This window comes from Phoenix dactylifera, chromosome 17 (genome assembly GCF_009389715.1).
Source record: "Phoenix dactylifera cultivar Barhee BC4 chromosome 17, palm_55x_up_171113_PBpolish2nd_filt_p, whole genome shotgun sequence".
Classification (NCBI taxonomy): Eukaryota; Viridiplantae; Streptophyta; class Magnoliopsida; order Arecales; family Arecaceae; genus Phoenix; species Phoenix dactylifera.
In genome coordinates, this window is record NC_052408.1 from 1975544 (window position 1) to 2047632 (window position 72089).

At 38.3% G+C, this 72089-nt stretch overlaps 1 protein-coding gene and 1 non-coding gene across 6 annotated transcripts; one reads left to right on the forward strand and one right to left on the reverse strand.

The window, feature by feature from the left end:
* Positions 1-1915: 1915 nt before the first annotated feature.
* Positions 1916-44359, reverse strand: LOC103696916 (EVI5-like protein). 5 transcript variants are annotated; one of them, XM_039114717.1, is made up of 9 exons: positions 44079-44359; positions 39400-39609; positions 37426-37621; positions 30503-30583; positions 30255-30371; positions 21395-21592; positions 19698-19757; positions 19517-19615; positions 1916-2248 (listed from the first exon to the last, which is right to left on the reverse strand). In XM_039114717.1, the coding sequence occupies exons 2-9, from the start codon at positions 39540-39542 to the stop codon at positions 2069-2071; spliced, it is 1074 nt and encodes a 357-aa protein (XP_038970645.1). In that variant the 5' UTR covers positions 39543-39609; positions 44079-44359; the 3' UTR covers positions 1916-2068. The 5 variants fall into 5 exon arrangements, with proteins under 5 accessions (XP_038970645.1, XP_038970642.1, XP_038970643.1 ...); XM_039114714.1 differs by having other exon boundaries at positions 30503-30673; XM_039114715.1 differs by having other exon boundaries at positions 30503-30673; positions 39400-39618; positions 44079-44317.
* An 8974-nt stretch (positions 44360-53333) lies between these two features.
* LOC120104364 lies at positions 53334-53442 on the forward strand. The gene has a single exon (XR_005506771.1). It is a non-coding gene; the product is annotated as a small nucleolar RNA R71 (small nucleolar RNA).
* Positions 53443-72089: the final 18647 nt, after the last annotated feature.

Consider the following 72089-nt stretch of genomic DNA (forward strand, 5'->3'; position numbering starts at 1 on the left):
AAATATAATCCATGGTAATTATCCGTATCATGCTCATGAGAATAAAATTAACTATGAGATATGTCAACCAGAAAGGTGGGTGGCCCGATGCAAATGAAACCCTTTACAATTACAATTTCTCTAACCACATCAGGTTAGAGCTACTAAGAATCGTTGCAAGTCCTAGTTCTACTAGAAATATTTTTCTATATAGATTATTGCTTTAACTATTTTTGCATATTACATCCAACATTTTTCCAATATTATATATTAAATCTCTCATTATTATTATTAGCAACTCATCCCAGATAATGTTATATTTATTTGCAAGCCAACTCTTTTGCCAGGCTCTCATCTCCCATGCTAACCATGGTCCCTAGTTAAGTTAAATTGGCATATGAAATGACTATTATATCCTTGGGTACTCTAAACTAGGGTCTTAGATTCTCCAATCCTACCCTGGCCCTTGTGTATCTTGGTGCTCCCTCCACCATCTGCTCTTCCTTACCACCTTCGCTTTGCCCAGCCATTCCTTGGCGTTAATATACACATCCCCACTAACCAATCTCATTAGTTCATCTTAGGTCTTGACCTTAGCTAGATCCCTACCTGCTCCATCTCTCCCGAACACTTCGGCTACGTTGTCCTTAGTGTCGCCCTCCATCCTTAGTGGCTCCCTCCACAGCATCCCCTCCACCACCATTTAGTTCTTCGATGCCTGCCTTTGCGTGTTGTCTCTTAGAGCTCGTTTGGTTCGCGAAAAGCATGTTTTCTCATACAAATATGATTCCTGAAAAGCAAATTTTTAGGAAGAGGATGCCTAAAAAAATACTTTTGGAATATTTAGTTGACTATGGAAAAGTGACAAATTTTCAGAGTGCTTATGCTTGATTGACCATCCACTTTCCTAGGAAAGTTATGTGTAATTCCTATTATACTCTTAATAAAAATTAAGTCTTTAATACTTTGGATCAAATAAAGATAGCTGAAGGACCTTTTTGGGAAAAAATAAAAATGTTTCGATTTCCGATTCACAGGAAAGTAACTTTCCCATGTTTCTCATGGAAAAGACTTTTTCATAAAACGTGAGAATCATATTTCCACGAGAATACAACTTTTTCGTCTCTCTCCTATGAAAACTCTAATCAAACAAGAGGCATCTCTTTAGTCCCACATATTCGCCACCAAGAAGTTTTCCACCAAAGGCACCCTTACTAGTTGGATACAACATCGACAACGCCTCCTACCAGTCGACGGCATGGGTCGAGCCCTTGACCTTGCCCATGCTACCTAGGCTATCATCCCTTGCCCACACCACCTCCATGAGAAGTGAATGCACACAGCGTCATCTTTGCCATGAGATATAGGAAAATCACCTTTTAAGGTGGTAAGGAGTAGTTCGGACAACAAATTATGATGAAAACAAGTATCCGCTCATCCAATACAGTTGAGCTAACCCAGAACCGTTTTGCAAATAAGCACAATATTATCTGAATCAATTTACAAATAAAAATAAGGAAATATTTGATATGTAATTTCGGCAAAATATTCGGTACATATGCCAAAAAAAGCTTTATCATTTATTTATTATGGTGAGTTTTGATTTATGTTCAGATGGAGACCCATGAGTATTGAGAGCGCCCAGTGTATACGAATTTGTTTGAGGAACCTGTGATATTTAAATCCAAAGCGGATAAAAAATCCAAGTATGATCTTGGAACCAAGCCTTTGTCATCATCCTCTCTGTCTTGCCTCTAAATGAAGCCACAGTGGAGCCTTGGAGTGGCTTTTCCATTGGAGAGAATGGAGAACGCGCTGCCCTTTTACTAGTTTTACCCTACGTGATGATCTGATAACCAACCTATTTTTCTTTGTCCAACCTATCCTCATTCTCAAAATAATGCAATTGAACGACAAAAAAAAGGACAAGATAGACTCATGGAACTTAGAGTTTTGATTTTTTTTTTTTTTTTTAAAAGAATGCCAGAGACGTACATTGGAAGGGGGTGCAACAAAAGAATGAAAAAAAGAAATGGCCTCCACCATACCATGCGTATTGCATTGTTATTTTCATGTTATACGTTCCATTTCAGTGCAGGATGCGAGGCGAGGGATCATCCTTCTGTACGCAATTGCTCCTTTCAGGCTTGATGGAGAGCTCTTTATGCTTGATGGCCTGCAGCAGCCTATTGGTAGACCCTGCTTTGGGTAACGTTCCCCCATTTCTCTTCTCATATTCTTGCTGAAGCTCCTCCAGGCGTTTTGACACCTATAAAGATGCAAACCAACCATATGTGAAAAAGTACCAGTTTAGTAAGATTAGGATAGAAAGAAAAAAAAAACAATTGCATAAAGGGAAAAATCTGCTGCCACCATAGCTAACTAAATGTATTCCCTCCAGATGCATTTAAGCATCCCACAATAGGACACATATATATTTCATAATATTTTTCAATCTACAATGCCACCTCAAGAAAGGCGCAATTGTTTCTGAATTGAGAAAAAAAAAAGAGTGAAAAATGAAAGGACAAAAATGAAGGGAAGTAGAATAAGTTCAAAAGAGTCAAATTGGCAGACGGAGATGTAGAGAACAACAAAACCGCATGCAAGAAACCAAAAGCATAGGATTTTTTGCGTATACACCCTTATAAACTTTTGAAATTGCATGTAAAGCTTGTAAATTTACTGTTTTCATATATACTCTTATAAATTATTCTTTCTACACGTATACCATTAAATATATGAAATTGCATGTATACCTTTGCAAATTTATTATTTATATGTATACCTCTATACAAGATGGGTTGAACTGGACCGAACCGCCTGGTTCGGCCAGTACCGAACTGATCTGATGAAAAATCGGGTCGGTTCGCCTATTAGATTCGATTATGGTCCCAAATCGGCAGGAACCGGTTCCGAACCGACTGGAAAAGGCCCGAACTGGACCAAACCATCCTAGAACCATCCGGAACCATTTCGAATCAGCCTGTTCCATTCGAACTTGGTGTGAACTGTCCGATTCCCACTGAGTCGACCTGTTTCGGAATCGGCCCCCTGCCCCTTCTTTGTTTGTGACAAAAGGATGTTGGAAAGGCCCCCAACATCCTCATTTTGTTTCTAAACCTCTCTGGCTTTTCCCCTTCCCCTCATGATGAAAATCACAATGATTCAGCATGATTGAAAGAAGATCCAAGTCTAAATAAAGTGTGCTTCCTCTCTTCCATCTCATTCTCTCTCTTTTTTTGGGCTTAAAAAAATAGTTCGAAATTTGCAAAATAAAGAGAGATCATGCCAAAATTTTCGATTTGGGCTTGATTTTATTATATGTTATAGATCTATGGATGATCTACACAATGACATAATTTTTTTTAATTTTTGGATTATATTTAATTTTTAAAAATTAAAAAAATATATTTTTAGATTAAAAATAAAAAAATTTAAAAAAATAAAATTTAAAAAAATGTAAAATCAGAAGCGTATTTAGGAGCATGCAAGCTACTCTCCAGTAAAATTTGATGTCTATTTATTCGAGTTTTGATACGATTATACGTACAATGGTATAAGCCTAAATGTGAAAAAAAATTGAGAAATAAGTAGTCTTTGACGCATGCCCAAGGGCCTAGAAAAATATATGTAGTACCCATTATTGGGTTCTACATGTGCCTGAGCTAAAATTAATTTTTAAAATATTCATATTTAAAAATTATTGTTAAATTTTAAAAAAATTAAAAATATATAAATAATACCAAAAATTATGAAAAATTAGTACTACATATCACATAATTCAGAAGTATTTTTTGAAGTATAAAATATATTTTTCTGAATTTGTGATATTAAAATATATTTTTAAATTTAAAAATTATTAAATATATAAATAAATAAAATAAAATAAAATAAAATAAATTGTATTTTGTATTAGATAAATCAGATGTATTTTCTAACGTAAAAAAAATATTTTTATCGTAATGAAATTTTGCTATTTTTAAATAATTGATAAGCTGACATACTTGATAAACCTAGAGGAGTAGAGCCATCAAGAAAAAAGGAGCCAGAACGTGACATTGGTTAGGATAATAGACAAATGCTCTCAGATCGGCATCATTGGAAGCGTAACCAGTCCAATATAAAGTTAAAAAAAAAGGTAAGTAGATTGAAGTAGCACTTAGCTGGTGGTTATTTCGACGTATCTATATGCCAAAAATGCCCACAGAAGGTTCAACAGCCGATGAAGGGGCAATTTGCTGATTTCATAGCAGCGAAGGAGAGAGTTAACAAGAAGAAGGAGGTGGACCGCCAAGCGGAAGAGCCACCTTCTTATCACTCTAGGGAGTCAGAGGAGGCGTCCGCTCCAGATGACGAAGAGGCATAGATCCAAGCTGCTATGTATGTGAGCCTGAATGATCAGTGACAGCAGGATGAGGTGGCCAGACATAAGGCTCAATTTGGGCCCTTATACTACAAGTCAGGCTCTAGTTTTGCAGGTAGCAGGGTAGATCCAAAGTTCAGGAGGACCTCCTCAGTCAGGAAGGCCGTTAGCAGAGGTGGTGGCTATATTGCATCTATGCTGGAGGCTTTTGGTAACCAAAAAAAGTCATTCAGAGAGATTCCACTAGGAGCAGCAATCCATGATTTAGATTCATGTGCCTTTCCCAGCAAAAATTCAGTAGCTGCGGGTTGACATAATGTTTGTCATACGGTATGCAGGGGAAGAGATCTTGAGACTAGGAGTCATACGGTTTGTTACCAACTACGTTGCACTTGATAGCCTTCTTGAGAAGAAAACAACCCTACGTCATATGTTTGTCAGTCCCAAATGGCAAAAAAGTAGATATGCGAGGGCCAACATTGAAGAGAGCATTGTCGAGGACTTGATGATAAGACAGACATTCTCACAGCGGGTCACTACGATAGTGAAGGCTATCAGACTAATGTATGAAGTGCTTTAGGTCGTGGACAGTGAGAGGTTGAGGATGATAGTGGTATTTTGATGATTAATACAATGATTAAGAGTATGTTACGAGTTAATTTGATACATCATTAATAAGTCCGTCACTCTCGATACATTAGTATAATGAGATAAAGATGTATTTCATTGATTATTAATGAGATAAAATTTGCGATAGGAAAGGGATAGTGAATTCTAAAATTCTAATTCGGCAAAGCTTCAAGTGAGACATACTCTTAAGTGGACAATAGTAATTTTCATTGTTTGGAGTATGTAGCACTACCATGACATATATTCAAAATTGCTTAAAGTTTATTTCATTGATTATATGGATGAATCTAACCTTAAGTTGCAGCAAAGTGTGGATTGAGTCGACCCCATGATTGATTGAGTCGACCCCGGCACATCAAGAAACCATCTGGCACACTTCTGCAAAAATGACACGGATGAACAGTACTTGGGTCGACCCAAGCAAATGATGAGTCGACCCAATCCTCAAGCCTCAAGAAAACAATTCTCTGGAAACCCTGAGAGGGTCGACCCAAATGAAACTTGAGTCGACCCAAACTTGAGTCGACCCCAAGTTAACATGAGTCGACCCAAAGGCAATGACATTCAAAAATAGGTTCTCTGGAAAACCTGAGAGGGTCGACCCAAGTGGAAGTTGAGTCGACCCAACTGAACCTTGAGTCGACCCAAAAAGTGTTGAGTCGACCCAAGTGAAGGAAGGCTGAAATACAAGGTTCTGTAGTTTCTGAGAGGGTCGACCCCAATGATGCTTGAGTCGACCCAAGTGAAAGTTGGGTCGACCCCAGTAAAAGTTGAGTCGACCCAAGCACGGGCAGAAGCATAACGGCTAGTTCTGCAGAAGTACTTTCAGACCTCCCAACAGTGAGTAACAGCTAGTTTTTGAATTCTAACCATTGGAGCTTGTCCAATGGATGAAGGAAACTATTTAAAGTGACACTATTCATCAGAGGAAACATCCTTTTGCAAAATATCAAAGCTTACACAAGAAAGACAAGTGCCCTAATCTTCTTCATCCAAGTGCTTCATTCAAGAGTCAAAAGGAAGTGGTTGAGCAGATTCCAAGAGATATTAAGAGCTCCATCCACCCTTGAAGAGTGAAGCATTCTTGACAAAGAAGAGAGAAGTCTCATCAAGCGATAACTATTCTCTAAACTCTTCTTTGTAGCTTATATATGTTATATTTGCTCATCTAGGAGCTTCAACTTTCTTCTTTCTTTTTATTAATCACCTTGTAAAGGTTTGTTGGTGAGCCCGCAAAACCAACGGTGTAGGTTTATTGGTGAACCCGTAAAACCAATTGTGAAGGTTCGTTGGTGAGCCCGTAAAACCAACATAGGTTCTTGGTGATCCCGGAAAACCAAAGTATAAAGGTTTTTGGATTGTGAGCCCGGAAAACAATCTAACTGTAATCCGCGGGATTATAGTGAATTCCCAAGGGGTCGCTTGAGGAGTGGACGTAGGTGTTTAAGAGAGCACCGAACCACTATACTTCTTGTGTGTTTGTATTGTGCATTGTTCTAATTTTACTCACTCATCAATTGATTAAAGTAAGATAGTAAAAATAAAGAGAAACCAATTTACCCCCCTCTTGGCTTGTCACCTTGGGCAACAAGTGGTATCAGAGCAAGGTGCTCATATAGTATTTGTTGATCTCACAATCAAGAGACAAAGATCATGATAACCCAAGTGGGATGTTCTATGAGTGAGGGGCAATCCACAAATAGACCTCCTCTATTTAATGGCACTAATTACACATACTGGAAAGCTAGGATGAGGATATTCATTCAAGCTCTAGACTATGAATTGTGGTATATTATAATTAGAGGACCTCACACACCCACAATTAGTATAGAGGGCACTATCATTCCCAAACCAGAAATGGATTGGAATGAGAATGATAGAAGACTAGCACAATTAAATGCTAAAGCAATAAATGTACTTTACTGCTCACTAGATGTAAGTGAATTCAATAGAATATCTACATGCATCTCCGCAAAAGAAATTTGGGATAAACTTGAGGTCACACATGAAGGAACTAATCAAGTTAAGGAGTCAAAGATAAACATATTAGTACATAAGTATGAGTTGTTTAAAATGGAATCCACTGAGTCCATAACTGAAATGTTTACTCGTTTCACGGAAATCATAAATGGGCTAAAGAGCCTAGGAAAGTTTTATACTAACTCTGAATTGGTGCGAAAAATTCTCAGGTCTCTACCAAGAGTTTGGGAGGCCAAGGTAACCGCAATTCAGGAAGCAAAGGACCTCAATACACTGCAATTGGAGGAACTTCTAGGATCACTCATGACCCATGAGTTGACCATGAGGCAAAATTCAGAAGATGAGGTCAAGAGAAGAAAGACCATTACCCTAAAGTCTACCACTCCAAAACAAGAAACTGAATCGGAAGAATCTGATGATAATGATGAACTTGATGAAGAAGGAATGGCTATGCTTGGAAGAAAATTCAGAAAATTTATGAGAGGTAAGAAGAGATTTCATAAAAAGAAACCCTTCTTCAAAGGTAGCTCAAGCAAAGAAAAGAGTAAGGACAAAGAGAAAGAAAAGGAAACACCAATTTGTTATGAGTGTAACAAGCCCGGGCATTTTAAGATAGATTGCCCGGAATTAAAGTGGATGGCAAGAAAACTTAAGAAGAAGAACTTCATGGCTGAATGGAGTGAAAGTGAGGAGTCAAGTTCGGAAGAGGAAGATCATCAAGAGACGGCCCAAATCTGCCATATGGCCAATGACGATGAGGTAGATTCTGAACTTGAATGTGATTTTACTGTTGATGAATTACATGATGCATTTTTAGAACTCATGGAAGAACACAAAGAACTGATCAATAAAAATAAAGTTCTAAAAGAAGAAAATCAATCTCTTATCAAAGATAAGCTGAAACTATTTAATAACTATGAAACATTAAGTAGGAGACTCACAAATGAAACCAAGAATCTAATTGCTGAAAATGTCAAGTTAAAAGAAGATGCTGAAAAATATAAATCCTTAGCAGACAAGTTTACACTTAGCTCAACCAAATTAAATATGATTCTTGATAGTCAAAAAGCTGTATATGATAAAGCTGGATTAGGATATAAAATAAATAGGAAACAAAAATACTTAAAGAACATATTTGTAAAAGCTAAAAATGAAAATATAACTTGCCATTGTTGCAATAAATTAGGACATAAAGCATATGAATGTAACTATAGAAAGTCTAGCTACAACAAATTGAGTAACAATTATAAGCTTAAATCCAAGAAAGTTTGGGTTCCAAAAGGAACATCAAGTACTAACCCTAAAGGACCCAACATAGTTTGGGTACCTAAAGCTCATTCTTGATCTTGATTGCATGGGTGTCTTGCAGCTAATAAGGTGGATAAACGATGGTATCTAGATGCGGCTGTTCAAGACACATGACCGGTGACGTAGACCAATTTGTCACCTTGGAGTCTAAGAAGGGTGGAGTAGTAACCTATGGAGACAATGGAAAAGGGTATATCATTGGAAAGGGTAAAATTTTCATTACTCCATCTACCTTCATAGAAAATGTCTTATTAGTTAATGATTTGAAACATAACCTACTTAGCATAAGTCAATTTTATGATAAAGGGTTTAAAGTCACATTTGAAGCATCAGTATGCATAATCACAAATCCTAAAGATAATAGCATTGTACTTATAGGACAAAGGCAAAGAAATATTTACATGGTAGATCTTCATGAATTAGACAAGAAAAATGGATTATGTTTAATTACTAATGAATAAAAGAAAAATGAAACAAGTTGGCTTTGGCATCGTAGACTAGGACATGCTAGTATGGATTTAATATCAAAACTAGTCAAGAAGGAATTAATAAAAGATGTGCCAAAATTGATCTTTGAAAAGGATAAAATTTGTGGACCATGCTCATTAGGAAAACAAACAAAATCATCCTTCAAATCAAAGAATATAGTATCAACAACTAGGCCTTTTGAACTCATACATATGGATCTATTTGGACCCACTAGAACTGCGAGTCTAGGAGGGAAGAAGTATGGACTAGTTATAGTAGATGATTTTTCAAGATATACATGGGTTTCATTTTTGGCACATAAGAATGAAGCATTTTCAGCATTCTTGAAATATTATAATAATATCATAAATGAAAAGAAGCTCACTTTAATAGCAATTCGAAGTGATCATGGAACTGAATTTGAAAATCAACACTTTGAAGAATTTTGTAATGAAAATGGTATCTCACATCAATTTTCAGCACCTAGAACGCCTCAACAAAATGGGGTTGTTGAAAGGAAAAATAGGACCTTGGCAGAAATGGCACGCATGATGTTGTGCGAGTCAAATCTTCCAAAGTACTTTTGGGCTGAAGCTATAAGCACTGCTTGCCATATTCTAAATCGGGTTTTAATATGACCTATAACCAAGAAAACTCCTTATGAACTTTGGAAGAATAAGAAACCAACCGCTAAATATCTTAGAGTATTTGGATGTAGATATTTCATTTTAAACAATGGCAAGGAGGATCTAAGTAAATTTAATGCCAAGTCAGATGAAGGTATCTTCTTAGGATACTCCACATCTAGCAGGGCATACAGAGTGTTTAATAAAAGAACTCTTGTAGTCGAAGAGTCAGTTAATATCATATTTGATGAGTCTGATAGTGAGTCTGCTAGGAAAGAAAATATCCTTGATGATGATGCAGGAATTATTAACTTTGAAAAATTGAATCTTGATGACGTGCCAAATCAAGATAAGGAAAATGATCGCGTGCCACCACAATCTCAAGACTTGCCAAAGGAATGGAGGTATCCATATGGACATCCTAAAGACTTAATCATTGGTGATCCATCTCAAGGGGTAAGAACTCGATCCTCTCTCAGAAATTTAAATGATTATCTTGCTTTTGTTTCACAGTTAGAACCTAAGACTTATGAAGAAGCTGAAAAAGACACCAATTGGATAAATGCTATGCAAGAAGAATTAAATCAATTCAAAAGAAGTAATGTATGGACATTAACTGAGAGACCAAAGCATAACTCTGTAATTGGAACAAAATGGGTCTTTAGAAATAAATTAGATGAAAATAGGGTAGTTATAAGAAATAAAGCTAGACTTGTAGCTAAGGGATACAATCAAGAAAAAGGGATAGACTTTGAGGAAACATTTGCTCCCGTGGCTAGATTAGAGGCTATTAGGTTACTTCTAGCTTTTGCATATTTCATGGATTTCAAGTTGTATCAAATGGATGTAAAAAGTGCCTTCTTAAACGGTTTTATAAAGGAAGATATATATGTAGAGCAACCTCCTGGTTTTGAAAATCATGAATTGCCAAAATATGTGTTTAGACTACATAAGGTATTATATGGACTAAAACAAGCACCTAGGGCTTGGTATGATCGACTAAGCAAATTTCTACTGAATAATGATTTCAGTAGAGGAGATGTAGACAAAACACTTTTTCTTAAAAGAGAAGACAAAAATCTGCTAGTGGTACAAATATATGTAGATGACATAATTTTTGGTGCCACAGATGACAATCTTTGCAAAGAGTTTGCTAATTTAATGCAAGGAGAATTCGAGATGAGTTTAATGGGAGAACTAAATTTCTTTCTCGGGTTACGAATCAAACAAACTAAAGAAGGTATCTTCATTCATCAAACTAAGTATACAAAGGAAATATTAAAGAAGTTTGGGAATGAAAATCACAAGGGAGTAGGCACCCCAATGAATCCCACTAGTAAGCTAGACAAAAATGAGAAAGGAAAAAGTATTGATATGAAGCTTTATAGAGGATTAATTGGATCCTTGCTCTACCTTACTGCTAGTAGACCAGACATAGTGTTTAGTGTGGGAATATGTGCTAGATACCAATCAGATCCTAAGGAGTTACATTTAAGTGCTGTTAAAAGAATCCTTAGATATTTGAGAGGGACTACAAACATAGGATTATGGTACTCAAGAGACTCCTGTCTAGAATTGCTTGCCTACTCTGATGCAGATTTTGCTGGATGCAAATTAGATAGGAAGAGCATTAGTGGAACATGTCATTTTTTAGGAAATAATTTGGTATCATGGTTTAGCAAAAAGCAGAATTCGGTAGCACTGTCAACGGCTGAAGCCGAATATATAGCCGCCGGCAGTTGCTGTGCTCAAGTATTATGGCTTAAGCAACAACTAGAGGACTATGGAATTAAACTAGATAACATTCCTATAAAGTGTGATAATACTAGTGCCATCAACCTTACTAAAAATCCGGTTCAGCACTCTAAAGCCAAACACATTGAAATAAGATATCATTTTATTAGAGATCATGTGCAAAATGGAAACATTTGTATTGAGCATATATGTACTGAGAAACAATTAGCTGACATATTCACAAAACCTTTGAGTGAAGATAGATTTTGCATGCTAAGGAGGGAATTAGGCATATGTGATCCTTTTGATTGAGGAGATATAAAAAGGAGAAAGCTGTATCATGATACTCTCCTCCCATTTCTAAAAACCCATGAAACATTAGTCAAACTAGTCATCTATAGATTTCTAACTCATGTATCATTGTCCCAGTAAGAATTTGTAAGGATTGGAAGAAAGAAAAATTTTTAAAAGGGAAAAGGAAGAGAAAGAAAAATTTCTGAACTTGGGTCGACCCAACGTTGAGTCGACCCAAGAAAAATCTAGGGTCGACCCAACGACGGGACCCCACTGTTAAAAGGGGGACCCGTGAGCTATCTAGGGCATTGTATTCTCTTTGTCCTCTTCCGAAAACCCTATTCTCTACTCTCAAATCTCTTCCAATCATCTCCAAACAGTAGATTAGATCAAGATCTTGAAGAAATGGGACCCAAGAGAGCCGTAGCCAAGCGATCCGGAAGGGTTTCACGGACCACCCGTACGGATAGAGCTGCTACAGAGCCTTCTACAGTGCCTCCACAAGGTGAGACATGTGTAGAGCCTCCTCCTCCTCCCTCCCCTTCAGTCCAACTTGCGAAATTTGCGGGGAGACCGGTTACCACGGGGAGAAGGATCCACTCTGAGTTTTTGGATCAAGAAGGGTTCCGTTTGGGGGAATGGATCTGAAGGCAAGGATGGGAGTATCTTTGCTCCCTAGATGTGGTGATCTACCCAGGATTGGTTCGTGAGTTCTATGCCTTCCTGAAAACTGGAATGGGAGGGCTTATATCTGAAGTCCGAGGGGTAAGGGTTAGGGTTTCAGAAGAGAGTTTGAGTGAGTTGCTTCATCTCCCCTGCGAAGGAGCAACTCCAGAAAAGCCCGAAAATAAGTTGAGAGCCTTGCAGTTGATTCTTGAGAATGAAGACTTTGATTATTCAGAAAATGTAATAGCAAGCTCTCTTTCAGCTGAAATGAGGTTGTTGCACAACTTCATAGGTCAGATTTTGTTTCCGAAAAGCGGGAGATTTGATCTCATTTCTGAGCGAGACCTGGTCGTCATGGAGCACATTATTCAGGGCATTCCCCTGAACCTCCCAGCTATGATACTCAGGCAGATGAGAAAGGTCATATGCAATTCGAGAGTCTTCCTGCCTTATGGTATGATACTCACCCTGATCTTCCGACAGCATGATATATCAGTAGAGGGAGAGATCTCCAGGCATCTACTATTCACTGACGCATACACTGCACGATCCCTTATTCGCATGGGTTATGAGAAGGTGAACGGGCAGTGGGTACGTGCAGGAGCTGGGATTCAGGGTGATGCACCAGAGGATGATGCACCAAAGATTGGAGACCCCATCCCTGAGGATGAGGAGCATACGGATCATCCTACAGCACCTTCAGAGGCTGGACCTTCGTCATCTGTTCCTGCGGGATACACAGATGAGTTTTGGAGTAGGATGACTGAGCTTATGTCAGCTCAGGCGAGGACTATCACTGATGGACTGACGAGCAGATTGGATATTATGACTGCTGAGATTAGCGATCTTAGAGAGCAGATAGGAGCTCTACGGAGAGAGAGAGGTTCATGGACCATCTGTGCCCCAGGCAGCTGAGTCAGAGATTTTGGCACAGAGTCATCCAGCTCACCGATCAGGCTCGACCTCCCCTCGCCACTTATGCTAGGAGGATGAGGACTAGATCACAGCCATTAGATACCCCCTAGGCTGATATTAGCATTATGATTAGAGCCTAGGATATGTATCTAGTTCTCATATGTATTTTATGTTGATCATGTACTTTGTACTTTGATTGAGGAACATTGTATTTGTTTTGTTTTGGCATTATTGTACTACAATGTTCCATTTTGATCAATGAAACTGAAATGTTTGTTAATTATTGTGTCTACTTATCTATTCCCATGCACCTATTTGATGATAACAAAAAGGGGGAGAAGCAAGGAAAGAGAAATAAGTTGACAAACAAGTTGAAAATTATAATAGGAAAGGGTATACATTTAAGGGGGAGCAATTTGTAACAATGAAAATGTTAAAGTCTAAGATTTAAATCGAATTTCAGAATTTGGCACATAGAATTTCAGAATTTGGCACATACCTTTCACACCTCGATACATAATCTGAAACTCATGCTTTATCTCAAATTTTTGAAGTTTAATCTTTAATGAAATATAAAAGAAAGGGGGAGTAATTCAAAAGGTCAAATTGGAAATATTTGGATGAAATAGGGGGAGACTTCACTCTCAAATTTGAAAAGCTGAAATTCAGCAACTTGAGCCCTTCTAAAACTAATTTTAAGATAAGTATCAATAGGCTCATACTCAATATTTTGTAATCATCAAAAAGAGAGAGATTGAGGATGATAGTGGTATTTTGATGATTAATATAATGATTAAGAGTATGTTACGAGTTAATTTGATACATCATTAATAAGTCCGTCACTCTCGATACATTAGTATAATGAGATAAAGATGCATTTCATTGATTATTAATGAGATAAAATTTGCGATAGGAAAGGGATAGTGAATTCTAAAATTCTAATTCGGCAAAGCTTCAAGTGAGACATACTCTTAAGTGGACAATAGTAATTTTCATTGTTTGGAGTATGTAGCACTACCATGACATATATTCAAAATTGCTTAAAGTTTATTTCATTGATTACATGGATGAATCTAACCTTAAGTTGCAGCAAAGTGCGGATTGAGTCGACCCCATGATTGATTGAGTCGACCCCGGCACATCAAGAAACCATCTGGCACACTTCTGCAAAAATGACACGGATGAACAGTACTTGGGTCGACCCAAGCAAAGGATGAGTCGACCCAATCCTTAAGCCTCAAGAAAACAGTTCTCTGGAAACCCTGAGAGGGTCGACCCAAATGAAACTTGAGTCGACCCAAACTTGAGTCGACCCCAAGTTAACATGAGTCGACCCAAAGGCAATGACATTCAAAAATAGGTTCTCTGAAAAACCTGAGAGGGTCGACCCAAGTGGAAGTTGAGTCGACCCAACTGAACCTTGAGTCGACCCAAAAAGTGTTGAGTCGACCCAAGTGAAGGAAGGCTGAAATACAAGATTCTGTGGTTTCTGAGAGGGTCGACCCCAATGATGCTTGAGTCGACCCAAGTGAAAGTTGGGTCGACCCCAGTAAAAGTTGAGTCGACCCAAGCACAGGCAGAAGCATAACGGCTAGTTCCGCAGAAGTACTTTCAGACCTCCCAACAGTGAGTAACGGCTAGTTTTTGAATTCTAACCATTGGGGCTTGTCCAATGGATGAAGAAAACTATTTAAAGTGACACTATTCATCAGAGGAAACATCCTTTTGCAAAATATCAAAGCTTACACAAGAAAGACAAGTGCCCTAATCTTCTTCATCCAAGTGCTTCATTCAAGAGTCAAAAGGAAGTGGTTGAGCAGATTCCAAGAGATATTAAGAGCTCCATCCACCCTTGAAGAGTGAAGCATTCTTGACAAAGAAGAGAGAAGTCTCATCAAGCGATAACTATTCTCTAAACTCTTCTTTGTAGCTTATATATGTTATATTTGCTCATCTAGGAGCTTCAACTTTCTTCTTTCTTTTTATTAATCACCTTGTAAAGGTTTGTTGGTGAGCCCGCAAAACCAACGGTGTAGGTTTATTGGTGAACCCGTAAAACCAATTGTGAAGGTTCGTTGGTGAGCCCGTAAAACCAACATAGGTTCTTGGTGATCCCGGAAAACCAAAGTGTAAAGATTTTTGGATTGTGAGTCCGGAAAACAATCCAACTGTAATCCGCGGGATTATAGTAAATTCCCAAGGGGTCGCTTGGGGAGTGGACGTAGGTGCTTAGGAGAGCACCGAACCACTATACTTCTTGTGTGTTTGTATTGTGCATTGTTCTAATTTCACTCACTCATCAATTGATTAAAGTAAGATAGTAAAAATAAAGAGAAACCAATTCACCCCCCCTCTTGGCTTGTCACCTTGGGCAACAGAGGTACCCCGAGATGGACTTCTTATATCAAAGATTCAAATTATAGAGGCAGATTCGATGTATGCCCAGGAGTACCTCGACATCATTGAGCGACGTTGGGACTACCAGATGGGTAGGAATTTGCATCTGGTAGGTAAGTAAGAATATTGAAAATTAGATTGCTCGTATACTTGTACAATTTTATTAAGACAATAACAGACTCTATCTACAGCATACTACATGAACCCTCAGTTTCAATATACTATAGTTGGGATTGATATGGATGATAAACTTCTAGCTGCTCTGCGTAATATGATTGACAAGATGGAGCCTGATCCAGAAGTTACGACTCTAGAAGAGGTAAGTTAACTTGTATATTCAATTATTAACATATTACAATACGACTCTTTTTCACAGACCAAAATATTTAAAGAAGGCACCGACAATTTTGGAGTCTCAACAGCTGTCGTATGTAAAAAAAATATGGATCCAAGTATATTACACATCAGGAGGACATTTACCTAATGTTAGATGGTTACTAATATGATACTATCTTATATGTGATTTACTTTAATGATTTTGCAGCTGATTAATGGATTCATTTTGGTTTGTCCGCAAAAAATCTTAAGCGGTTAGCTATCTAGATTATCTCCTAGACGATCTCTCCGAGTGGTTGTGAGCGTAACTGGTTCACATTCGTCCTCATCTACAGCAAGCAGAGAAACTGTTTGACACAGAAGCGTCTCAACGACTTTGTATATATTCACGACAATTTGAGGTTGAGCCTAAAATATATTTAGAAGGAAGTAGAGCTAAAGTACATAGATCTAATCCATAGTGCTTTTGTTGATGATGAGGATGATCCTATGATCGAATAGCTTATGGGCCAGCAGTAGGAGCCAAAACTTGAATAGCGAGGATTGCCTCCACGACCAGCCAATTTCGTAGCTAGCGAGGTTAGGGTCGATGCATGACAATCGGCAGAGAGCAATATTTTCCACATTCTTCCAGCTGATTAGCCACAACCACAGGGGAGCCAATCACTACATGACTCCTTGTCCGAGCTCTTAGAGATATGATTGAGAGATGCCTAGACAAGGCCACTACGCTACTCAGTCGACTTGATCAGAAAGGCAACATAGATCCTCTCAACGTAGACAGATAAAGAGGGTCACGAAGGATAAGCAAGCAACGAGTGACACGAAGGATAAGAAGGTCCATTGCAGCCCCAATGGAGAGTGCCGAGGAGAAGATAGTTTACTCAGATTCAGAGACTAGGAGCAGCATTTCTGGTGGTCATGGATCTGCTGGCCAGAGAGGGAGTGGAGGACATAAGACGACTGTTTATGAGACAGCCGCAGGGTGGTCTTCGATTTACTGATGAATCATAGTTTACGCATGCTACACAGAATAGAGATCACAGTACATGATCTAGTGGAGCCCGCGATGATCCAATTGCATATAAAAGACGGGCTCCTCGAGGTCATTCTGGAGGACACGATGCAGCTGCAGATGATCTTGTACATGGAATAAAATCTATAGACATATTAGGTTCTGAGTCGTATACTGGATATTATTATCTATAGCCACAAGCAGCCTATGACCCATACGGATACAGATATAGATATGGTGCGTTTGTAGCATCTTTCTGTGGCTACTACCCTATGCAGCCTAAAGCATCTAATACGTTGGATTTTGCTATCGGCTTATTCAGATGGGCCCCTTTACAGTTATTTTATCAGCCAGTTTATCAGCTAGAGGAGACCTCTCAGAGCCAGAGCTTCGACGAAAATCCGAGAGTGCTTATAACTCGAAGTGCGTTCCTTATGGAATGAACATATAAGACTACAACGCCGCTTGGTTAGAGGGGTCGGCTGATATGCCTCCTGACTATGCTAATAATCCGAATATCTACGAGAGGCATCGCCACTTGACGAAATTTTAGATATTGATATGTATTTTATATTTTAAACATATGTAATTGATTGTATTATTTTATATTTTTCACCTCACTACTTGACTTGAGGATATTTCATGCTGCTTCTTGTAGCATGCAATATCTCACTAATCATTTTATATTTTGTACTATTTTAAAACAATAAGATGCATCATTTAGATTAAATCGGAATTATAGAAACATAAAAAATATCAAAAAAAAACAAAAAATATCAAAAAAATCAAATTAGACTTAAAATCATTAAAAAAGTTCAAAAGATTGAATACCAATTTAATCAACTTAAAAAACTCCAAAAAATGGATGTGCCGGTATGAAACCGATACGCTTACCAGCATGCCCATGCGTACCATTTATTGGTACGGTACCAAACTGGTATTGTATCGACCCATCCGCCAACCGGTATGGGTCTTAGTACTGGTTCGGCGGACCTTTCCTTTATAAGTTATTTTTTTTGCATATATACCCACACAAAGTTACTGGTTATGCGTATATTCTTATAAATTATTTTTTTGCATGTCCATGCAAAAATAAGTAATTTATAATGGTGTTCATTAAAAAAAATAATTTATAAAGGTTTATATGCAAGTAGTAAATTTGTAAGTGTATTTTTAGATATTTTTAAGGGTATACATGCAAAAGAAATAATTAATAAGGGTATACATGCGAATAGTAAATTTGTGAGGGTCTTCATGCAATTTCAGATATTTATAAGATTATATGTGTACAAAACCAAAAAACATAATAGGAAGAGAAGCATGTTTCATTTTAAAATTAAGAAGACAATAAATTCACTATTTGATCCAAGATTCTCAAACCCGACCTAAACTGTCTAGTTCGAGGTGTAATGCTAAGGCGGCGTAGAGCCAAGTCAATATGAAGGGTCAATTTAGGACTTGTCAGGCAACCGTTCGAACCAATTCAAACCGAGTGGAACTACCCAGTTTAGCTCGATTCAGCTTGGTTTTAGCTAGCATCTGCCAGTTCAGGATCAAGCTAATCTTCATAAAACCCTAGACCCTCAATTCCTCCCTCTCTTGCGCTCTCTTGGTCGCTTGCCCGCTCCACCCATAGAGGTTCCTTCCCCTTTGCTGTTGGAGCTCCTCTAGTCGACCACTGCCTTTGTCTACCTGGGGCACTAGTAGGACACCGGCCTTCTCATCAACCATCATCTTCTCCGTCGCCCCACCCACCACCATAAAGGCCTCACTCCACCCTAATCCCTCCCATCTCCCTCAAAAAGTCTAGGCCAAACCCCAGATTGGCTGGCCTCCCTCCCCACTCTCAAAATCTAGGGATTGGAGAATCTAGTAGTTGACCAGTACCATGTCGTGTACTATGTGTCTGTATAGTTCGGTATCGTAGTACCATACCAACCTGATACCTGACTGGTACAATTATTGATACTACTTTTCCAAACCTTTATTTAACCGTTCACTTAGGTTGCCAATCAACCGTTCACTTAGGTTGTCAATCAAGCAAGCTTTAAGTTTTTTGACATTTGGTTCTCATGGATTAGTAGAATAATGCAATAAACTGAAGACAAGTAGAATTAACTAAAAGAAAATGATAGGTATGTTATTAGCTGAATAAAAGCAACATAAAAAAGAAAATTTGCAAGAAATCAGTACAAGAAACCAAAATATGAAAACAAACAATATTTCCATCTTTTCCAATTTGGTTAAATGAATTATTTAGCATTTGATATACCTCAAAAGACATAATTATGCAAAATGCTGAGCGCTCTCACTGCATTAGTAGGTTGATACAAATCTAAGAGACAACTTTATTTCATTTTTCCTAGTAGAATTGGCATGCATATTTTTTTTGACTTTGCTTCTAGTCTCAACAAAAGGAAAAGCCCGCACATTTCAAAAGAGAAAAAAATAAAAATTTCAACAAAGATAAGCACACATACATACATACACACACACACACACACATATATATACACACACATGGAGAGAGAGATGGACTATACTGCTCAAGAGGAGAGGGTATATATACGTATATATGGACTATCTACATTACTAAATGTGAAACACAAGAAAACAAATATAATAATCAGCCACCTGCAAAGTGTAACATGAATACAGGGCTGCAAGCATGTGGACAACGATAAACACAAACAGCCATTGAGATAAAACTTATTACCTTCCTTTAGGTAAGTGCATAACTAATCAATAACTAAACGAAAATACCAATCAACATCAAAGAGAGATGCATATTGCAATCATTACCTTGACTGAGAAGGCAAGTGGCAGTAGTGTATCTGGATTCATTGCATCCTCAGGAAAGTTGCGCAAAGCATGTATAAGTTTCTCGAAAGGTAGTTTTATCTGAAGGCTTAAATCAATTTTTAGTAACATTAAAGTTACATTTAAAATTTTAATCAAACAGAAAATGCACCAAAAGTCTCACCAAGTCATCATGGCAGAACTTCAACAAAGCTAACCCAACTTTAAAAACAACTTTAACTCCCTGTTTTCAGTGATGAATTTGAGTTAGGAATGTACCAAGAAGATTTAATTGAGCTTTAAATTTTAATGGTCTAGTTATCTGCCCATAACATAATAGGTGAGAGCGATACATAGAGCACTAAGCATTTGACAGAAGAACAAAGTGAGGCAATTATTGATGCAATAACAAGTGTGAACAACCAGAGACCAATGAGAAAACCAAAGGCAAGCAATATAAATCCATATGTATATGCATGCCAATTGACTTATCATAGTAAGCAAAATCCTCCACATGCAGGAAAGGAATGCATCTATTGAGATAATAACCAGAACAAATCCTCAAATTGATGTTTTACAAGGAAAAAAGCAAAATCATCAGCACCAATATCAATCCAAAAAAAGTCCCCCTAATATAATTAGCTTAACCAGAAATAATATAATTAGTTTAAACCCCTAAACTGGTCACCGTATCACTAAAACTTTCAGTTCACTGCCTTGATTTTCCAGGAAATGTGAAGGAGATGAATCCATAGAGCCGTGATAAGTACCTAGTCTAAATTATTTGACAGCTCATAACACAAGTTCTCTTTCCAAATGAAGTGGCAAAATTCAGATTTCAGAAGACAAAAGTGGAAGGGGGAAAATGAAATCTTTCACATATATGAGGAAGAAGAAGAAAATAATCTAAGTAGAATTGGAAAGCCTGGTTTCATAATGAATTTCTTCAATTAAGTCAAGTAATTGCTACTTAAAATTTCCCCTCAAACAGGGAATAATTAATAATATGGAGCTTTTACCTAAAATATATTACCTAGTCAAAACAGGATTCATGAATTAGAAATCAGATGAAGGATTTTGAGTGACGCTAAAGGTCCTTGAGTTCATCAAGTATATGTAGAATAAATCACATATCTTATTTAAAGGAGTCTGATATAAGCCCTTAATTGCCTCCTTAGGAGAAGGGGGTTCTTCATCTTTGTACTTAATCTTCGTCAAGCAAAAAGAACAATTGTATGCCCATCTAGGGGTTGTTTCCCAAAGGAATAATTTGCCTCGCTTTTGCAGTTTCTACTTCTCTTCCATAAAGACATAGGCAATGCCAAGGGGTTTCCCGAGGGGGCATGTGCACCTCTGGCTTTGAAGAAATGCAGAGGGCCAACCTTTTCTCTTCTGCATTGCCCCCTTATGTTCCATGCCCTATGTCCCTTTAATTGTGTGAGCAGACTGCTCCATTTCCTCTGTTGTGTAAGTAGCACCCTCTGTACGGTTGGTAAGGTATATGAATTATGGTTGGGTTGCATCGATCTAAAGAGTTGAATCCTGAGTTTCCCAACAGTTTAGGTTTCGATTAGATGGTTCTTAAAATTTGAATTAGCAAAATTTTAAGAGTTTGTTTACTTATAGAGACACATAATGGTGCATGGTCTAATCTAACAAACTTATCAGACAGGATGTTTGCACAAGTAAGAAACAACTACAACAGATAAGGAATAGGAGATCACAGGATTTTTTTGTTATGCAAATAATTTTAAATAAAAATATGGTACGAAGAGAATCGATTGATGGATTAAACACAACCAGGGCCACAGATGATTATAAGCTATTAGACTGGCAATCCATTAGATAATGTTAAATATAAGAGAAATTATGAGTGTTAACCTCAAAAAGAAAGACATCCCAGATGCGAAGCGCCAAAGGGAAAGGGAATGAGTATGAAAAAAGGGTAATGAACCATTGACTTGCATACATGCTTGGATTGATCATTTCTTCAGAAAAATGTTGTCCCAGTTTTGGCGAATGTTCTTTCACTAATTGCTCGAACTGAAACAAATACTGTTGGACAAGTGGCAAACCAGCCTGCTCCACGAGCACAAGTAGTTAAGAAATAGGTTGCTAACAGTTTATGAACACTTATATATACTTCTGCATATGCCGAAAGGACACAATTGTACAATAATAAATCAACTTATAACTGCTTCAAAGAAAATAACAACGAAACCAATCTATCAGAAAGATTAAAGAGGCAGGAGAAGATATAGAAATGCCTAATTAATCCATCTCTCTGATAGTGGACTCATAACATCTATAAAACCCAAAACATCAAGATAAAGTTAGCGACTAGGAGCTAATGCAGAAGCATTGGTGGACAATTGGGACATCATCTATTCCAGTTTGAGGGGTATTAGGAGGCATTGCATCAATAGTATGCACTGATTTTATGATTTTGGGTTGATTTTTGGAGCTATGTTGCTGGGATGGATTTGTAGTCCTACTTTAAGTAGGTTTAGAGTTCCAAGGCCTTATTTTGGATATTGGATGAGGTAGAAAACTGTTAAGATTACTAGAATTAGCTTTGGACAGCTTCAACTCGAGTGTCTTACACAAGGGCTTTCATTGGTACATTTTATTTTTCTATACATGTGTTTCTTGTGTGAAGGTTTTTTCCCTGGAATAGGTAGTTAGCCTTTCTCTGTGTCATAATAGGAGTCTTTACTAATCTTAGAAGAAAGAGATTCTTTTTTGTTTATTACTGATAAAACTAAAATAACTCTGCCAAAGCATATACAAGAGAGAATCCTAAAGTCATACTTACAATTTAAGTCAAATATTTTCTTCTGGGGCAAGAGAAAATTTCAGTAAGTAGGTCTAGTACAAATACATCCAGTGGCATCCATCTGTCCTAGTTCCCAAAGACAACATGAATGGTTATTCACCCACCAACTAATAGTACAACATCTTGCACCATCCCCAGCCAGAAAAGCAGGCAATCAACACATTTATTACTTTGCTATAAAACAAAAGAGCCTTCAAAATTCTCCAACTTAAGCAGCCTTCAAGTAAAATATTGTTAAGAGACATTTTTCTTTCTTCTGTGGTGTGATTTTTATGCTTTAAAGGTTGGACTCCTTCAGCCTAGGCATTTTATTGGTGCAGTACTACTAGTTATGTTCCTCAATGGGCCTATCTGTTCATTTATTGTTCATAATCCACTAAGTCTATACACCCAATGCTTCCTCAAGCTATCGATCAAATTCTTTTATCGCATCAATTAGGGGTTTGCATGGGAATTGAAGACCTAGAAATTCAAATGGATTTCAGACAGATCATACAAGTGGAAGGAACTTGACTATAGGCAAAACCTCATTTCAACAATTACTTGAGCAAGTGAAAAAATGGTTAAAAATAAGATACAGTCATGAAATGATTTTTCAGACCTTTCCACTGAAAGCAAGGTCCGCCGAATAGGCCCAAACTACCTGATTTGGGACGTATATAGCCGAACCAGTGCGGAACTGGATCAGTTCGGCTATGCAAAACGAGACCCACCCCTAAACTGCTCCAAACTGGGCGGTTCAAAGCAAAACCAGTGCAAACCAGCTCCCCCCCCCCCCCCCCCAAGTGATGGAAAGGCCCTAAGAAGGCTACCAAAGCCTTCTTAGTCCTTTCATCACCGTTTTCTCAAATACCCCCCGGACAAAAATAGGCCGATTTCAACGATTCAAGAAGGATCTAACTCAAAATAAGATACGTTTCCTCTTCCCTACCTCATTTTCTCCTCTTTTTTTTCAACGCCAAAAAATGCTGAAAAAATACCAAAATAAGGAGATGTCATACCAAAATTTTTGATTTTGCATGATTTCATGACATGTTGTAGATCTATGGATGATCTACACAATCCCACTAAAATTTTTAGTTTTAGTTAAATGTATAAAATTTTAAATTAAAAAACTATTTCTTTGGATTAAAAATTAAAAATAAAATGTAAAAAAACCCCATAAAATTAGAAGCTTATTTAGAAGCATGCAAGCTAGTTCGACCAAAATTATCTGTCCATTTATTCATGTTTTGATGTGATCATGCGCATAATAGCCTAGGCCTAAATTTTTAAAAAGAATTAGGAAATAAGTAGCATTTGATGCATGCATACAAGCTTAGAAAAATATATGTAATATCTATGATAGGATTCTACATGGATCTGAGCTCAAATTAATTTTCTAAAATATTTATAGATAAAAATTATTTTTAATTTAAAAATTAATTAAAAATATATAATCAATATAAAAAATATGAAAAATTAATACTATGTATTGCAAAATTCAGAAGTATTTTCTGAAGTACAAATATTTTTTTTTGAATTTATGATATTTAAACATATTTTTAAATTTAAAAGTTATTAAAAATATATAAATAATCTAAAAAATATGAAAAATTAGTACTATGTATTAGATAAGTAAAATGTATTTTTTGAAGTAGAAAACATAATTTTCATCATAACAAAATTTTACTATTTTTAAATAATTAATAAACTGATGTGCTTTGGAGGGCACTGACAGCTTTGGAGTCTCGACAGCTATCGTAAGTAAGAAAATTATGGATCCAGGTACATTATATACCAACAATAACTATTACCTGATGTTAGATATTTACTAATATGATACTATCTTATATGTAATTTTCTACAATATTTTTGTAGCCAAATGGTAGATTTATTTTGGTTTGTCCGTGAAAAATTTTAAGCAGCTAGCTATTTGGATCTTCTTTCAGACAGTTTGCACGAGTGACTGTGAGTGCAACTGGTCTACCTTCGTCCTCATCTATAGCAAGCAGAGGAACAATCTGACATAGAAGTGTCTTAACGGCCTTGTATATGTTCACTACAATCTGAAGTTAAGGCTAAAGTGCATTCAGGAGAAAGTTAAGCTAAAGTATATGGATCAGATCCACAACGCTTTTGTTGACGATGAGAATGATCCTACAATCGGATGGCTTATGGGCCAGGAACAAGAGCCAAAGCTTGACGAGCCAGCATCGCCTCCACGACCGACCAATTTTGTAGCCAACAAGGCTAGATAAATGTAGGACAATGGGCAGATCACAGTATTTTACGCATCCTTCCAGCTGATCAGCCACAACTACAGGGATCACTGGGGAGCTGATCATCATATGGCTCTTTGTTCAAGATATCCTCCCAGAGATATGATTGAGAGTTGCTCAAACGAGGCCACCACGCTACCTAGTCAACTCAATCAAGAGGGCGACAACCATCCTCCCAGAGTAGCCAGATAGAGAGGCATGAAGAAAAAGTAGGTAGCTGCTCAGTACAGCAAAAAAGGAAAAAGAAAGACAGTTGCAACCCGATAGAGAGCGTAAAGGAGGAGTCAGTTCACTCAGATTCAGACTAGGAAGAACAGTGATAACAATTCTCGTGATCATGGATCTAGTGGCCAGGGAGGACATGAGACTTCCGTTTATGAGACATAGCTATAGGATGGTCTTCGATTCACTGGTGAGTCCAAGTTTACGTATGCCATGGGATAGGGACCACGGTGTACGAGCTGGTAGAGCCCACGAGAATACGATTGCATAGAGAAGACAGGCCTCTCAAGATCGTTTAGAAGGACACGATAAGCTGCAGATGACCTTGCATGTGGAGTAAAATTCATAGACGTATCAGATTTCAAGTCGTATGCTAGATCCTATGATCCGCAGCTACAAGCATCCTATGACCTATTAGGATATGGATTTAGATATGGTGCGTCCGAGATATCGTCTTCTGGTGGCTACTACCCTACACAGCCTAGAGAATCTTACGGATCGAATTATGCTGCGGGTTATTCGGATGGATCCCTCCACAGTCGTATTATTAGCCAAAGAACATCTCTCAGAGTCAGAGCTTCAGTGAGAGATCCGAAACTAATTATAACCTAAAGCACATTCTTTATGAAATGAGCGTATAGTACAACATGGCGTTTGGTTAGACGGGTGGGCTGATGTGCCTCCTTGTTATGCTAATAATTTAAATAATTATAAGAGACATCGCCACTCGACGAGATTTTAAATATTGTTATGTATGTTGTACTTTAAATATATATAATTGATTGTATCATTTTATATTTTGTATTTCTCTAATTAATTTTAGAATATTTCATGTTGCTTTTTCTAGAATGCAAAACATTCTAGAAATAGAAATTACACTTAAAATAATTTGATGTTTTGCATCCCTTTAAAAATCAAGAGGCATCATTTAGGATATATCAGGATCATAGCAACATCAAAAAAATAACAAGAAACATCAAATTATATTTAAAATTATTAAAAATAAAAAAAATAATTACCATTAATTTAAACTTAAAAATATTGAAAAAAATTGGCATGCTTGCTCAGAATTGGCACGCCATTGTGTATCGTATGTCGGTACGATACCGAACCGATATCGCACGAACTGGCTACCAATAGGTACGGGTCCCGATACTAGTTTTGCAGACCTTGATTGAAAGAAATAACATCTTCTTGTATCTTGGAGCTCTAAGAGATATCTCGATTTCATTTATGATAAACTCACATAATAGGTTATTTTGCTCTCATATTTGGATCTTGAATTTTATCATGTCAATTTTGTAAAATGTTTTGCAAATCAGGATCACTATCTCTATTATTGGAATGGAACCACTATCATACCCCAAAATTAAAAAATAAAACAAGAAAGAACAGATCTACAAGTACTACAAATGGCTAACTTGATCAAGCAATGGTTTAGCTGAGCAGACTTTCTCACTACGTTATATACAAATTGCAATTTAAATTCACTTTTCCTTCCTGATTCTCTTTTCAAAACTGATAAACCAAAACCTCCAATTATTTAGTGTAATCCTTGCTTGTATATCTTAAAAACTACACTAGTATGCCAATGTACCATGTGAAAACTTTCACATTTTCAAAATGTCCCCTTCCAAAATGTCCCTATAATAACTAAAATTTATCTTTTTCCTAAAATACCCTTATAATGTTTTCGTCTCCAAACATGGGATCCTTTCCTATTATCTTTAACTAGGTCTTGAGTAACTCCGGAAAGGATGGACTCCCTCTAAGCTACATTCATTTCCTTCCAAGCATTTCCTGCTGAAATCTGTCACTCTCAGACCCTCTTACCAATTACCAAGTCTGACTTCAAATCTGAAAGTGGAATTCAATGTCAAACTAAACAATTAGAGGATTAATTTAGTCTAAACTACACTCTAAAACTTATTTGTAGGCTAATGCCAAATCACAACTGATCCATTATAGCCAGATACAGTTTTAAGAACTCAAGTCCTCCAATGCAGAACAATTATGATGGGAACGAGGAGACAGATGCTAATGCCAGATATGGAAATGATTGTCAACAGGCACTGCTTGGGTTAATGCTCTCAAAAAACTTAATTCTCTACTTTCCGCGATAACAGTAGGGAATCCACCAAAAATTTCATTAGCAAATAAAATGAAAAAGAACATGGTCGGAAGCATCCAACTAAAAAAAGAAGGGGAGAAATAGAGGGAAGGAAGAAAAGGATAGGAGAAAGAGGTGAGGACCTTGAATTCTTTGGATTCCACTGTCAATGCGTTATGTATGCTTGTGATATCGCTTATTGGCTAGTGTCAATAAATATCATCAATGAGCAACAGTTCCCACTTAAAATGGAAAGAGAAGAGCAATATAAATCAAGGTCCGCAATCTCGGTACCGGGTACTGTATCGATACTTTACCGGTTTTGTATGATACGTCGGTACGGTATGGTATGCATCTTGTATCGAAATAGTTCTCTAATATTTTTCTCAATTTTTATCTCGGTAGGCCTCAATATAGGTCGGTATGCTTCGGTGTGGGTCGGCATGCATCTTGGTACGCCTCAAATATAAGTCGGTACGCCACGATACGGGGTGGTATAACTCAATATGGGACGGTATGGGGCTTGTATCGATTTGAAGTTGAGTTTCGTACCAGTTTTCTCTTGGTACGGTATGGTACGCCCCGTACCGGACAGAATGGGGCGGTACAACAGACCAAGATATAATTAGTAAATAACTATAGCAAGATGCCAAACCAGATTAGTTATAACTTGGAACGAAGCAGGGGAGGACCAAGATTTGATTGGGGTGTTTGTTACGAAGTCCCAACTATAGTACTATTGCACTAACATGTTTGGATTGAAAGTAATTCATTTAGCGAGGAAAATGATTATTAAAACATGTTAATTCTAATATATATTATTGACAAATTTATTTATAATTGTCTAGTTAAATGGTTAATTAATGTGATAAGAGAGACAAGGCTGCTGAAAGTTATGGGTTCAAATTTTCTCCAAATTAAATTTACTAACAAATGGGATCCCATCTAATTATCACTAATTGGGTACCAAGTAACTTAGGAGAGACCTCCTATACTATATTATTTTCCTCTCAACATCCAGTCCCACAGTGTTTACAAACTTAGTGACTTTTAAACACTTTTAATTTTTTTCTTGAACTCCAATCTTCCTTATCGGATGGCTTTCTATCTCTCCTCTCAAGATTTCACCCTTCCTGGTCAGTGACTTATTTTTTACAAGGTTTTCATCTTGGTCGAGATCTTAGTTATTATCGATATTGGGTATCTCCTAACACACATATCTCAGACATATTTTGGCAGCTAAAACTAATAAATCCTAAAATATTGGCTGACGCAAATATAACCATATTGGCTGATATTTTTTCAATCACCCTTTTATCTTTTTTAAATAGAATTTTAAGAAATAAATTTCAAATTCACTACCTAAATATAGTTGCCAATTTTGGATTTACCATATTGGCCGAGCTTTTGACATCTTAGTCATAAAATATTTGACAAGATCTCGGAAAATCTCAATTCCTCAAAATTAACTATATTCCATAGCTAAATAAACCAAGATCTTGGATCATCTCAGGTCCAGCCACCCATCAAGATGATTGAGATCTTGGCTTTAAAAACTTTGATTATTTATAACTTCGTTGTTGGTATATTTTCACTCCTATCTATTTGTATATGTATAATTCTACTCAAAAGTGTATGGAGATAAAAGTAAAGGGCATGTTTGGCGTTGCCTCTACCTTTTAAAAAGTTGTCAAAAAAGGAGAAGCCAGCACCTAGATTTTCTAGCTTCTCCTAGGAGCACATTTAATTTTTTTCTTTTTGTAGAAGCACTTCTCATATATTGTTACCAATACTTATATTTTCTAGGAAGAAAATGTTTGCTTTACCAATACTCTTTTTAAGTAACACCAAACATGTCTACAAAGTACTGGCATTGTCTCCTTCACTTTAGTACTCTGTCAAGTGTCAACAATGAAAGGTTAAAAAAATATAAACAACCATTACTATTTAGTTAAACAGAGAAAATCTTGATGTGCTTGAGTTCAATGAAATATAAAATATGACAGCATATAATTGAGCACATTATTGGTTCATTAAGGGAAAAAAAAAACCATTACTAACAAGAAGGCAACGTGATTGTAACAAAAACCTTTCATATTTTCTCTTGCATACTCAGTGTCAAAAAACACTAAAGCATTTACCCCAGTAACCTAGCCATCCAAATAAGGTAACAAGTGGATTGGATCTACCCAAACAAGTGGATTGGATATACCCACTTCCAACATGAAATCTACTAATAAATGATCCAATTAAATCCCTAGTTTCAAAAAATCAGCCATAGCAGCCACTGTACTGCTTTCGAAACTAAACCAGTATGCTATGTGCCATGGCAGCCTCATATAGCGCCAGGGCCTATAATGCCCGATATGATGGGTGAATAGCTACTGCGGCAGCTGCTACACTTATAGCAGGCACTATGTTGCAAAATAGGTTGGACTGGTTCTAATTGGACCAATTCAGCAATTTAAGCAGTAATGTGACCTATTGGTGTGTATTAAAAGAAGGGCCACTTAACTTACTTGGTGCCCTCACCGAACGAAGAGGGGTAAAGAAGATGAGAAGAACGGAGAGTGGAAAAGAACAAGGCATCCTTCGAAGCACTATGCCACCAAAGATCCAACACCAAAGCTCCCCCATCGGCACAGCTGACACACCACTTAGCTCACCAGACATTGATATTATATAAAGGGAAGATGATAATATTTGTCGTTAGATTGTTGACCTTTATATGAGCGTTGATATGATTTTATGATGTTAGGTCAATAATGTTTTATAGCTTGTCTTGATTTTTCTTTTTACTTTTTTTGCATGAAGTTGATGTAAAGTATTGATTTATGATAATAGGAAAAAACATTGATATGTTTTAACAGAACGCTTTGGGTTCATAGCACCCCTTATAACATCCAACTATCTGCTATTTGCTATGAAACCCCCTTGGCAACTGCGTACCTGTTATCCACTTTTTAATACATTGAATCCATCTGAACCAAATAGTTGGAACAGGATTTTAATTGACCTTTTCTTCAATTGAACTAGATTTCGATTTAAGTATTTTGATCCAAAACATCATCAACCCAAATTTATTTGAAACTAATAATCTAAATTTTTCACAATCCTCCTTGAATTTGTGAAATTGTTTTCTCTTTTACAGGGTATTTGTTCCTCGTGCATATGCTTGTGCACTTTAACTAGGTAGTGCAAATATATATCAAGTGGATAAAGTATTCAAGTAGGTAAAGTATTCACATAAAAGCAAAAACAAGTCTATAACACATCACAAGAAACATGAGTATTTACAAAAGAATGAAGTACCAGATATAAGCCTTCCATGGGTGCATGAACAGCCCCCTTCAACAAAGCAACTAGTAGCCAAAATGCATCTTCTTCGCTCATATAAAGAAGCAACAAGCCAGCTAAAAATCCCATCCCCTGCAATACAGTTAGCTGCATCAAGTGATATCCTAACAATTTCAATGTGATGGAGTGGCAAGTTCTTGCATTTTAGCTGGTCCCTTGCTAAGCAGTAGCCAAACAGCAGGGTTGACTATTTCAATTCAAACCTGAACATATCCAACATCCCTGTCATACACAGAGTATGCCTTCAGAACATTGTATAGGGACCTTTGGCCTGGTCCATGCCTCTGTTGAAAGAAAACATGAGAAGGAAAAGTTCGAGATATGTCACGAATTATATCCAACTCTGATGCTGATGTCTCATATATCACTAGTTGCTGCAGCAAAATAATTAGCAATAAGCATGTTATTAACAAACTGAAAAGGAGAGAAAAATAGAAAGTTTAATATAAGAAAGATATCAAAAAAAGGAAAAAAATTCCCAAACAATAACATGAGTACAACAAGCCTCATCTAATCTATTCGTCAATTTCTTAAATCTCTTAATTGTTTGTTCCATTTAAGGACCACATCTCTTGTGGATCCAAAAATTTCAAAAACCATTGTCAAAACTTTCACTGAATTTTTCAAAAGTTGAGTAATCACATTCTTGATGCTCTCATGCAAAATTTGAACATTTGTCTTTACTAGAGGCTACTTTAGTCCTTTGTTGTATACATGTGGAACATATTACTCAATTTTCATTACTGTGTCCTTTAAATTCACATTTGAATTTCTGATTATGCCCCAGCTATGAACACTACTTGTTCCACTATATAATGCTTAAATACTTTTGTCTTTGCAATGCTCATATTATGTTACTTTTTCCCCTTTTTTTTTGAGAATAAAGGGAACTTATGTATGGATCATCTACATTCCATAAAACCAATAGTCCAATCCAAATAATAGTGTCAATTGTACCATCATGCTACAAGATTTTGACATTCTGAATTGCATGCAGTGATTACACAATTTTTGAGCATCCTTATTCCTTTCCATCTCATCTATCCCCCTTTATTCTGAAATGAAAATCTCAATTTAATTCTTTGTTTATGTATGCAGTATAATTTAACCAAATAAAATAAGTACCTTTGCCACACATTCTAATTTTGAGCCTCAATTTCATACAGGTTTCAAAAGACTATATCTCATGATCCATTGCAATAGGTGGCTGATACAAAGATACACCAAGGCATCGGTTTATCCTGAGATAAAAGTCCAGATCAACTTCATAAACAACACACTTCCTAATATCTTGACATAAAATAAGCATCTGATCATCAAAAAAAATGCCCCATATTTATCTCTTCTCTGACCCTTAATCTCTTATCCTATTGGCAAACGACCTCCCGAAGAAGCTCCATTTCCCTTTTCCCTCTCTGCTGCTCTGTTTCTGCCAATGTCACTGCTCCCTCTCTCTCTCTCTCTCTCTCTCTTGCATGCACTCAACTGCCCTGCTGTCTGTTTAGCCACCTTTGACCCCCACCCTACTGACACCAAGGACTCTGTGCCGCTAGAGGTGGTTCGGGTGCCATCCACTCTGCCACCCCTCTCTCTACCTCTCTATCTCTCTCTCTCTCTCCCACACACACACACACCACCTTTACTTCTTCTGCTGTCTGTCACCGTCACCCCTCCACCTGACAACCATCAGCTTTATCCCCATTGCAACAGCTGCTCCCCCACTCAACTCCCCCACCCCCTGCACCCATCCTTACCACTGCATTCGCCATACAACCATGATTTTAAGGAATTTATACATCAAATTGATGGGTGCCCGATACTGAGGCAAACCAGTATCGAGATGAAAACTTTGCTTTATATGTAGCCACTTAAAACAAAAAAGAGAGAGCAAAACAGTACTTCATGTACTTCTTCAAGTTCTAATGATTTCTATGCCCCAATAGTCCAAATCTTCCCATCATGATTCAAATTTAGCATTCATAACTACTCTCATCTCATCAACTTGCAAGGCCTCCTTAGAAGTAGTAGCTGCTTCAACTTCACAATTATCAAATTATTATACATTCTAAGATAGAGCCTTTATGTAAAACCAATCTAGGATTCAAAATTCACTAATCCTTGCTCTTTGAAATGACTAACCTCCCCTTCTGCATGGCATTAAAATTTCTTTAACGGTATTAAGATATTCCATCCTTAAAAAAATCCACCTAATTCCCTGCAAAATTACTCATAAGATTTCTCCAAGTCAACGCTCTCTATTATTATTTTAGCACCTCATGGAGGGAAGGAAATGGCATGGCAGCAGACCTTCTTGGCTACAGCATTACCAGCTGTTAGAAACAAACAGTAATTTTCTTATTCATTTCTCAATAACAAGCTTCAACTAATTGGTAGTTGGTGCAGTTTTCTGCATCACCTTTGTAACTGTAAATTGATATCAGAATTCAGAATACTTCTCCTACAGCCATATTCTATGCACATGGCTATCAGTTATAACTAGAATTAAACTTCTTCAGAAATTAGATGGCCCAAGGATTGTGCATGGTGGACTCAATAATAACAACATGTAGCACTCCACCAGATGGAAGGACAGTGATAAAAAAAAAAGACTACTCTTTTTATAAGATGCAACATTTTGTAAAGAAAAGATAAGCAGAGCAATGAATTTGGCATATAGAGTCCATTGTCCATGTGGTGAGGCTGGCTAGCCACAACAAATTGACAAATCATATAAGCCAATCTAAAAACAAATTGTCATGAACAAAACTTATTACAAAATCATAGAATTTCCCTTATCTATGTCAAAATCATTGCTTTAGAAATCAGCCACTATGGCTATTATAGTGGCCAAGTGGTCCGAAACTGACATGCTAAGTACCCTAGCAATGCTATATGTGCTTGCTATAAACTATAAAATATATCGGGCAAAAACATGCTATAGCAGCTGACATACAATACGTTTTAAAGAGGTGATTTGTTCCATAGCGGGCTGGAGCAATTTCCAATCAGATGACTTGGGAACCTCTAGTTTTGATGCTTAAGAAGCAGACCTCCTAGAAGTGGCAGACGATGATTGATCATTGAGATAGTCAATCATCAATTTGTCATTTGACCTTTTTATCTAAACTCCAGTAAAGTCTATTATCTATCGATAATGATGTTTTGTTTGTAGATTATGTTATATGATTGTGCACATCTTTCTTCTACAGTTGATTTTATATCATTAAAGGCATCTTTATTTTATGGTTGACGTTATGTGATTATGGAAATTTTCATCTTATGAGAGATGTATTTTTTATATTTGTCATTAGATTGTGGATCTTAACATTATATGGACGTTGACATGATCCTACGGTGCTCGGTTGATGATATTTTATAGCTTTGCACTTGATTGTTTTCATTATTTTTTGCATGAAGTTGACATAGAATATTAATTTTCGATACTTGGAAAAAATAATAATGTGTTTTAGTAACATGCTTTGGATACATAGTACCTGCTATCTGCTATCTGCTATCTACTATCACACCTATTTTTTAATACATTGGTCAGAAGAGGTTTACATAGAGATTCCTAGACCCATTTTTTCATTTGATTTTGTTACAGAAGATTTTGATTCCAAAAGTAACTAAATGATATCACAACTCCACTCAACTCAACTAAGCTTAAATTCCAAAACTAGTTAGGATTCCAAAAGTAACCAATGCAGTGATATCAAGTACTTCCTTACTACTTCATCACATATGATTTTCAGTCTACTTCCACTACTCTTCTACATGTATCAAATCACTCCTACTGACCAGGGCATTTCTCAGCCTACATTGTAATGTCCAAACCACCTATGTCATCTTTCTCTCAATTTATCCTCAATTGGTGCTACCTCTACCATTTTTTACGAGTAACTTTATTTCTTATTTTATATTTTCTTATACTACCACATATCTATCTCAACAATCTTATTTCGACCACACTTATTCGGTGCACATATTATTTTCTAACTATCCAACATTCTGTACCACAAAGCATAGCTGACCGTATGACTATCCTATAAAATTTTTTCTTCAACTTGGCAGGTATCCTATAAACACATAATATCTCACTTGCACTTCTCTATTTTACCTATATTGCTTTAATCTATAGATAACATCATCTTCAATCTTCCCTTCGTTATGGATACCTGGTCCTAAATACCAAAAACTAATCACTCTTAGAAACTTTATAATCCTCAATTTTCACTCCATTTTTATCTCTATTTCTAGATTTCCAAAAGCAGTGGTTCTTGAGTCCATGTGCCCAAAGCGGGGTGGGCAACTTCGGTTCGAGTGTTTATCAATCGGGTGGATTTATATGTTCTAAGAGGATTCACTAAAATTATATTCCATATATTTCTTGGTTCTACTTAACCTGGAACCATAAAATTCTAATACTCTTGCATAATTCCAAGTTTCTAACTTATGATTAACTGCAATCTTAGTTTTACCCACTAAGATTGTATCATCCACAAATAGCATGCTTAAAGGAATGTTATTTTGAATATGCCTAGTAAGCTCATCCATAACTAGCAGAAAAAGATAACGACTTGGAACAGATCCTTGGACTAGATCTATTGTGCTTGTAAACTCGCTAATATTACCACCAGTAGTTCTCACATGAGTAGCAACTCCATTATACACAACCTTTATCACATTATATAACTAAAGTAATCAAAATTCACCTCTTTTCTAATACTACCATAAGACTTATCTAGGGACTTATAATATGCGTTCTCTAAATCAATAAAAATGATAACGAGATCTTGTTCTTTTTCTCTGTATTTCTCCATTAACCTCTAAAAGGAGAAAAATAGGCATCATACTCAACCTTTCTGGCATAAAACCAAATTATTTTTTTGATATTTTTTTGTCACACCTTAATCTGTAATTAATCACCCTCTCCCAAAATTTCATCATATGGCTCGAGGATTTAATACAACGATGACTAAAATAATTTATAGTATCACTTTTATTCTCATAAATTAGTACTACAATGCTCTTCTTGCATTCATCAAGCATCTTCTTAGTCTTTAATATCTTATTAAACAAATTAATCAACCAAGTTACTTCCATGTGATCTAAACACTTCCAAATCTTAGTTGAAATTCCATCAGGTCCAACTGCTTTTCCTCTATTCATGTTTTTCATAGCCTCCTGTACCTCAGATATACTCAATGGAATTAATACAACATTGTAAATCATTTACATGACTTTCTAATTCTATAGCACCTCAGATATACTCATTTATTATATGTGGACAGTTTTCTATAGCACTCCTTTTTAGCCTTAATCAGCAATTGACTTTCTCATTTCACTAATAAGTTTTTTTACCATATGGCTTTTTTTCCTTTGATTCTCCTTGAATTTCTAATAGCCACTCTCTCTATACTATTAGCCATATCTTCCAACATAATGTTAATTTCCTCATCTAAACCCAATTTTGCTTCCTTCAATATTCTATCCTTAAAAGTTATTTGTTTCTCTCCTCACAAAATCCACTACCAAGTCCTTGGATTCCTATTTTGTTTAGTTCTCTTTCATTTCCTAATCTACATACTAAAACTACCAATCTATGATGGTTAAACTCTTACCCCATATAACTTTAAAATCTTTACACCAACCTCAATCAGTCTTTTAAGCGAGGAAGAAATCTAATTGACTAGTATTATGTCCATTTTTAAAAGTTATCGCGAGAGTCCTTTTTAAAGCATGTGTTAGCTAAAACTCATGAGCTCTAGAATGGCATTTCCCTCCTTGACCCTATCTCTAAAACCGTAACCTCCATGCATCCTTTCAAAATCTACATTATATTTTTCCATATAGCCATTCAAATCTCCTCCGATATCTTGAATTAGTCTATCCATGTCCTTCCAAAAGCATTGCCTTCTAAAATCATCCAATCCTACTTGAGGAGCATAAACACTAATGCTATTAAGAGACTCCTCTCCTACTCTCTTAATATCTACAACCTCATCCAAAGTCCACTGTACTGGTACCAGTCAGTGTACCGATGGCGGCCCGAACCGGTACGTACCGATCCCGTATCGATGCGTACCGATTCCGTACCGGTTCCGTACCGGTACGACAATCCTACCAGCCAGTTTCACTGAAAAGCTTCCGATACCGGATCCCACGCTGATCCGGTATCGGTCCCAGTCCGGACCGGTTCGTACCAGCCGGAACAGCATACCCTGACCTCATCTTTTAAATTTTTGTCTATAATAATTTTTGCTCTATTTTTATTCCTATCTTTCCAAGTACTTATGCTATTAAGAGACTCCTCTCCAAACACTAATTTTATCTAGATTTTTCTCTCCTACTCTTTTAATATCTACAACCTCATCTTTTAAATTCTTGACTACAATAATTCTTGCTCTATTTTTATTCCTATCTTTCCGAGTATACAAAAGTTTGCAACCCGTCTTACCAACTTTCTTTGCTTTTTCTCCTATCCACTTAATCTCTTGTAGGTAAGCTGTGTTAATTTTCCTCTTTATCTTGTAGCTATTAGTTCCGTAAATTTTCCTATCAATGACCTTATATTCCAAGTTATAATAGTATTCTACTTTCCTAACTAATTTCTTTACCCACATCCATCCATTAAAGTGTGAGAACACTTCCTTACTTCTCACCACATCCGAACGCTGATGTAGCACATCGTTTCTAGGGAACACCCTGGTTAACCCTCACTTTCAAACATATTCAGGATGTGATGCAGCATGTCGCTATTAGGGAATGCCCCATAGGCTTTCTTTTATGGATTCATGTTCATAGCATACGACTAGTTTTATGCTAGCCATCAACTTACCATAGCCCTCCTTTAGCTGGGCTTGGGACCTACCATACACAAAACATAGGCGGAGTTAACTAAGTGATATCACGCTACAATAAATATGTTAAATTGGACTTGTTTTAAGTTTGAGTTATTATCTTTACCTCAACATGACACAAAGAACAATCTATTTTATATTATAATTTTTTGGCCATAAAAATGTAAAACATTCCATCAATCGAGTTTGAGATATTAAAAAGAAGAATTTCCAATAAGTGAATTATGTTAAGGCAAACAAAGTAGTATGTATGCTACGTGGAATACCTCATAAACCCCTGGATTCATTAGCAGAAGATCTCGACTTCCAGATATCAGTTGCCAAACAAGTCCTCTCAAACAATCAGGAATTCCCTTTCTTATAAGCTTTTTAACCACATGAGGTTTTCTTCTAACATATTGCTTCCAATCGCTCCCACCAACACCTATTATTTTCCTCCACTTTCTAATCCTCCTTTCTTCTCTGAAAGAAATTGACAGCCATGTGCTGGAGGTAAGAAAGATGGCGAAGAAAACAAACACTACAACACATGCATGAATTAGGAAGATATAACCCATGCACATTGAGCAATAGATATAAGTTTTCCAACATTATGCAATCATAGCAAATAAAAAACCTTTGTGCCTAATCTACAGTACAGAAAACAATATCCTTTTGATAGATGACGAGACCATAACTGGATAAAATTCACTAAATTGAATAGATACACTAACATTAAAATAAATTGCCTGTAAGAAGCAGCTTTCCCAACAAACTGTCACTATAATCTTTTCATCATAATGCAGCATAAGTATTAGGTTATAAGGGAAGAAAAAAAATGAGACAATAAGATGTATTAGAAGTTATATCGACAAACAATTCTATTGTACCTTGTAAAGTATAAGTTTCTATCTCAGCAAATTTAAGTATAATATGGATTCAGATGATTTTAAACTTAACGAAATGGTTACTGAAATAATGACATGCTAATAACTTGAAGTAAACATTTTGTACCTATCATGGTCTGACGAACCGGCCTGTACCGACCGGTTCGGACCAGTCCGGCCTGTGACCAGTACGCCGGAGCAGTGCAAACCGGTACGGGCCGAACCCAACCGGAATCGGAGAAGACAAAGAGAAGGAGAGAGATAGCGGAGAAGAGAGGGAGGAAGGAGAGGCCTCCACCGCCCGTGGAGGGTCACGGGGGGCCGGCGGAGGCCAGAGGGGCGGCGGAGCCCGCGGGCGGGCCGGGGAGCCCGCGGAGGCGCGGCAGAGGCCGAGGCCGCGTCCCCTGTTTCTTTCGAAAGAGGGGACGCTGCCGCGAAAAAAAATTTAAGGATTTGTAAGTGAAGTCGGCAAATCGGTTGCCGGCTTCACTTAAAAATTTTCAATTTTTTAAATTTGAAGATTTTTGAGTGAAACCGGCAACCGATTTGCCGATTTTACTTAAAAATCTTCAAATTAAAAAACTACAGCCGCGTCCCCTGTTTCGAAAGAAATAGGGGACACGGCCGCGGCCTTGGCCTCCCCCGCGCCCCCGCGGGCTCCCCCGCCCCCCAACGGGCTCCGCCGCCCCCTCCCCGGCCTCCACTGCCCCTCCCGTGGCCCTCCGCAGGCGGCCTCTCCTCTCCTCCCTCCCTCCCTCCCCCGCTCGCTCTTTCGTTCTCTTCTTCTTCCCCAGTTCCGGCAGGAAAGATTGTTCCGGTTCAGTACCGGTTTAAACCGGTCCGAATCGGAACCGTGCCGGTACCGGTACGATGAACCTATGTACCTATGAACTAAATATGTGTATTTACATTAATCTCGAAACAAGAAAATATCTAATCCATCATACATCACAGCAAATAAATAAAACAGGGAGAGTACCTAAGGACAAATATATTTTAAAATGTCCCATATATTCTTCAACTCCAAAACAGGCTGTGTGAATTTTTTGCACTACCAGTTTCTGCTGAAAGCCCATATTGGCTTAAAACTCAACCATTACCGAGTTCAAAACAACTTTGGCTGAAAACAAAGCTGTGCCTACTTAAATAAAATGGCATGTTATGTGTTCCTTCGGTAGGCTATACTTTTTGTAGCGATTTATGTGTAAGGCAACTCTTCCAATTAGAAAAAGAAAATACAGGAATAACATAAAGCTTGTAATATAGCCGGTTTTATTTAACGTATGATATAAACATCCAATACTTCTGATCCATTCTAAGTGGAAAAATGCAGATAATATTTAATAGAAACAAACAAAATAGTGTACCCCATACCTCTCATGTTCATTAGCAGACCTGCTTGTAGATAAGCCCTCTGAAGAGTTCTGTTCCTGTTTTATAAATTCAAACCTATCGACTGATTGTGAAGGCAGAATAGGTCCTGGTTCGAACTCATCATTTGCTCTTTTCTTTTCCATTCCCTTAGATGGTGCAAACCTCTAACCATCAAGGTAGTTCGTTCTGTTTCTTCGCATGGTCATCCAACTGCAGTTTCTAGATCACATGCATGAACAATGAGATAACATAGTCCCTTGTTATACAGAAAGAGATCACTAGAGAAAAAAATGTTGATTGACCTGAAGGTCATCAAATATTACAAAAAATGTTTTAAATAATAATTTTTAGTAATTATTTTATGTAATGTCGACAATTAGAGATGATACTATTTTTGTGAAGATTTCATAGTTCTAACTTTTGTAATATATATGCATCAAAAAAGTTTTAGTGAGGTGTTTTGACAATCCAATTCTTCATAGTTTAGTATATATGATGATGTTCTACTACACTGTAATTACAAAGCATTAATTAGGCGTGAATGTGTGATAGATTATAAACTTGTGCATAATTGAAGAAAAAGTTATATGTAGATCAAGAAATGCGGAATCGTTCTGAACCGGACGGTTTTGCCCGTTCCGAGCCATACCGGTAGCTTACTGGTATGGCTCCAGTGTAGAAAATGGTTCGCCGCCGGAGACGGAGAAGAAGAAGAGAAAGAGAGAGCGAGCGGGGGAGGGAGGGAGGGAGGAGCGGCGGATGACGCTGGCGGAGGCCGCGGTTAAGTGAAGTGGCAAGCGATTTGCCGACTTAACTTAAAATTCCAAAAAAAAATTCTGCAGTCGCATCCCTTGTTTCGCTCAACCTCCGCCGGCCCCCGCGACCCTCTGCCGGTGTCCACCGCCGCTCCTTATCCCTCCCTCTCCCGTTCGTTCTCTTTTTCTCTTTTTCTTCTCCGGTTCCAGCAGGTTTCTTCTCTCTGTACTGGCCGGCACGGCCTGTACCGACTCGTGCCGCCAGACAACCGGTACGGTGCTCGGTACCAGCACAGTAGACCTTGATGCAGATAGATTATAAACTTGTGCATAAGTAAAGAAAAAGTTATAAGTGTCAATGCTATTTACCATGCATCAAACTAGTGATATCCTTTGATAGAGTTTTTGAGCCTCAATTATGGGAACCAACAAAGTTTGGATGTCGACACACCCTAAAATTCAGCATACGCAAATGAAAACTATCCAAACCTCTTGTTAAAAAAAGGGGGCGGTCCAGTGTAGGAGGCTCCCACCATTGTAGGGTCTAGAAAGGATCAGATGTACGCAGCCTTACCCCCACCTATAGAGAGAGTGTTTCTCTGTTTCGAACTCATGACCTCCAAGTCATTATGGAGCAACTTGACTCTTGCACCAAGGCTCCCTCTCCCAAACTTCTTGCAAAACTTGGGTTCAAATGCTTGCTGACTTTAGTGAGGATAGATAAACAAATCAAGATTTAGTTTGCACAAAAACCTAAATTTTTGAATTCCAACATGTGTAAAGCGAGCACACATGTTACCATACTTGACTGTCTTTATGTAAAGTTTGTCTGAATTATTTTTTGCCAGATAAATGCACATGTTGGAAATTCAAAATTTTAGGTTTTAGTGTAGACTGAATCTGGTTGTAAAGCACCCATATTGTGATTTTCTTTCACATTTGGTAATCGAGAACACCTTACCATACTTGATTGTCTTCATGTTTTTGTTGTTATACAATTTCACAGGAATTTTTGCCATGATTTCTTTTCTTGAAGCTCTCCCTTTGCAATGCAAATTTGTTTCCTACTCACCATTTTTATTTATTACTAGCCAATTTGTATAATGAATACGAACCAATGAGGTGTCTGTTACTCAACTTTGTATAATTCATGTTTATTCTTTCAAATATCTTAGCAAATTTATGATCTTGCCGCCTTGTGATTTTGTCTTCTTTTGGTATATTTTTCTTGTCTCCCGAAGTTCTCTCCCTTATTGTTTGGTTTACTTGGTTTCTACTTATCATGGTGTCAGTTTAGACCAGCATGATATTTAATTCAACTATAACTAGGGTATGCGGTCAAGGGACGCTAGACAAGTTTCTTTCCATTTGTCATAGTTCTCATTTGCCCAACTTGATTTTTATGAAATAAATGCACATGTTGGAAATTCAAAATTTTATGTTTTTGTGTAGACTATGTCTGGTTGTACATTTGGTGAACCGTCATCATAAAATCAGAAAGTATTTTAACCTAGGTTTCATGATAAACTCAGATACGTTTTGTGTCTACACTGAATTTTTGGGTGCACCAAAGTTCAAACCTTTGTTTGTTACCATAATTGAGGTTCAAAAACTCCATGAAAGGATACCACTGGTCTGGGCATAGTTGGAAGTCTAGAATAAAAGAAAAGTAGTGGCAGAGGCCCCCTCATTTGTTAAGAGCACCAACATATACATTCGAATTTTAAACAAAAGAAACAAAAGCAAAAGATTACATCTACCTCTTCAACCTACTCCATAAACTAAACAAAAGCTTCAAAGAATATTATTTTTGTCTGCAAACATAAGGTCAATAGTTCGTAAACAGCACCCTGATCCTCCTATCACAAGAGTTGGTATACCCTCCTCAATTTAAGCAAAGATCTCACAAGGAGCATCCCTTCTAGCATCAACTTCATTATAGAATATTGCCTCCACTTATCCCCAAGACCTCAATCTAAACCCACAGCAGAGCACTCAAAAGACAAGGAAGCCAGCAGGAGTTATGATACCTTTCTTCGCAGATTCTGACATCAAAGAAAGCAGCTTATGATGGCATTGATTGCCGGCTATGACAGCTATTATTTTCATATGAGATGCAACTTTATTAACTAATGAATACCACCTCCAATGGCAAGATAAATAATCCCTACCATTGAAACGTGTATCTTCCTCACTTGCCTTGATATAATCCATCTTACATGGCACAAAAACATCACTTAACTTGTTCATAGGTGGTTTGGTTTTCAGATGCTCTAGAAGGTAATATTTATGGCAGCGTACCTAGGGTAATCAAGAATACTAGCAGTTTCTTCTTCGGTTATGCATCTTGCTACCTATGATCATTAATATAGAAGGTAGATGACCATGGTTTTGAGACACTTCTAGGCATGCAGAAAACTGGATTCAACCACTATCTATTTACCAGTGGGACATTCCTGGAACCGCGGCACTAAATATCAGTCATGCATTTTGAATTCATAAAGAACATACAATCCTAACTTCCAATTTGCATGTGATCAATTTATCAAGTTTGAATTCAGATCCTGCCTAACCTGAAAGGAAGCTTTTTTGCTCCATCTGGATTCAAGCATTTGAATCTAACCCACAAAAATGTATAATAATTATACACCAAATTAACCATTCGGAAGCACATAACATCCAATATCAATCATTTATGAACACAAATGAGAATCCCTGCAAACCTTCTTTTTTTCATTTCATCTGTAGCATGATAGGAAACATTCACCATCACAAAACAACTGAATGTGAAATAGAAATAAATCCTTGGGAGAGAATCATCCAAACTTGAAGGCTCTAGCCATTCAGATTTCATGCAAGAAGGGCCAAACATTTCAGAATCAGATCATGATCGTTTTATATCAAAGAACATGGCAGATCAACTTAGCACATCAATCATTTGGATAAAAGCAAGGGCTTATTTCCTCGTATACAGACACCCATGCATTCCATTTTGTTCATCTTTCATGTCGATATGGCCAATCAACCCAAAACAGATTCCCAATGTGGTTAAGAATGAGATTCTTCCAGATATCCCCAAAAGAAAACTTTCGCTACCAACGCCTACAAAGAGGGGGAATAGACCAATATTATATATAAAAGCCTAAATTTTGAAAAACTCGCATAGTCCCATACCCATAACAGTCATGCTTAAAATCCTCGATGCAAAGTCATTCTAGTTATCCTCGTTATTTCAGTGAATGGGAAATTTTCGCTGCAAACTTATTCTCTTAACATATAATTATCATTTTTATACCCATGGTCTCTGAGTTTCCTTAGACCTCAAATGAACTTGTTCAACAACCAGTCTATATAATTTCAGATTCCTTTCCAGGCATTGTGATACTCCTCATAAGACATGCAGGATCACCAGCCTGATTAAACTCAACTATTTTACCTTTCAGACACAATAGCAGTAATCTGGTTATAGTAGCTCCTTCCTCCTATGGATGACTATTTCTAGGTTTTTTTCTGCAATAATTCCTCGACTTCTCAGTTACCAGCATTACTATAGACTAGAACATTTTATCACTTTCTTCGCCCACTATCAAGTTACAGAATTTTAGTTAACAACATACAGAAATAACATCCTAAAAATCCCAAATATCAGGCAAACAATAACACCCCAAAAAATTCCAGTCATTTCCACAAACTGTTAGCGGACAAACAGCAAGGGATTATTCGAAAGAGCACATATCCCACAATTAAACTCCTATAAACTACAAAGAAAGATTTGCGGAAATCCTACCGTTGAAAGGCAAAAATTCGATCTCAGACATAAAATAATGGGGAAAAAATCAAAATTTTATCAGCTATAAGGATGGAAACAAGGAAAACAAGAGAGGGGGAAGAGGAAAAGTCGAGAGGGGTGGGTATGGGACTTGCCTTCGTGCAGGCTGTGGATGGCTGGAAAACAAAGAAGGAGAATGGCGACGAGTGGCCGATCGAAGAGAATGGCGACGAGTGGCCGATGACGGTGATGCACGGTGGCGATTGGCGGAGATCTGGGCGACAACGGAAACCAAAATTTATTTTGCTATAACACCCAAAAATGGACCAAGCGCCCGTCACCAAATCTTGATCGAGCTAATTAATAATTAACTAACCGAGAAATACCACTAATCACAGCCCCTCATTTTTAAGTGCTCTATGAATAAGATCCATAAAAATAAGCTACTATAATGGTGACATGTATGGCCATATGGTGCATACTGTGTAGAACATAATTTATCTTATCAAACTTCTATGTATAGTACGAATTGCAAGAAATTTATCGGTTATACCAGTTACATTATATGACATGAGATATTTATATGCGCAAAATTATAGCTCCATGACAGTATTGAATTAGAATTGTTGCAAAATTTGCATATAATATCTGTTCGCTCTGATATCTCTATTTTTGTATCTATTAAAACTAGATAAGAAAGAAAGCTCTACCCACTCTAAAATTCATCTAGAAAAATCATAAAAATAGACTCTGTCATATAAAAGATATTTAGCTTAAGAAAAAAAGGATGCACAATGAGGGGGCATTCTACGACAAGGTCAGCCACAGCAGAGGCAGAAGGAGATGGCGACGAGATTTGTTCCACATCCGGTGGTGATCAGTAGACGAAAGAGAATGACAATGAGGTGGCCGACGACGGTGATGCACGGCGGCGATCGAGATAGAGAGATAATAAACAGAGGGTCAGGGTGACAACTTTGATCATGTGGCCATGCATGCTACATAGTGGTGCACGCCGTGTAGAACATAATTTCTCTTATCGAACCTCCCTATGTATGGTATGAATTGCAACAAATTTATCGGTTACACCAATTACATTATATGACATGTGGTAGAAGATGTTTATATGCGCAAAACTAGAGCTCAATTGTAGTATTCATCGAAAAATAAGAGCCAATGGTGTCTACATTAGTGTTTCTTGTTATCTCGAAGAAAAGAGGCAGAGTCTAGCAAGCCAACAAAATGCCATAATTTTATTTTCTTTCAATATCTCAACAATCATATCGTACCATTTGGTAGAAAATAAAATAAAATTCTCTTTTTTTTTAGTTAGCCATTATTTTACAAGGTTCTATCAAACCTTTATAAAATATTGTAAGATATAAAATAGACTTAATCATATAAAAAATATTTAGCTTCAGAAAAGTTGGATGCACGATGAGTGTGTATTCTTCACACTATTCTTTTTTTCAAAAAATAGTGTATATTCTTCACACTAGAATTTTGCACATGCATTAAACATGATTGGGAACTGAAAAAGAGTCATGAAGGAAAATACCAGAGTTCACCCTTGGTGGGGCCTTAAAGAAATCTATCAAGGTTTGAGGGTCAAGGGTACTTTGGAATAGGATACCTTCCATTTTGTGTTTAAGTCTATTTCTATCAAAAACAGAAAAATCATAAAATGCCTTTAAATCATCTTACTTTTAAAGTCACATTACAATATTTATTTCAAATTCTGCATCATAACTAAAACCCTGATTCTTTTATTTAAAAATATTCCAACTATAGTTTAAAAATGACCTAACTTTTATATGAAATAGCTTATCCTGCATAATTCTTTTCCTTCTTCTTCCTCTTATTTTTCCCACCTAATCCCACAAAACTCAACCAATAATACTTTTTACTAGCTTAAGAATTAGATAATCTAGAAGGGTTTTGAGGACAAGAATTAGCTAACCCATTTTTTTTTTTTAATCCACTTGATCATCTATTCTTTTTTGTTGCATCTACCCCCAATTAGATCTTTGTAGACCACAATATATGATATGTAGAATGGAGAAAAGATCATCTGAGTTTTTGGTAGGTTCGCCTACTACTGCCTACTAGGTCTGGGGGTTAAAACAAGCTAATCCACTTATAATTGTGCTAGTCTTGGATAATATAAAACTAACTTGCTTATAACAAAACCCATCTAATCTATTTCAAAAAAGTTGGAGCAGTTTGGAAGGACAATTAAATATTTTGCCACCCATACATGAGATAATGGTTCATGATTGGTGCTGATGACCTGGGCTATAGTCTTGTCTCCACCTCATTTTATTAGATTTTCTCCCATCCTAAATATTATCATGAAAAAAAGGAAGTTGATATAGAAGGTTAAAGAAATTTAGAGGAGGTCAAAACATTAGAATATTTTGGCTAATTTGTTACAAACAACACAACAAAATACACTTTTAAAGTTCAAAGATAATTAGCTATCATTTTGGACTCCAACCATAATTTTAGTATTAAGAAAACCAATTAATGATATTAAAATTAGATTAAGAATCTTTTCTAGTATATTAGTATCATATTGCCACAATTGGACCAATATTTCATGCATTGTGTTGTTGAAATCATAACAATGACATAATCCTTGATACCAACCTATAATTCTATACCTCTTTAAAAATTTATCTAAAAAAATATAAAAATAGACTATATCATGTCACAAATTCCAAACTAACTGATTTTTTGTCTCATATTCCACTACAAAAACATATATCTTTTCTAGAATTCTACCAAAATAAAAGTTTTCTAATTTATCTTCTTTAATCAAAAATTTTGCCTATCCAAAACTCTTTTTATTAGAAGTAAGATTATATAATAAAAAAATCATAATTAAAAACATAAGTAATGTATGTTGTACTTAAAATAAAAGAAATCACTTTTCCACTATTTTTATTATCTCAAAAACTCAGGAATCACAAGTCCTCGATAAGCTCCTTCAAACAGTACACTAGTTATTCTTTCATCTTCTTTTTTTTCTTGATATAAGATTCTTTCATTTTCTTCAAATATTGATAAACTTTGACCATAAGTTAACAACGAAAGGAAAAATTGGCCATCTAAAAAGTCTCTTATTAACTTAAAATTTGAAACACAAAAAGGAAGTCCTTTTAAACTACAACTAAACTATAACTAGATCTAACGAGCTACAACTCGGATTTATAATGTCATTCCACTTGTGCATAGAGTTATTCCATCTAAATTATTCCAAAGTTTTTACAAAATGTTTTCCAATTTGACCGCCACTATAGTGCATTTTGCATTGGTTGGTCGAGGGAGTGGAATTATTTATCAATTTGAGGAAATATTACAAACTAATAATTGAACTTAACGTTGAGATTAAATCCAATTATTATCATATCTTTGAACTCGGATCCATTTTTGAGGAAATTGAAGTCAACTCTAGTCATTATCAATGCTTGTCCTATGTGATAATTAAGGGCCTATTTGGATACAAGCTCAAACTAGTTATCATACATAAAAAAAGAGTAAGTTAAGGAGAAAAGTTTTTTATCAAATGACTAAATATTTATAAATTTCTAGCCTCCAAATTTCATATACAAATGGCAAAATGTTTGTAATCTCTATATGGTGTGAATTAAGAGAAAATTTAACTAGAGGTACTTAATTAAGTGTTAGATTGCAAGCTCCATATAGATACTATAAATAGCCTACAAACCCTATAAGGATAAGTTGGTAGAAAATTACCTATAGGTCTATACTAGAGCAATTAATTATTTATAAGTTTATAATTTAAAAGTGGATTGGAAAGCTTTCTATATGTTATTTGAATTTCGACAACTCAATCAATTTGCAGATTGAGTTACAGACGAAGCCCATTAAATACTTTTAAATTTTACAGGTCAAGTCGTAGGATCGATACAACTCAAGCACAAAATCTATAATTCATGCCATAGTGAAAATGACCATATCACGAGCTACAAACTCGAGTCACCCTTTCTGCCTAACTTATCCATGACTCAGACTATCCTCCATCGCTCCACTCTATCCTTGATGGCCATCCCCTCTACAAGTCATCCCTCTCCTCTCCTTCATCACTTCCATCTTCTCTGGCTCTCTATCTCCTCCTCCATGATCCTCATTATGCAGCTTTTCCCCTCTCCTCAATCTCCTTCCTTGCCTCCATCTTCCCTCCTCCTCCTCCATGCTCCCCTCTCCACAACTTTCCTCTCTCCATAGCTTTCCCCTCTGTAGCACCGAATCATTAAAAACTAGCCATGATAAATGGTCAGCAACCACATTCTCTACTCCTTTTTTATCTTTGATAGTGATGTCAAATTCTTGGAGTAGAAGTATCCATCGTATTAAGCTTGGTTTGGCCTCTTTCTTATCCAGCAAATATTTTAGCGCTGCATGGTCCGTGAAGATAACAATAGGAGCACCAAGGATATAAGAGCAAAATTTGTCTAAGGCAAATACTACTGCAAGCAGTTCTGAGGATGATAGTGTTATTTTGATGATTAACAAGCAATTATCTAGAGCTTGCTATAAGTTAAATTGATACTTCATTTATAAGTTCATTACTCTCAGTATATTTGTTTAATTGAAAATATATATATGGTCTTGTTCATTTGGATGGATCTAATCTTGAGAATGCAGCAAAGTGTGAATTGAGTCGACCCATAGGTTGATTGGGTCAACCCCGGGACTTAAAGGAATCATCTGGCACACTCATGCAAAAACAGCACAAATGAACAGTGAGTTGGGTCGACCCAAGGTAGGCATGAGTCGACCCAACCTCCAAAGAACCTCAAAATGCAAAGAAAAAATGCTCTCTGGATTTACTGAGAGGGTCGACCCACACAGTGGTTGAGTCGACCCAAGCTTGAGTCGACCCAAACCCTGAGAGGGTCGACCCAAAGGCAAGACAGAAAGACAGACAGAAAATGGTTCTCTGAAATTACTGAGAGGGTCGACCCAAGAAGAAGTTGAGTCGACCCAAGTGAACTTTGAGTCGACCCAAACCCTGAGAGGGTTGACCCAAATGGAAGACAGAAAGACAGACAGAAAATGGCTCTCTGAAATTACTGAGAGGGTCGACCCAAGAAGAAGTTGAGTCGACCCAAGTGAACTTTGAGTCGACCCAAAGAATGGTTGGGTCGACCCAAGTGAAGGAAGTTTGAAATTCATGTTTCTGTGTTCTCTGAGAGGGTCGACCCAAGGAATGTTTGAGTCGACCCAAGGCCAAGTTGGGTCGACCCAAGGACAGGTTGAGCCGACCCAAACACGGGCTGAACAGTAACGGCTAGTTCTGCAGATGTACTTTTTGTCCTTCCCAAGGCATGTAACGGCTAGTTTTTCAAATCTGACCAATGGGGCTTGTCCAAGGAAGGTTGAAAACTATTTAAAAGGGCACTATTCATCAGAATAAATAACTTTTGAGTGGGAAATCAAAGTATACACAAGAAAACCAAAGAGCCCTAATCTTCTTCATCAAGAGCTTCATTCAAAAATCAAAGAAAGGGATTGAGCAGATTCAAAGAGGCATCAAGAGCTCCTTCCCCCATTGAAGAGTGAAGCTTCCTTGACAAAGAAGAGCCAAGCGACTTCAAAGCGATAATTTCTTTCTAACTCTTCTTCATTGCTCATATTGTTCTATATGCTCATTTAGGAGTTTAAATCTTTTCTTTTCATTTGTTTGAAAACTTTGTAAAGGTTCGTTGGTGAGCCCGCAAAACCAACAAAGGTTTTTGGTAAACCCGGAAAACCAAAGTTGTAAAGGTTCGTTGGTAAGCCCGCAAAACCAACAAGGTTTTTAGTGAATCCGGAAAACCAAAGTTGTATAGGTTCGTTGGTGATCCCGTAAAACCAACAAGGTTTTTGGATTGTGAGCCCGAAAAACAATCCAACTGTAATCCGCGAGATTATAGTGAATTCCCAAGAGTACGCTTGGGGAGTGGACGTAGGTGCTAAGGAGAGCACCGAACCACTATATATTGTTGTGTTTGGATTGTGTTTGTGCTTTCATTCTCTCTTGCTTTACTTTCTATTCTTGCATTAGTTTAACTCACTCTAATAACCTAAGTAAGCATCCATCGCAGTTAACTAAGAAAGTTTTAAAAGCACTAAAGTAAAGAAGAAACCAATTCACCCCCCCCCCTCTTGGCTTGTCACCTTGGGCAACAAGTTCCTTTTCGGTAGTGGTGTAATTCATTTGAGCATCGTTTAAGGTTTTGCTTGCATAGTAAATGACATATGGCTTATATCCTTGCGTTGTCCTAGGACAGCTCCTATCGCATAGTCGCTAGCGTCGCACATGATCTCAAAAGGTAGTGACCAATCGGGTGATCGTACGATGGGTGCAGTGCTAAGCATAGACTTCAACTTTTCGAATGCATCTTGACAGGTTTCAGTCCAATTGAACGGTGTATCAAGGGATAAGAGGTTACATAATGGTCGAGCTAAGACACTAAAATCCTTGATGAACCTCCTATAAAATCCGGCGTGACCCAAAAATGATCTAACATCTCTAACCATCTTGGGTGCAGGTAGCTTAGCAATTAAATCGATCTTAGCTCTATCTACTTCCATGCCCGTCGATGAAACAATATGTCCTAGGACAATTCTCTTTGGCACCATGAAGTGGCATTTCTCCCAATTCAGTATCAAATTCTTTTCTATACATCGAGCTAAGACTGCTTGTAAATGTGACAAGCAATCATCAAATGAGTCGCCAAAAACGAAAAAGTCGTCCATGAAAACTTTCAAAAACTTCTCGTTCATGTCTTCAAAGATGCTGAGCATACATCTTTGGAATGTTGCAGGTGCATTACACAACCCGAATGGCATCCGTCGGAAAGCAAATGTGCCAAAAGGACAAGTGAAGGTAGTCTTCTCTTGATCTTCTGAAGAAATCTCAATTTGGTAATATCCCGAATAGCCATCGAAAAAATAATAGAAATCATGCCCTGCAACTCTCTCCAACACTTGGTCTAGGAAGGGTAGAGGAAAGTGATCCTTTTGTGTGACCAAATTCAGCTTTCGGTAGTCAACACACATGCGCCAACTCGTGGGGACACGAGTTGGAACTAGTTCACCTTGTTCATTTTCTACTACTGTCAAATCCGACTTCTTAGGAACGACTTGAGTAGGGCTTACCCACTTGCTGTCGAAAATTGGGTAAATAATACCCACGTCAAGCAACTTGAGGACTTCTGCCTTAACCACATCCCTCATCGTAGGATTCAACCTGCGTTGCATTTGCCTTGTGGTTTTAGTATTGTCCTCCAAATATATCCGGTGCGTGCAAATTAAAGGGCTAATCCCCTTCAAGTCGGCAATAGACCACCCTAAAGCTCCTTTATGATTCTTTAGAACACCAAGTAATTTTCTTTCTTGGTCATGATTAAGATCAGACGAGATGATTATAGGGTAAGTGTCCTCAAGTCCAAGAAAGGCATACTTGAGTTCCTTCGGCAAAGGTTTTAACTTGAGCTTAGGCACTTGCTCATGGGATGGTACTATCTTTGCTTCTCGAGGTGGCAACTGTTCAAATTTTTCTACTTTTGGTCTCCACCCATTGATCATCATGGCGTTCGAAAAATTCATACTAGGTTTGACCAACAAATCATCTTCATCGGTGCCATTAGAACACCAATCAATTAAACTATCGCCGGATGGATCGTTAAATGCTTCAGCTAACAAATATTCTTCCGCGATGGTTTCAACCCAATCAACCTCCTTATTCTCTTCGTGATCAATTAGGTTGCTTGCAAACATTAAAAATGTTAAGTTCCAGGGTCATGTTACCAAAAAAAAGCTTCATGATGGCATTCCTACAATTAATCAATGCATTAGAAGCTGCAAGGAATGGACGTCCTAAAATGACCGGAATCTGAGACTGTGAGTTCGAAGCCGGATGTGTGTCCAATACGATAAAATCGACAGAAAAATAGAACTTGTCTACTTGGACCAATACATCCTCGATAATCCCCCTCGAAATTTTAACTGACCTGTCAGCTTATTGCAAAATGACGGAGGTTGGCTTCAACTCACCTAGACCAAGTTGCTCATATACTAAATATGGCAACAAATTCACACTTGCCCTTCAATCTAACAATGCTCGCTCTATCCTAAAGTTGCCTATGATGCATGAGATGGTAGGGCAACCTGGATCCTTATATTTAGGAAGAATGTTGTGCTGCAAAATAGCACTCACATTTTCAGTTAAAAATGTCTTCTTCTTAACATTTAATCGGCGTTTGACAGTACACAAGTCCTTCAAAAATTTGGCATATGAGGGTACTTGTTTGATTGCATCAAGAAGAGGTATGTTGATCTTTACTTGCTTAAAATGCTCAAGAATTTTAGAATTAGGTTCGAGTTTTTGCAACGGCTTTAACCGTTGTGAAAAAGGTGAAGGAAAAGGACATTCAACTTTCTCGGTAGAAGTTGGGACCTTAACTTCTTCTTTGTCCCTTTCATCGGCTTTGGGAACATCAGAATTAGAAGTGACCTGTGGTCTCAATGGGACGGTCTGATTAATGACTTTTCCATTATGCAAAGTCATGATGTTCTTTGCATGTTCTGTATGCAAACTAGAAGGAGCCGTATTATTACTACCGTGCACTTATGGGTTGGGTTGGGGTTGAGCTGGAAGCTTACCCTTCTCCTGAGTACTTAGGACGGTAGTCAACATTGACAATTGGTTCCTTATATCTTCAAAATTTTGGGTATTTTGGGCATTGATATCAGCTTGACTCTGCAGAAAAGATTGTATAGATTGCAAGGTACCCTCAATACTCGGCTTTTGAGGAGGTGGTGGTGCATAAGCCGGATGTGTAGATAGAGGAGTTGAATGGTGTGACTGTTGAGGATGATCGTTTCTCCACCTAAAATTTGGATGATTCTTCCAGCCAAGGTTATAGGTATTCAAGAATGGATCGTTATAAGACTTTTGGTAGGAGTTCATAGCATTTGCTTGATCGTGCAAGACTTCCTTGAATGCCAATATGGTGGGGCAATCTGTAGTAGTATGACCAGACATGTCGCAGATACCACAACACTTGTTTCTAAGCTCTATAGTCTTGATAGGTTCAACCTTTCTAAGCTCAATTTCTTCTACCTTCCTAGTGAGGACTGCCATTTTAGCATGAAGATCATCCTCAGTTTTGAGGTTGTAAAGGCCTCCCTGTACAGAGCTAGTAGGCTTAGGCAAAGACTTATTATTTCTATCCCTGTTATCCCAAAGTTGGGCAGTCTCAGCAAGAGAATCCAAATACTCCCATGCCTCATCAGGTTATTTTTCTAAAAATCTACCATTGCACATGGTCTCTACAAACTGTTTCAACTGTAGAGATAAACCTTCATAAAAGAAGCTAATAGTTCTCCAAGTTTCGAACCCGTAATGAGGGCATGAGAGAAGAAGGTCTTTAAATCTTTCCCAACATTCATAAAATGTTTCATTATCTTTTTGTTGGAAATTGCTGATATGTCTTTTCAAAAAGTTGGTCCTTTGTGCGGGAAAGAACTTCTTCAAAAATTCTCTCTGCATATCTTGCCAAGTTCTTATTGATCTAGGTCGCAAGGAGTTTAGCCATGTTTTAGCCTTATCCTTTAGAGAGAAAGGGAACAATGTCAACTTGAGGACATCCTCGGTGACGTTTGGCACTCTAAATGTAATGCTCAATTCTTCAAAATCCTTTAAATGAAGATACGGACTTTCAGACTCTAACCCGTGAAACTTGGGCAGCAATTAGATTACCCCTGGTTTGATTTCAAAATGTCCTACATTATCAGGAAAAATTATGCATGAAGGCTGACTAGTCCTAGTCGGTTATAGGTATTGTCTTAGAGTCATAATATGGGGTTCACGTTCTCGATCGTGGTGACTCCCCGCATCTTCATTTAAATTAGACATCTCACAAGGTGTGAGATACTGCGAAGGAATTTCAGGGGTGTGTCCTAAGGGATGATCTAAAGTTATACGACTTAATCGATCGGTGTCGTCCCTATTCCACTTTAGCATGCAAAATATTTCTCTTCCCCTCTTTTTCTTTTTTTTTAAAAAAAAAATACAAGTACCACCTAAAGATATCTAAAACGACATCCTAATACAGTAAAACAAAAATCTATTCACAATCAAGCATGCATCAAAACATTACAGCTCAATTCCTAATATTTTTTTCTTAAATTTCTAGACAGCTCCTAACTGGTTTGAAGAGGACACCTAAGCCTCCAATCCGGTCTAGTAACCTAGTCGACCAGGTAAGCTCCCAGGTAAGTGGAGGGGTCACGATGCGTTTAGCAAAGATCCCACTTAAAACCCACTTTCCTCGAACAACGACTGTCTTCCTTAGAGGGACAAAGCTTGCCTAGACATCGACTGGGTCATAGAGCAAAATTGGTGCAACTTTCGGTGATCTTCGTCCTATTGAGCTCGAATGTCCTTAGAGGCCAACTTCTAGTTGATTTTAGTTAAGCTTAGGATATTTATGCACTGGGGTGATTTTTAGGCTAAGGACGAGTGATGAAATCCCAACCTTATTTTTTTTAAATGGGTTCAGCCCTTAAAATATTTTATGCTGATGCCTTATACTATATGCAACAATCAAAAGATTTTTCTTCTAATGTTTTATGACATGACATTAAATTATATTGAATAGTTGATCAAGCAAATTATTTATTCCCTCTTTTTTTTTATTTTGAATGATCACCCTTGATCTTTTCTTAAAGTTTTTTTCTTTTTTTCAATTTTCAATTATCAACAAGGGTTAATAAGATATGATAACAATAAAATTCTAATTCTAAAAAAAATTTAAATACAGAAAATTCAAAACAGAAAGCAGCAAGGTTTCGTATTAATCTAATGGTCTTAAAAGTCTCAAAATATCAATCAAACCGTTCCGATTATTGAAAAATGCGTCTTGCACCAGCCGACCAAATTTGAGTCCAATCAGATGGTGAATTTCTCTGATATCAGAATTTGATGCAGATTGTGCAGGGAATAAAAACAGTAGTAAAGATTTAATTTTTTTTTCCGAAAGAAAAAGACTAACTACTAAGGTACTAATTATCTAAAATTATTCTAATAACTCAGCCTCCCCCGACAACGGCGCCAAAAACTTGATGCGTCACAGAAATGCTCTCCCAAGTGCAGGAGAATCGCACAAGTAGTATAACTCGGAAGTCCGAGATCGAATCCTCAAGGAACGAAATATATATGAGATTATTCAGTATAATTTTAGATTAATTAATTCAATAAGTTTGTGGATTAAGATGATGTTTTGCAAATAGAAAATAAATTAGTAAGTAGAGAATCGAAGTTTGGATAGATTAAGATGGTGTAGGGATCCAAAATCTCCTTTGATAATATCAAATTCATGCAATAAATTCTATGATTCTTTTGTTTTCTTTAAGAATTATAAGCAGATAAAATTCAATTATGGAGTATATTCTTGATAACATGAATTCTCTTTCTAAGTATTCAATGTGCCTTATAACGTCAACGATGAATCAAATAATTGAGGAAGACATGTATCAATAAGCATAAATCATAAAAGAATTTTCAACATATAAGAATCATGACATAATCAAAAGATAAATCGCATAAAGCAAAGGATTGGAATTTACATTATGAACTCGGTACATCAAAGGATCTTCCTTCCCCCATCACCTAGGACTTTAGCCTTCCATTAAAAACATTATCCTCCCTCTCATCATTTTTTTCTTTTCTTTTCGGAAAAACAGAGCCTCCCCTGTTTCTTCCCCTTTTTTTTTCTTTCTTTTCAAAACAGCTGAGGCTCTCTATTTTCTTTTTCAAAATGAGATATCCCCCGAATGAGCCTCCCTCCCTCTCCTTTATGCTCAACTCTCTCCCCCCTTTGTTTATTCTTGGAAAGCTAAACAAACCAAACGGAAATCCGAATCAAATTTGCTGTGATTCGGATGGGATTTTGTTGGAAGGCTGGAAATCCGCTGCTGTGAATGTGTGGGAGATTCAGTCGGATGCTAGAATCTGGGATGCGGGAGGAGCGGACGGCCGGGAAGAAGCTGGGCGGCGGATCCGGAAGCAAGGGAGCTGATCACGGCCGGATCCGATGCTGAGAACGGACGTGATCGAGGAGGCGGAAGGCTGGGCGGAGGCGGACGACCGGGCGGTGATCGCGGGCTCGGCATGCATCGCGGGCTCCACAAGCATCGTGGACGGCTGGAGAAGAAGGTTGCGGCGGGATCTTTGGCATGTGTCATGGGAAGAAGTTGATAGCAGAGGATTGCTCACGAACGGAAGGCTGGGAGGGAGCTGATCGTGGATTCCAAGAGCTGGGAGGTTGCTCATGGACGACTGATTGCTTGCTAATCCGGAAGCTGATTCGGAAGGGGTGGATGGAGTGGATGCATTGCGAGAGGAGCTGATCAGCTGGAATCGATTGAAGAAGAAGGAGCTTTGATCACGGAAGACGTTGATCGCGGAAATGGAGACGCGTGAGACGGAAGGAGACCACCATGCTGTGAATGTGGACCCTAAAATTGTGCACGGGATGATGCTGGGAGCTCTGATGTGGAAGAATTGCTTCGCGGATGGCTGGTTGGCACAGGAGAAGCGGACGGACGCGGGATGATCCAACGCGTGAGATCTGGACGCACGCTGGGATGGAGATGCTTGCGAACGGAAGGAGGATTGGACGTTGGCTCGTGGATGCCGTGACTCACTTGCGGGAGGATGGGTTGCACGAGGGCTCCATCGGAATGAGATGCACGGGCTACTGGGAATCGGTTGCAGTGAACTGAGCAGCTGAACTTAGCCTCCTTCTAGTGTGCAACTGGGGTTGACCCATACGGTTGGCTAGTCATCCGCAGTGATGCATCTTTTTGGACCCAATGCGCATTTTTGCTTTGATTTACGATCACTTGCACCCCACAAAAATATAATATTAATTCAACACTTTTATCATTATTTATTAGCAATAATACTAATTTAAGTGATGTGTAAATCGCACTTTTGTGCTCTCATCACAAGTCTAGGAGGAAAAAAGTATGGTTTTGTAATTGTGGATGACTTCTCTAGATATACATGGGTGTCATTTCTTGCACATAAAAATGAAGTGTTTTCAACCTTTTTGAAATATTACAAGAATGTTATACTGAGAAGAATCTTACTTTAGTTGGAATTCATAGTGATCATGGAACCGAATTTGAAAACCAATACTTTGAAGATTTCTGTAATGATAATGGTATTTCTTATCAATTCTCAGCTCCTAGAACGCCTCAATAAAATGGGGTTGTTGAGAAGAAAAAAAGGACTTTGGCAGAAATGGCTCGCACTATGTTATGTGAGTCAAATCTTCCAAAGTACTTTTGGGCTGAAGCCATTAATACTGCTTGCTATATTTTAAACCGAGTTTTAATTCGTCCAATTACAAAGAAAACTCCTTATGAACTTTGGAAAAATAAGAAACCAACTGCCAAACACTTTAGAGTTTTTGGTTGTCGATGCTTTATCTTAAATAATGGCAAGGATAATCTAAGCAAATTTGATGCCAAATCAGATGAGGGTATCTTCTTAGGATACTCAACATCTAGCAGGGCATACAGAGTCTTCAACAAGCGAACTATGGTTGTTGAAGAATCAATTAATATTATTTTTGATGAGACTGATAGAGAATTCTCTAGAAGAGAAAATATTCATAATGATGATACAGGCATACTTGAGATTGAAAAGCTGAACATTAATGATGTACCAAATCAAGAAAAAGAAGGAGCATCGAAGGAGGATGAGGAAGAAAAAGAAGATGATCAAAATCCACCTCAATCTCAAGACCTACCTAAAGAACGGAGGTATGCGCATGGACACCCTAAAGATCAAATAATAGGTGATCCATCAGATAGGGTGAGAACTCGATCCTCTTTATGAAATGTTAATAATTATCTAGCCTTCGTATCACAAATAGAACCTAAAATATTTGAAGATGCAGAAAATGATGAAAATTAGATTAATGCAATACAAGAAGAACTAAACTAATTTGAAAGAAACAATGTATGGACATTAACAGAAAGACCTAAAAATAATACAGTCATTGGAACCAAATGGGTCTTTAGAAACAAGCTAGATGAAAATGGAGTAGTAATAAGGAACAAAGCTAGATTAGTAGCTAAGGGTTATAATCAAGAAGAAGGAATATATTTTGATGAAACCTTTGTCCCAGTTGCCAGGTTAGAAGCAATTAAACTACTACTTGCATTTGAATGTCACATGGATTTAAAATTTATCAAATGGATGTAAAAAGTGCATTCTTAAATGGATACATATCAGAGGAGGTATATGTAGAGCAACCTTCCGGATTTGAAAATCATGAATTTCCAAACCATGTGTTTAAGTTGCATAAGGCACTATATGGCTTAAAGCAAGCACCCAGAGCATGGTATGAAAGGTTAAGTAAATTTCTTCTAGATAATGATTTTAATGGAGGAAATATAGATAAAACAATGATTTTAAAGAAAAAAGATAAAGATCTTCTAGTAGTCCAAATATACGTAGATGACATTATATTCGGTGCTACTGATGAATCGCTTTGCAAGGATTTTGCTAAGTTGATGCAGGAAGAGTTCGAGATGAGCATGATGGGAGAACTCAATTTCTTTCTCGGACTTCAGATCAAGCAAACCAAGGAGGAAATCTTCATCAACCAAGCTAAGTATACAGGAGAAATACTTAAGAAATATAAGATGAAGGAAAGCAAAGCTTAGGGAACTCCAATGGCAACCTCTAGCAAGCTTGATCGTGATGAAAAAGGTAAGAGCATTGACACTAAATATTACAGAGGTATAATTGGATCATTGCTCTATCTTACTGCTAGTAGGTCTGATATATTGTTTAGCGTGTGTATATATGCTAGATATCAAACAGAACCTAAGGAATCATATTTTAATGCTGTTAAAAGAATTCTAAGGTGCTTAAAAGAAACATACAATATAGGCCTTTGGTATTCTAAGGAATCATGTCTTGAATTAACTGCTTACCCAGACGCTGATTTTGCGGAATGTAAGTTAGATAGGAAGAGCACTAGTGGCACATGCCAATTTTTAGGGACTAATCTAATCTCATGGTACAGTAACAAACAAAATTCAGTAGCATTGTCAATGGCTGAGGCCGAATACGTTGCTGCTGGATGTTGCTGTGCACAAGTATTATGGATCAAGCAGCAATTGAAAGACTATGGAATCAAACTTGATAAAATTTTCATAAAATGTGATAATACAAGTGCAACTAACTTATCCAAAAATTCTGTACAACACTCAAGAATTAAACACATTGAAATAAGACACCATTTCATTAGAGATCACGTACAAAATGGGAATATAAGTCTTGAGTCTATCAGCACTAAGAAACAACTAGCGGATTTATTTACAAAACCTCTAAGTGAAGATAGATTTTGTATGCTTAGAAGAAAATTAGGAGTATGTGACCCCTTTGCTTAGAAAAAAGTTCAATTGTTCATAAGGCACCTCTCTTATCTCTAAGATTCCTCATGAGATTCTAAACGATGCTCAAATGATCAAAATTGAACTTCCCTCATCAGAATTGTTGATCCTATGGGTCAAATTTAATTTGGAAAAATTATGGGTGAGACTGTGCTCGAGCCGACTCAAGGACTTATTTGAGTCGACTCGGGGTCGAGCCGACTCACGGTAAAAGCATGAGTCGACTCGAGATCGAGACGACCTATTCATAAAGGCGGAACGACTCGAAGCGTTTTTTTTTTTATTTCAACTCCTTCTCCTCTAGCCCACAAACCCTTCATAGCTCACCATTGCAAAAAACCCTAGGATCCATCTTAGTTGTCTTCTCAATTCTCCCTAGATTTCACGAAAATAGGTCCAAGAAAACAACTTGCCATGAGGAAGAAGAGATCCGCTAGGGCACTGACTGAGGAAAGAAGAACCAAGCATAGAAATGATGCTCCGCTCCGTGAAGAACCTAGGGTTGCCGCAACACCCTCATCTCTAGTCCCATCTTCCGCTCCATCACCAAGATCTTGTGCGGGAAAAGTAGCGATGACCGGTAGAAGGATTGATTTTGAGTTCTTAGAGCAAGAGGGATTCCAAATAGGGCAAAAACTTAAGGATCTTGGGAGGGGGTATCTTAGCTCAACCTACCCGGATCTAGTCAGAGATTTTTACGGTTCCCTGAAAAGAGGCTCAAGAGGTTTTGTATGCACAGTGAAGGGGAAAGAAATATTAGTAGATGAGCACCTAATCTCTCAAGTTTTGAAGATGCCCACTGATGGTCCAGCCCCGACAGTGCATGGGGAAAAGGAATCTGCTCTAAAGGCAATCCTAGGGAGAGACGAGGTGAATCCATTAGAGGTCATCTCTGCCAATCAATTGTCAGTGGAAATAAGGCTGCTACATCACATTATTGGTAGAATCCTATTCCCTAAAACTGGTAGATTTGACTTTATTACTGAAAGAGAAATTATTGTAATGCGTTGTGTAATTGAGGGTATGCCTTTGAATTTGCCCAAGATGATGATGCTGTATATGAGTGAAGCGGCTAGTAAGGCCAAGGCTAGCTTACCTTATGGAATGGCACTTACATTGATATTTAGGGAGTTACCTTATGGAATGGCACTTACATTGATATTTGAACAATTTAAATAATTATGTCAATCTTTGAATAGCTGTATCTGCTTTGATATGATCTGCTGCCATGCGCGCCCGTGCGGCCCGCCGTGCGGGCGTGCGGCGTCTGCCGCGCCTCGGGCTCGGGGCGTGACAGATTTGGTGGTATCAGAGCTCAGGTTTAAGATCACTAGGGATTGTAACTGAAACAATTATATTGAGCCTAAGTTTTAGGATTCGTAGGATCCGTCAGAAAGGTTGAGAGATGGGTAGAAACCAGATAAGGGGATAATGTTTATTTATTTTATTAACTATTTCGTATTATTCTGTTTGGATGATTTTATAATATCTATATATTTTTACTGAATCAGAATGCCGCCTCGTCGTGTCCGTAGCCTGAATCGGATGGTCAGGGGCCCTCGGGGAAGAGCCCCTACTAACCAAGCGGGCGAGGCACCGCATAACTCAGGGACCCAGGGTCAATCAACTCCAGAAGCTGCCGCCGGAAATCAAACTCGGGTGCTCGAACTGATCGAGGAGGTCGTCGGGTTAGTACGCCAACAGAGGCAACAACCTCAGCAACCAGTCCAGCAGGATGTTGCTCCTCCTGAGCAAAGAAGGAGTATAGCAGAATTCAAGAGGATGGCACCTTCGGCTTTTAAAGGCACCACTAGTCCTCAAGAGGCCGAAACCTGGATAAATGAAATGGAGAAAGCCTTCAGGGCAATGGAGTGCACCGATGAAGAGAAGGTCAGATTTGCCACCTATATGCTTCAGGACCGAGCTCATCATTGGTGGATGTCTGTGGAGCGCACATTGGCACCCGAGCATGAGGCGCTTACCTGGCAGAGATTCCGCACAGCATTCTACTCCAAGTATTTTCCCTCCAGTCGCCTGAGGGAGCTGGAGAGGGAATTTCTCAATCTGAATCAAGGAACTATGACTGTGGATGAGTATGAGGCAGAGTTTGACAGGCTATCTCGGTTTGCTCCCACCCTCGTCATGGATGCAGAGTCTCGGATGAGGAGATTTGAAGAAGGATTGAAGCCTCACTTACGTCGGAGTTTGGCCGCAATAAACTCGACAAACTATGATGATCTGGTAGACAGGGCTAAGAATCTGGAAATTGTCTGGAAAGAAACCTATGATGCCAAAGATAAGAAACAAAAGAAGAGAAGCAGAGATTATGATGCTCGCAGTGGACAGAATTCTAGCAAAACTGCAAAATCACATAACCAATCTTGGCAATCAGGGAAGCAAGGATCTGATGGAAAGACTATTCAGCAAGAGAAGCAGAAGTGTGATGCATGTGGTGGTATGCATAAGACTGAACACTGTAGACGATTATCTGGTGCCTGTTTTAGATGCGGCCAGCAGGGTCATAAGGTAGCTGAGTGTCCTCAACAGGACCTTCGATCAGTTCAGAGGCCTCAAACTTCAAGAAACCAGCAAGTGCAAGCTTCTCCTGCTCCGGCTCAGTCAGCTCAGCCTTCTTCTCCTAAGCAGCAGAAAGGGGGGAGACTGCGCACACAGGGTCGTATTTATGCACTGACTCAGCAGGATGCTCAGGCATCCAACACGGTGGTGTCAGGTACATTGCCAGTTGCTTCTGTTTATGCTCATACACTATTTGATTCTGGTGCTACGCATTCCTTTGTGTCATCTACATTTGTGCAAAAACATGACCTGCCTTGTGTGCAATTAGAGTATGATCTGCATGTTAGCACTCCTGCAGGGAGTGGGATGATTGGTAATCAGGTCTGCAAGACTTGTCCAATTCGGATTGTAGGTAGAGACTTGCCTGCTGATTTAATAGTTATAGATATGCATGACTTTGACATAATCCTCGGTATGGACTGGTTAGCATCACAATTTGCCACCATTAATTGCCATGAGAAACGGGTAAACTTTCAGATCCCCGGAGATACCGAATTCAGCTTCGTAGGGAGTGGTGCTTATACCTCCCCTCGAGTTGTCTCCGCTATGCAAATTAAGCGGCTGCTTAGAAAGGGGAGTATGGCGTATATTGCCACAGTGGTTGACACCAGACAATCAGATCAAAGATTGGAAGATATTCGAGTAGTGAATGAATACCCTGATGTCTTTCCGGAAGACCTTCCTGGCTTGCCACCAGATAGAGAAATTGAATTTGCAATTGATTTAATTCCTGGTACCACACCAATCTCTAAGACCCCCTATAGAATGGCTCCAGCTGAAATGAAAGAATTAAAGGAGCAGTTGCAGGATCTTCTTGATAAGGGTTTCATCAGACCTAGTGTTTCACCTTGGGGAGCTCCAGTCTTATTTGTAAAGAAGAAGGATGGTAGTATGAGATTATGTATTGATTATCGAGAGATAAATAAAGCAACAATAAAGAACAAGTATCCTCTACCAAGAATTGATGACTTATTTGATCAGTTAAAGGGTGCTCAGATATTCTCTAAAATTGATCTTCGTTCTGGGTACCATCAATTAAAGATAAGGGCTGAAGATGTGCCTAAAACTGCTTTTCGTACTCGCTATGGGCACTATGAATTTTTGGTCATGCCTTTTGGACTGACAAATGCCCCTGCAGCTTTTATGGATCTGATGAACAGGGTGTTCAGACCCTTTCTGGACAAATTTGTAGTAGTCTTTATTGATGATATCTTGATCTATTCTGGGAGCCAGGCCGAGCACGAGCAACATTTGAGGTTAGTACTGGAAACCCTAAGACAAGAGCAGTTGTATGGTAAGTTGAAGAAAAGTGAATTCTGGCTAGACAGTGTGATGTTCCTAGGGCATGTAATATCTAAAGAGGGTATCTATGTGGATCCAAAGAAGATCTGAGGAGAGCAGAAATTGAGGTATGTTGGCATGACTCCGATGCACAATTGGCAAATTTACGTGTCCAACCTACCTTGATAGAGAGGATCAGGATTGCTCAAGCAGATGACCCTCAGTTGCAAAAGCTTAAAAGTGATATTGAATCAAGTTCTCAATCAGAATTCAGACTTCATGAGGATGGATCATTGAGATACAGGAACCGAATGTGTATTCCAAATGACTCCAATTTAAAGAATGAAATTATGAAGGAAGCTCATAATACTGGATATACAGTGCATCCTGGGGGTACTAAGATGTATAAGGATTTGAAAGGCACATTTTGGTGGAATAATATGAAGAGAGAAATTGCACAATTTGTGGCTCGGTGTTTGACATGTCAGCAAGTTAAAGCAGAGCATCAAAGACCGGCAGGGTTGTTGCAGCCCCTACCACTTCCTGAATGGAAGTGGGAACACATCACTATGGACTTCGTCTCCGGGTTGCCTCGCACTCTTAAAGGTTATGATGCTATATGGGTGATTGTGGACAGATTGACAAAGTCGGCACACTTTTTGGCATTCAAGGTAGGAATGACCTTGGAAAAGTTTGCAGAGCTCTACATTGAACAAATAGTGAGGTTGCATGGAGTACCCGTATCCATTGTTTCCGATAGGGACTCGCGGTTTGTATCTCACTTTTGGAGTAGTTTGCATAAAGCCTTGGGGACCACTCTGAGCTTCAGCACAGCTTTCCACCCTCAGACTGATGGCCAATCAGAAAGAACCATTCAAACCTTGGAAGATATGCTAAGAGCTTGTGTAATGGATATGAAAGGTTCTTGGGACCGTCACTTACCTTTGGTTGAGTTTGCATATAATAACAGTTACCAGGCAAGTATTCAAATGGCACCTTATGAGGCTCTATATGGAAGAAAGTGTAGATCACCTATCTGTTGGGATGATGTTGGTGAAAGAAGAATTATGGGCCCCGAGATTGTGCAACAAACAGTAGAGAAGATCCAGCTGATCAGGGAACGCCTCCGGATAGCTCAGAGCAGACAGAAAAGTTATGCAGATAATAGAAGAAGGGAATTAGAATTTCAGGTCGGAGATCATGTGTTTCTGAAAGTGTCTCCTACTAAAGGGGTGATGCGATTTGGAATACGCGGAAAACTTAGTCCACGCTATGTCGGCCCCTTTGAGATTCTGGAAAGAGTAGGAGCAGTGGCCTACAAATTGGCACTTCCACCTTCACTGTCTGGAGTTCATAATGTTTTTCATGTTTCCATGCTAAGAAAGTATATTCCAGATATGAGCCATGTGGTAGAAGTGGCTCCCTTGCAGCTTAGAGAAGATTTGACATATCCTGAGCAGCCTGTACGTGTGGTTGATAGAAGAGAGCAAGTGTTGAGGAGGCGCACGATTCCTTATGTTAAGATCCAGTGGAGCCATCACTCAGAACGAGAGGCCACGTGGGAGCTGGAGGATGAGATGAAGGAAAAATATCCGGACCTTTTTGCAAGCTAAGGTATGTTAAATTTCGAGGACGAAATTTTTTTTTAGGGGGGAAGAATGTGAGACACGGGGCTGAAGTCGGCAGCCCTCGCCGACTTCAGCCTCGATTCATTTGGGGAAGGAGCCGGAACAGAGGATCGCGTGGGCGATCCTCTCCGGCTCCTCCGGAGGGGCAAACAAGGCAAGGGCTATAAAGCCCCATCTACTCCTTACCCTAGGGCATCCCGAGCTCCTCCTCCTCCTCTTCTTCCTTCCCTCCTCCTCTTCTCCGACCGGTGTACCCTCCCGACCAAGCGCCGCCCGGATCCCCCTCGCAGCCACCCCCTGTTCTGAGACCCATCTCCTTGGGTTCAAGCGTCGCCGCCGCCGCCTGACACCGGACCGAGCCTCCCCCGGCCGAGATCCGCCACTTCCGCCGACTGCCTGTAAGCCCTCTTCCGTTTGTGCTCTCCGATCTTAGCCGATGCATGCTTTCCTCCCTTTGTTTTGGCCCCAAACCGAGACCACTCTCGGTCTCTTCCTCGTCAGTCACCGCCGCAACCGCCGGCCGCCAGCGGCCGGCTGACCGTCGACCAAGAGGAGGCCGGAGGCCGGAGGCCGGAGGCCACCCGGGCTGGCCCTCTCCCTCTCTCTTCTGTCTCTCCTGCTTCCTCTGCCCGTGAGGGGTTTGGGGAAGGAGGAGCCCATCACGGGCCAAATTGGGCCCGTTGGGCCCAGTCCACTGCAGGCCCAACTTGGGCCCAGTCCACTGCAGGCCCAACTTGGGCCCAGTCCAGTCCGATTGGGCCCAGTCGGGCAGTACCCTTGTGGGCCCAGCTTGGGCCCTTTTCAGATCCAAGCCCGGAACCCGAACCCGGATCCGAAACCCGGAACCCGAAACCCGAACCCATTGGGCTGTGCCCAATATGGGCCTATCGGGCCATGCCCATTATGGGCTAACTATGGGCCCTGTTGGGCCGTGTCCAATAATATTATTTTTGGATTTTTGCTTAATTCTGATATTAACAAAGAATTAATTAAATTTAAACAGGTGAACCTGATCCGCCTATCTGAAGTAGGAATTAAGCGAGAAGAGGTAAGTAACTTAATACTTCAAGTGTGATTTTCAGATAAATAGATTAAATTTTGAAATATGTTTTGTATTTAGTAAAATGGGTCTGGCATGTTAAATTTCATTTGAAAATTATGCTCTGAAATCCGTAAACTATGACTGAAAAATTTATGAAATCTGTTATATATATATATATATATTCTCAGCATGGCTATGATCTGTCTGTTCTGTTCTGGCCCCGCCAATGGGGATTATACGTTGGACCTGTCGACTTGTATTCTGTGAGGAACCGGTTTCGACACCGCGCCACCGGTGATTAGAATAGTGGTTTCTGGACACCGTTTCCACCGGTGACTAACAATAGTGGTTTCTGGCACTCTGTGCAACCCATGCCACTGGGTTACGTGGCCGTAGCCTATTATGTTGAGATTCTGGTGTAAGAGTTTTTGGAAAAATGATAATAAGTTTTGAAAACAACAAAACGATGTTATTTATAATTTATTCCAGACATTATCCTGTATTTTGATCTGATATGCTCTGACCCCACTCTGGGGTATTTTGTTGCTTACTGGGCTAGTGTAGCTCATTATTCTGTTTTCTTCATTTTTCAGATCCAGAGGCTTGATCGCACGGGATTGGGGAGTGCGTTAGAATTCCGATGATTCTTCAGTTTTTGACATTTTAGTTAGTTTAGTTTGGACATTTGAATTATGTTGGCATATGTTATTTTGGAGTTTTGTAAGACTGCTTTTGAATGATTTTAAGTATTTTGTCAATCTTAAGCATCTGCTATTAATCCTTAAATAAAGTATTGAACATCTGTATTTGCTTTGATGTAATCCGATGCCTTGCACGCCTGTGCGGTCCGCCGTGCGGGCGTGCGGCGTCTGCCGCGCCTCGGGCTCGGGGCGTGACAGTTTGAGGTCCAAATATCTAATGAGGAACCCAAAAAACTTTTGTACAACACTGATGTCTACACTAGAAAGTCACCACGCAGAATGGGTTTTAAAAAAATAGAAGAAAAAGGGAGAGGAGAGACTTTGGGAAGCACCCACTAACTAAAGGAGAACCTAGTGGAGCTCAGCCGGAAAGCTCACGCAGATCCTCCTCACCCACTCCAGCTGCATCCATTCCACCCCCTACCTCCACAGACCAGCCAGCTACATCCTCTCTTAGGTTAGAGGAAGATTAACTACGGATGTTGGCTAGCTTCATTATGGACGAAGCAAATGCTAGAAGCTGGGCTGAGAATGCCCAGTTGTCTGAGAGAATTACTCTGATTGAAAGGGACATAAAGATCATCTTTAATGAGGTTACACTTATCTCTGAGACGGTTACCGCTACTAACCAGAGTGATATGTCTGATCTTGCTAGGGAAGCAGCTCTTTTGAGAGGAAAAATTGAACAAGGCCTTCAAAGAATTGAAAGAATCATAGAGGGTTTCACACTTGCACAAGGAGACACACTCAACAACATATTGTACTCCTTGAGCAGTATCATAGGAAGACTAGATCTACAAATTGCAGTAGCTCAGCCTACTCAGCCTACTCGACCCACTAAGAAATGATCTTCTTCCAAACATGTGAACATCCCATCCAATGAAGAATAGTCTAAGTGTGCTGAAAAGTCTTTTTGTAATCTTGTAATATGTTTTGAATGAATACAAGACTCACCTTCAGTACTATCTCTTTTAGCAAATTGTTTTTGGTATTGCTTTTGTGAGATATGAATGGTTATAAGCATCTAACCTAACAAGTATTATAAAAAAAAAAACTTCAAATAAAAGGTTAAAACAAAAAAGGGGAGAAGAAACATAAACAAGGGGTCAAATAAGGGGGAGCCTTATAAAATGAAAGAAAGCAAAAGGAGGCAGAAATTTTAATTTGACACAAATAATTTGATACCAAAGTAAGGGGGAGCATTTAAATATTGATCTGATTATTAATGCATAATTATGTTTTAGTGATCACTTCAATTTCAAATTGCTATATACTATCTTGATTTATCTTCTACATAACACTTCACTTGCACAATATCTGGCTTACACTTAATGTTTTGTAATCATCAAAAAGGGAGAGATTGATGATCCCAGTGTGATTTTGATGTTTACAAAGCCATTAAGGACATGTTATTGTACTAATGAGTTTATGTTCAGTGTTTCAGAAAAATGTCGAAATAATTCAAGATAAATTAGCAAGAACTAATTTGAAAAGACTTTAGATCAGTAAATAGCCAAGAAACAGTCCTCGAGTCAACTCAAGAAGGGTTCGAGTCGACTCTGGCACAAACAGGAATGTCGGCACACTTCTGGCACGCTAAGGAGCCGACTCATGTTTGAGCTCGAGTCGACTCCATCAAAGTGCGAGTCGACTCCAAAAGATCAAGAGACGACTCCCTTCACAATGAGCTAAAAGACTAAAATCAGAAATAGTGGCCAAGTCGACTCATGAGAAGCTCGAATCAACTCTCTGACACACTCTCAGAGAAAGACAGAAATCTGATTTGGGATGAACAGTGGCCGAGTCGACTCTAGGATACATCGAGTCGACTCCCTGAGAAAGACAAAAACTTAGTTTTCTGTTGAACAGTGGCCGAGTCGACTCTAGGAGACATCGAGTCGACTCCCTGAGAAAAAACAGAAAACTTAGTTTTTGGTTGAGGAGTGGCTGAGTCGACTCTAGGAGACATCGAGTCAACTCCCTGAGAAAAGACAGAAACTTGGTTTTTGGATAAAATAGTGGCCGAGTCGACTCCTTGAGAAAAAGACAGAAACTTGGTTTTCGGATGATCAGTGGTCGAGTCGACTCCTGGATACATCGAGTCGACTCCCTGAGAGAACAACAGAAGAGCGATTTTTCGGATGAATAAGGGCTGAGTCGACTGCAGAAATCATCGAGCCGACTCACTCAAAGAAAGAAGCTCAGATAAACAGTTAGGTGAGTCGACTCTAGAAAAGCCCGAGTCGACTCCACTGATGAACGACAGAAGATCAGTTATAAAGGACCCAAACTCGAGTAGACCACCTCAGAAGTTTGAGTCGACTCCAAGTCTATACGAGCCGACTCGAAGTTTACACGAGTCGACTCCAAATCGACTAGAAGCTCTAACGGATACATTTTCAAAAGAACAGTATGGAGGAAAAAGATTGGTAACGGCTATATTTTTGTGTCTAACGAATAGTAATGCATTCCCTCCTACTCAGAGATTATAAAAACAAAGGATTCAACAAGGAAAAACAACAAGAAAGAAAAAGAAGTGAAAAAGAGTGTTCAAAGAATACAATCAAGAGCTTGAGTCAAATAGATTTTTCGTTTTTTTGTGAGCTATTAGAGTAAGGAGCTAAGCAAATTAGAAAAGCATTCAAAGAAGAGATCCACCAACAGTCAATCTCAGGCTCAACTCGGCACAATTCTCTCATCAACAAAAATCTAAAATGCCATCAACCATTGCTCAACCTACTGAGTTTGCTTTTATTTCAAACTGAGCAATAGTTGTTTTGTATACATTTCAATCCCTTAACTTTTGGTTAGGTTTGTTGGTGATCCCGCAAAAAACCAACGGTTAGGTTTGTTGGTGAGCCTGCAAAACCAACGGAAAGGTTAATTGGTGATTCCGGAAAACCAATTGTAAGGTTTGGATTGTGAGCCTGGGAAAAACAATCCAACTGTAATCAGGCAGATTATAGTGAATTCCAAGGAGAGTCTTGGGGAGTGGACGTAGGTGCTTTGGAGTACACCGAACCACTATAAATCTTGTATCTTTGTGTGTGTGACTATTATCTCTATCTTTGAGTTTTATATTTGAGCAAGTACTTAGGATTAATTTCATTCTGCTGCACCATCAAGAGTTAAAATTGGAAAAACCCAATTCACCCCCCGCCCCTCTTGGGTTGTCACATTGGCAACAAGATAACCTACAAATATTATAAGCATAAGTTGGTAAAAAATTACCTATAGGTCCATACTAGAGCATTTAATTATTTATAAGTTTCTAATTTGAAAGTGGATTGCAAAAGCTTTCTATATGTTATTTGAATTTTGACAACTCAATCAATTTACAGGTTGAGTTGCAGGAGAAGCTCATTGAATACTTTTAAAGCCTACTGGTTGAGTTGTTGGACCGATACAACTCAAACACAAAAATCTAAAACTCATGTCATGGTGAAAATGACCATGTCACGAGCTGCAAACTTGAGTCCCCTTTCTGCAAACTTATCCATGACTCAAAGTATCCCTCCATTGCTCCGCCCTCTCTTTGATGGGTACCCCCTCTACAGGTCATCCTTTCCTCTCCTTCGTCACCGTCCATCTTCGCCTGCTCTCTATCTCCTCCTCCATTATCCCCTTTATGTAGCTTCCCTCTCTCCTCGATCTCCTTCCTTGCCTCCATGCTTCCCTCCTCCTCCATGCTCCCCTTTCTACAACTTTCCTCTCTTCGTAGCTTCCCCCTCCCCTCTCCTTCTCCTTCTCCTCCTCAATCTCCCTTTCCCTCCCCTTTCTACTTCACCTCTGGCACCAGTTACCTTCCCTCTTCACTTTCCCCTCTGTCTCTTTCATCCTTTCCTTCTCCTCCATCACTAATAACCTCCATAATTATCACTGTTTTTTTCCTCATTCGTCTCCACTTCCTTCCACTCCTTCGCCTCCCTATCCACTTTCTTCCGCCTCCTTCTCCTCTCTCTCTCTCTCTCTCTCTCTCTCTTTTTGAGCAGATGAATCATACAATTCTAGTACAGATACATCCAATAGGTTCAGAAAAAAAGCAGATCTCGGAGCGCTCTGGGCAACTCCCCCTCTCCAACCCACAAGGTGCCTCTAGAGTGACTGGCCACATACGAAGCCACCCAATCCGTGACCCCATTTATCTCTCTAAAATATATTTGACCTGGAGGGCCATGCCTCCACTCGATATAGGCCCGAATGTTCCGAAGTAGTGGTTGGCCCCCTCCACCTCCGCTGGTATCATCACTGAATCCATCCCAATCATAATAGCTGAGCCTCCCTCGAGTATGACAAAGGAGACCTGCAGCACACACCGAGTATAGCTTAGGCCGGCCCATGCCACCCTCAGCTCTGCTCCGAAAATTGAAATATCAAAGATCTGGCCAAGCCTCCTGCAACCACCACCCTAGAGTCTGGACCTCTAATGACAAAGCTAGCACCCCCTTCTCTTCTCTTTCCCTCTCGTCTCCATTGTTCCTTGTCATCTAACCTTCACCTCTCCTCCATAATAGCGAGATTTAATCTCTTGCATTTTGCGTTGACAATGTATCTTACTTATAGAGATTTCAAAACAAAACCTATGTGAATCAAGTTATTGGAAAAATTACATATTTATCCTTGGATTCATATTTTAACTATTTACATGTTTAAGTTATAAGTTGGTATATAAATTATGGTAGTCTTTTTTATGGAGTGAATTAAACTTAGCAAGAGCTCCTTAATAAAGAATTTAATTATTTATAAGATTGTAATCACTAGTTTTGTATAAAGACATCACCATAGAGATAGAGATAAATTGTCCTTGATTAACTCTTTAATTATCTATAGGGTACCAAATTCTAACTTCAATTTTTAGTAAATAGAAATCAAACCAAGTAAAACAACCTTTCAATTTTATAATACTAACTATAGATAACCTTATAATATTGATATAATAGTAGTGCAGAAAATAAACCTTTTACCTTTCAATGCAAGAGCCCTCATTTATAAGGTTATACTTATGGCTTTTCTTCACATGTATAAGACATCTGCATCTTTTTTGTTGAAAGAAGAAGAATTTTATTATCTTTTCTAAATTGGTAGCAATAATTTTACCAATTCATCTAATACCATTAATACTTTTCATACCAAAGATGAAAATAATTAAGAAATAGAGCTTTATTAATAGAACAATTAAATTTTAATCTAGAGGAAAATTAGTTTACCAAAACTCGAACAGAATAATACACAAGCAAGAGAGTCCATAAATCAAATTCAAGCCTAGAAGACAAATCACACTGATAGATATAGTTAAGAATTCAAGTGTTTCTCACAAGATGCAATGGCCTAAACTTTGCATATATATCGTGTTAATATGAAAATGTTATGGCCGAAACCTCACTACTTGCAATATTAGGTTGGTATAGAACCAAACTGACCTGAACTTTACAACGGCCTGGCCCG

Bases quoted from the DNA above. Each gene is read 5' to 3' on its own strand.
- LOC103696916 (XM_039114714.1), bottom strand. From the start codon at position 39,542: ATGGAAAAGAAAAGAGCAAATGATGAGTTCGAACCAGGACCTATTCTG. The intron at 30,674-37,425 runs GTATTCCACGTA...ATTTTGCTGCAG, and splicing joins TGAATCCAGGGGTTTATGAG to CAACTAGTGATATATGAGAC. The intron at 19,758-21,394 runs GTTAACACTCAT...CACTGAAAACAG, and splicing joins GGGATGTCTTTCTTTTTGAG to GGAGTTAAAGTTGTTTTTAA.